At 43.3% G+C, this 71,505-nt stretch overlaps 2 protein-coding genes across 8 annotated transcripts; one reads left to right on the forward strand and one right to left on the reverse strand.

The window, feature by feature from the left end:
* The first annotated feature begins 15,297 nt into the window (after positions 1 to 15,297).
* On the forward strand, positions 15,298 to 41,749 carry MTX3 (metaxin 3). Of its 7 annotated transcripts, XR_005356824.1 has the most exons (11): positions 15,298 to 15,426; positions 15,882 to 15,951; positions 16,319 to 16,395; positions 17,316 to 17,408; positions 17,894 to 18,076; positions 18,220 to 18,296; positions 18,777 to 18,934; positions 20,187 to 20,275; positions 23,571 to 23,769; positions 35,514 to 36,934; positions 41,040 to 41,749. XR_005356824.1 is itself a non-coding variant. In XM_038532463.1 (9 exons), the coding sequence occupies exons 1-9, from the start codon at positions 15,346 to 15,348 to the stop codon at positions 23,679 to 23,681; spliced, it is 939 nt and encodes a 312-aa protein (XP_038388391.1). In that variant the 5' UTR covers positions 15,298 to 15,345; the 3' UTR covers positions 23,682 to 30,104. The 7 variants fall into 7 exon arrangements, 4 of the variants coding, with proteins under 4 accessions (XP_038388391.1, XP_038388392.1, XP_038388393.1 ...); XR_005356823.1 differs by lacking the exon at positions 41,040 to 41,749 and having other exon boundaries at positions 35,514 to 38,638; XR_005356825.1 differs by lacking the exons at positions 35,514 to 36,934; positions 41,040 to 41,749 and adding an exon at positions 24,518 to 30,104.
* Positions 41,750 to 48,071: 6,322 nt separating this feature from the next.
* On the reverse strand, positions 48,072 to 53,101 carry LOC119876121 (basic proline-rich protein-like). Its single transcript, XM_038532131.1, has 2 exons — positions 53,069 to 53,101; positions 48,072 to 49,661 (listed from the first exon to the last, which is right to left on the reverse strand). Exons 1-2 carry the CDS (start codon positions 53,099 to 53,101, stop codon positions 48,072 to 48,074), a joined length of 1,623 nt encoding a protein of 540 aa, XP_038388059.1.
* Between the last annotated feature and the right edge of the window lie 18,404 nt (positions 53,102 to 71,505).

A 71,505-nucleotide genomic window follows, 5' to 3' on the forward strand; every position in this document is an offset into this window, starting at 1 on the left:
TCTGAAACCATCACTTTTCAGGAAAACCAAAATGTATACATAACCCTTTACTTCAAGAACAATGCTACAAACAAAACATATACTTGTGCACAGTGTTCCAGGTCATAAACATCTCTACCATGCACTAGCCCTCTGGAGTCTTACAACGCTCCACCGGCCAGGTAGAGGAGCCATCAGTGCCTCCTCTACACAAATCAGAACCCTAGAACGCAGAGAAGTAAAGTGAACTGCTCAGGCCGACATGTGGCCAGCTCCAACTCGCTAGAATTCACAGCTAGTGTTCATCCGTCTAGGCCAGGTTCTTTCTTTCCTTCTTTTTTTTTTTTTTTTTTTTTTTAAGATTTTACCTGTTTATTCATCAGAGACACACAGAGAGGTGGAGACACAGGCAGAGGGAGAAGCAGGCTCCCTGCAGGACTCAATCCTGGGACTCAGGATCATGCCCTGAGCCGAAGGCAGATGCTCCACCACTAAGCCACCCCGGCGTCCCAAGGCTCTTTCTATATAAAGTTTAAGGTATTTAGTGGTTTAAAAGTACATTAAAATATATTGTGAATGACTTAATTTAACCACAAAATTGTCATGTCTGGTAATTACATTTTAAAGGATAGTTAATTCAGATAACTGCAAATTCACTAATTAAATTAACCTCTAATGTTACTTATTTTTATTACACATGGAATTATATAAGCTGCTAAACTTTGAGAAATCCATAATCCATGATTTTTGCCAATAGTGGGAAAGCTAGAGAATATTACAGTAAAAGTGAAGACATTTATAGTACTTTCTGGATTTTCTAAAATAAATGTACACAAAAGGACCTAAGGAAATGAACAAGGAAAACCGGGATCCTGGGTGGCTCAGTGGTTTAGCACCTGCCTTCGGCTCAGGGCCTGATCCTGGAGACCCGGGATCAGGTCCCATGTCAGGCTCCCTGCATGGAGCCTGCTTCTCCCTCTGCCTGTGTCTCTGCCTCTCTCTCTCTCTCTCTCTCTCTCTCTCTATCTGTGTGTGTGTTTCTCATGAATAAATAAATAAAATCTTCAACAACAACAACAACAAAAATAAGGAAAACCTACCTTACTCCAAAATATATCAAGTGCAACTTACCGAGATGAACTTTGTCTGATTACTGTCATTTCTGTCCTCTAATCATTATTCTAATTTTAAATTGGTTTTTATTTTTTCACTTATCACAGTTGCAAAATGCTAAGAGCTGAAGCTTTGCTTGTGTGGGCAAACGCTTCTCTAAACTTTCATCTATTTGTTTATATCTAGATTTTTCTCAATTTCTAAATCAAATCTACAGGCTACAGAGAAGGGAAGACTCTCATAGATGAGAAGGAAGAAGGGTCCAACCCAATGTCCTGCAAAGATCTAGCCTGCATGATGCACCTGGCAGGATCTCAGATCTGCACCTGGAGAGGGAACACCAAGAGAGTTTCCATTACCAACATTTGAAAGCACCTGCCCAGAAGGCAGAGTCCTGACTCAGGCCAGTCCAGTGCAGTGCTGATCCCATTTACTGAACAAACAATATCATTTACATCTTAGTTATGGCTTTAAAATGGATCATCTAATAAAACCTTTCCATATTCTCCATTTGGGGAAAAAAATAAAACCTTACGGCAACCCTAAATGACCCTTCAGAAAACCTGGATTCCACTTTTAGCTGAGCCACTGTGGCTAGTGTTCCTGGTGAAAGCTCCCTGCCATATGTCAAAAATCAGGGAGCTGAACTGGAAGATTTTCAAAGTCCTTCTAGCTAAAAAATTTAGTCCTCTTTATCTTCACCTATCTACAAGGGTGTCCCCTACTTCCTATTACACATTGCCCTGTGCTCAGCTGCACTTTTAACAATTAAGGGAATAGACTTATAGAGAAATGTTTAAAACCCACAATAGATGAAGAGCTTCTCCAGAATCTCCCCTGAATCTGTTTCTGATGATAAATACCAGATGCTACAGTGGAAGATTAACTATGCAGACAACTTGCACGTAAATTACACAGCAAAGGCAAGAAAAGGGTCTGGAGGGATATGGGATTTCATTTTGAACTTGGCTGAGGCATCTGTATCTGTCCCCAAAGGGGAGTAGTTAAAGTGGCTTTAGGTTCATTTACACACGTGTTCATTGTTTTTTCTTTCCTTCTCGAAGGAGCTACATCTGCTGTCCTTTCCTTTTCTTTTTCCCCCCTTTCTTTTTCATTTCTCTTTTTGCCTTTGGAAGAACTGCTTTTGTGCCTTGGTTGTAGAAATCAGGATGCCATGGGCAGGCACTGGAGCTCCTGTGGTGAGAATTGGCCAAGAGACTTATTCCCTGAGGGCAGTAGTCAATAAGGCAAACCACCAGCAAACAGCATGGAGGCGAAGAGCTCTTGTAGGTTCAAAACCATCCCTTCAAGTCTCTCTTTTTTTTTTTTTTTAAATTTTTATTTATTTATGATAGTCACACAGAGAGAGAGAGGCAGAGACACAGGCAGAGGGAGAAGCAGGCTCCATGCACCGGGAGCCTGACGTGGGATTCGATCCTGGGTCTTCAGGATCGTGCCCTGGGCCAAAGGCAGGCGCCAAACCGCTGCGCCACCCAGGGATCCCTCTTTTTTTTTTTTTTATCTTTCCCTTACTTCTTCTCTTTGTCTCCTCCTCTGCCCCTCTGATCCCTTTCTTGCTCCCTCTCTCCTTTCCCTAAATATTGCCTGAAGCTCTAATCCACTTTTTAAATGTATATAAAATGCTCAGGCACAGACAGAGATATAAAGAATAATACAACAAACATTTGGTCCCACTGCTCAGCTAAGTTGATTATTGCTAATTACTGAAGCCCCTTCCATATCCCTCTCCTGGTAATATCCACCTTGGGTTCTCTATCCCAGGAGTTAAACCCAGTGCTTAACGTGCATTCGTATGGAAGTTTAAAACACAAACATTCTTATTCTTACTGAAAAAAATTACATTCTTTGTTCTTATAATAAAAATTGAGACATTTAATAAAAAATTTTAAAGAGGAAAATGAAATAAACTGTTTGACATGAACTTTCATTGCACTAAATAGTCCCTCCACCCACCCCCTGTGGTAGGGGTATGTACTGGTTCAGCTTTCCAGCACCATCAATGCAATTTTGTTCAGGAGTCTTTCTAAATCTATAAAATCTTAATGTTCTTTCATGCAGTTCTTGAGCTTTCTTTTCTCTCCTGGAGTTTCCTCGACCGTCTGATGTTTTTCTCTCCTGTCTCGTTACAGGACTCACCCGAATGACATTTATTGCTTGGACAATTTATTCTTGAATATAAAATGTGCTCTCTGCTCTGCACCGAGCGATTATAGTTGACTTTCTCTGCACCCTCTCTATTTAAGTGACTTGGCAAAAAAGGATAAAGACCATTCATATTAGGACAGAACATGAGGTCATCTAGAAGTGTTCTCAGCCCTCCTGAGGCAGTACTACTGCTAAATACGACAGAGGGCATGGTTCTTGGGGCTCTGTTCCTCTTTGGGAAATGCTAATGGTTTAGGGGCAACAGGGTCATCCTTAGCAACGGGTTTCCCCTGACCTCCACCGAGGGGATGTCAGTCTGCTATGGCAGGATTGGGAAAGAACTCTGCTCCCACCAGGCCCAGCAGATGTACCTTGGTAGAAATGCCCTTGATGTGAAGGTCTGGTCTCAGAACCATACTATGTCAGGTAGCTACTGAAGCCAGTGGCTGGATGCTCAAAAAGTAGAGTGCCTGCTTTGGAGTACCCACCAGTACCCACCATTACTTACTGATGTAAGCCCAGTATCAAATGTTGGTCAGTTTGCTATTTTAATATTAATGACAGTTAACAAAACCAAACAGAGTGCATGGTATGGTATAAAATAGCAGAGTGTAAGATGTCTAATTAATAGACTCAAAGTTCATAGAATATATATTTTTAAAGATTTTATTTATATGAAAGAGAGCGTGAGCAGGGGTGGGGTGGGGGTAGGCAGAGGGAGAAGCAGACTCCTTGCTCAGCAGAGAGCCCAACGTCAGGCTTGATCCTAGGACCCTGGGATTATGACCTGAGCCAAAGGCAGACACTTAACCATCTGAGCCACCCAGGTGCCCCCCAAAATATTGAAAGTAGGATTATTATTTTTTTTTAAATCTTTATTTATTTATGATAGTCACACAGAGAGAGAGAGAGAGAGAGACAGAGACATAGGCAGAAGGAGAAGCAGGCTCCATGCACCGGGAGCCCGATGTGGGATTCGATCCCGGGTCTCCAGGATCGCGCCCTGGGCCAAAGGCAGGCGCCAAACCGCTGCGCCACCCAGGGATCCCTGAAAGTAGGATTATAACATGCACTTTTCAAATAATGTTATTCAAGTATTTCCCAAATTAATGTTATTTTTTCCTACTTATAATTTATTTTTATCTTTGGTAAACAGTTAACTTTAAGAATGTCTGTGGAGGGGATCCCTGGGTGGCTCAGTGGTTGAGTGCCTGCCTTCTGCCTGGGGCGTGATCCTGGAGACCTGGGATCAAGTCCCACATTGGGCTCCCTGCATGGAGCCTGCTTCTCCCTCTGCCTGTGTCTCTCCCTCTCTCTCTCTGTATCTCTCATGAATAAATAAATAAAATATTTAAAAAAAGAATGTCTGTGGAGTAAATATGTAATATGTAAATAGGTAATAGTGTAAAAAACACAGGCCTTGGAGACAGACGGAACTGAGTAAAAGTACTCATCTAATCACTTTTCAGGACAAGGTATTTAACCCTTGGTGCTTCCAAGTCCAAATTCCTTAGTGTGGCTACATAGGCTTCTGACTATATCTGTAGTCTTTTTTCTCATCATTATTCCACTGCTCAATTTACCCTTCCTGAAAAGTTGAGTTATACATAAGTCTCAGGCCTCAACATAGTATTTCCTTATTCTTTCCCTATTCTTATTTTATTTTATTTTTAAGATTTTAATCCCAGCATAGATAGCATACAGCATTGTATTCATTTCAGATGTACAAGATAGTGATTCAACAATTCCTTATATAACTCAGAGCTCATCATGATAAGTGTACTCCTCATCCCCTTCACCTCTTTCATCCATCCCCTCTTACCTCCTCTCTGGTAACCCTCTGTTTATTCTCTATAGTTAAGAGTCAGTTTAGGGGGTTGTTTCTTTCTTTTTTTTCTTTCTTTCTTTGTCTTGTTTCTTAAATTCTACAAATGAATGAGATCATACGGTATTTGTCTTTCTCTGACTTATTTCCCTTAGCTTTATACTCTCTAGCTCCGAACATGTTGTTGCAATTTGCAAGACTTCATTCTTTTTTATGGCTGAGTAATATTCTATTGTAATTTTGTGTGTGTGTGTGTGTGTGTGTATATATATATATATATATATATATATATATATATATATACAGTTTGCATTCCTACCAACGGTGCTTGAGGGTTCCTATTTCTCCACATCCTTTCCAACATTTACTTCTTGTGTTTTTGATTTTAGCCATTCTGACAGGTGTGAAGTGATATCTCATTGTAGTTTTGATTTGCATTTTCCTGATGTTGAGGGATGTTAAGCAACTTTTCATGTGTCTGTTTGCCATGTCTCTGTCTTCTTTGGAAAAATGTCTGTTCATGTCTTCTGTCTACTTTTAACTGAATTATTTGTTTTTTAGATGTTGAGTTGTATAAGTTCTTTATATTTTTGATACTAACTCTTTATCAGATATTTTATTTGTAAATATCTTCTCTCATTCAGTAGGTTCTGGTCCATGTCTTTACTGGAGCTGTTATCTCTCCTGGGAACTCCTTCCTGGCCAGCTGCCTCCAATGGGTGCTTGCCTGACACTGCTTCATCTGCAAGACCTCTGCAGATGGGTGAATTATCCTTTCCCTATAGTCTCATAAATATCCTGAATTTATGAATTTGTGCTCCCAAAAGCACAAACTGCACAGAATGTATGTCATATGCTTACCTTCTCTGATGTAAGCCATTCAGTAGTAAAAATGACATCTTATTTATCTTGGTATTACCTGTGCCAGCATTTAGTAGACTCTAAATGTTTGCTGGATTGAAAGGGATATAACTATAAAATGAGTATAATACTATGCCTAAAGTTATTGTGAGGAGAAATTCAAGAATGCTAATGCTAATTCTGTTACCCAACTTTCTCTTCAGGTATTTCTAAGATACAGAAACAAATACATAGCAATTGCAAGGAAAATATGTATTGACGGGCACCTCTAAGATGTTGTTTTTGTTCTCATAACATTTTCCATGAAAAAATATGTTCAACAGAATTGCAACTATATTTGCCAATTTGAAAACACCATTTGGTTTATGAAATCCAAATAGAGGGAAGATACTTATGGATCAGATAAACAGTCAACTGGTTTCTTTTAATTTTTGTAAACTGTTGGCCATATCTGCAAGTACAAATTATTTTAAAGTTGAATGTATTTAAAATACACTATTTTAAAAACAAGTCCATATACATAATGAATACATCTACATGTAAAAAGATCAGAGAGAAGAGAATTTTTTTCTTCAAAGTGGAGACCCTCTGAGAATATTTTCTTTGCCTGAGGAAGCTTCTACCACAATTCCTGCCTTGTAACCCTTCTTCCACCCACCACTGCACACACATACATTTCTTGGAAGCACTACCCTGGATATTCATACTGAGTCACTGTTCCACACTGGAAATATGCCCAAGAGAATCCTCTCTAGACTTGCCTTGCTCACCTTCCTCTAACCTGTTAGTCTTCAGTATTTAGTTAGTTTTGCACGAGAGTTCAAAGTCAATTATTTACTCCAAAAAAGAAGGGGAAAGACACATAAACCACATTTATTCACATAACAGTCTTGCTCCCTCATTCTTATGATGGAATCAGAGGGGCAGAATGGAAGGCTGTGATGGCATTAATAGAAGGCATGAAGTACTGGGAAGCTGGCAGTAGGATATGCCTTGTAGAGACTGAGGCCAACAAAAGGAAAAGAGTTCCAGAAGTGGAGAGAAGATGCAGTGGAAAGATAGAAAGTCAGAAGAAACCACTACAAGAAGAGCTGGACATGGGAGCACCTGGGTGGTGCAGTTGGTTAAGCATCTGGCTCTTGGTTTCTGCTCAGGTCGTGATTTCAGGGTTGTGAGATTGAGACCTGTCCTGAGTTCCAAACCGGCCTCCACACTCAGTGTGAAGCCTGCTTAGGACTCTCTCTCTCTCTTCCACTACCTCCTTCCAAAATAAATAAATAAATCTTAAAAAAAAAAAAAAGCAAAGAAGGGGTGGACATTGTGATGAGATGCAATGAATGAGTTTGAGACACTGGAAACTGAAGAAGAAATTTCTGCTCTTTCAAAGGTTGCTTCTTTTAATAGTTGAACATGTTTTGTGTCCCCTTTTGGGGAACTCCATCAACTCTGAGTATCTATGATGTGCTTCTTGGCTGTGGGAGATGTAAGACTTAGCCCCTGGATTTGAGGTAGAAGACCAGTTCAACTTCATGTCTGGGCAACCATATGGTGTGAGTAGATACAATAATACAAAGTTAAAAAGAATTCACAATTATTTACATTAGGACATTTTGTCAAGTAGTCAACATATATTCCGTTCTTCCGTATACTTACTCAATATTACCTTTTAGTTTGGTTGTAATGTTGTTGCCTCAGCCCCCTGATGAATACGGGGAACAAAAATTTCAAGAGCTGTGGACAATACACACATGTAAAATTGTCCTGTGACACCATTTCAAATTCATTGTACTCTGTCCTTTCCTCTTCCTAATTCACTTCCATTACTCAGAATACACAGTAATTCCTTCTAGCCTGCAAATATAACATTTAAAACATTGATGTAAGTAATAGTTATTTCAAGAGGAGACTCCATGAAGTAGGGCATCAGACCAGGTATGTATCATTTTATACAACTGATAGTGTTTATAGATAGAATTTATATACATGGGCTATTTTTAAATGCTAGTGGGTTTGCTGTTTAAAACAACTTATGTCTAAAGAAAAGAATCCTTCAAATGAACCCCTGCTTATCCAGATGGCACCATTTTACAAGGTAGATTTATTTGTCCTTCACTGTGAAGGGTAGCCTATTAATCTGGAAAAGTTAATGCAGCTCCCTAAAGACTTCACAACATCATGAATGACTTAAGTTCTGGAAGTAACTAAGATTATTTTATGCATCATTTTAAGACACTCATGAAGATGGTACTTTATAACTTTTAATTACTACTATAAAAAATGATGCATGTGAATTTAATGTTTGTTTTTTTTACACCTAGTAAATTGGGCTAATTCAATGGAGGAAACAAAAAGGAGTTCATATGCATATAAAAATTATATATATGGTTATATGTAATATAATTACAGGAAATATGTAATTATATTAAATGTAATTTTATTATTATAACAGTTATATTGAATATAATTATATGTAACAATATAATGTATGTATACTTATATGTGCATATATAAATTTATATACATATACAAATTTATATTTCCTCCATTGGATCGACTATGTGCAATTTTATACGTTGCTTTTTTTTAAAAAAAATAGCTCTAAAAATATATCTTTAGCCAAAATAGAGGCTGCTGGATTATTTGTATGTCATATAGAAGTTCCAATGATTACCAAAGTTGACTCAATCCCAGTTGTATAGGGGAGTTCATCCGGTGCTGAGATTGTGTCCTGCAAGGCTCCTTGTCCATCCTTATTCATCATTATTGATCATGGAGAGCCATGTGGTCAGCTGAACATAGCTCAACACCACTTCTGGGAAAACATTTAAAAGGCATCACCCTGCTGATGAAAAGATGTCCTAAATATAAAGGTCCATGAAGGCAGATGGTCCACAGTTTTAGCTGCCATTTGGTTGAGGGTTCTGGATATTTTTTGTTCTAATTTTTTGCATCACACACCATTACATCATAAATCCTTAAAATAACTTTTTATTTTCAGGTAAGTAAAGACTCATACAAAGTTGTGAAACAAATGTACAGGGAGCCTCTGTATACTCTTTACACTATTTTCCCTAAAGCTAACATCTTGCTTAACTACAATACAATATAAAACCCAGGAAATTAACATTGGTACAATCCATGAAGCCTTTCAGATTTCACTAGTTTTATATGCACTCATTTGCACGTACCTGTTTGTATATAGTTCTATGTAATTTTATCACATGCAGATTTGAGGAACCACCACCACAATCAAAATACAAAGTCATTTCATCACTACAAGGCACTTGAGCTCTTTGTGGCCACACCCACCCCATCACCTTCAACCCTAACCTCTGGTAACCACTAATCTGTTTTTCATCTCTTGTTATTTCAAGAATATTATAGAAATAGGATCATACACTATTTGGCCTTTTGAAATTTTTTTTTCCACTCAGCATAATTGCCTCTAGATTCACCCAAGTTATGTATATCAATAGTTCATTTCTTTTTGTTGTGGAGTAAGGATGAGCCAGTTTGTTTACCTATTGAAGGATATTTGTTTTTTTTCTAATTTTTGGCAATCATGAGTAAAGCTGCTATGAACGTTTGTGCAGTTTTTTTTGCCTTAACATTTCTTAGAATTCTACTTAGGTTTATTTAGTGTTTTTGAGTATATCTCTTTGTATACTTTTCTTAGTAGTTGCTCTAGGTATTACAATATGCATATAATATCACAGTCTACTGGTATATGATGCTTTATCACTTTGAGTGAAGTATAAAAGTCTTATTTCCTTTTCGGACTCTTTACTATCTTCACTTTTAAAATGGAATTTTCCTGTTTGATTGCTATGTTGGATGACAGTACTACTATTGTTTCATTTAATTCTTCTTCATACAAAATAGATATCGGGTTCACTATGCTGGAAGAACAAAATGAATCCTTTTTAATATATACCACTGCCTGATACCCTCGATACCAAATGAATAAATTAAGCTGGACTCAATTTAAACTTCCGGGCAACAAAGACCATTGGAGGAAGCCACACAACTGTACTAACTTATTTAAACTTAAAGATGGGTAAGCCCCACTGCAGAAGCTATTGGTTCCATCTTTTTTCAATTTGTAGGATCCTCTTCTTCTTTTCTGTTATCCTTAGGACCAAACTTTAAGTGGTACCAGAACCCAGGTCTCCACATAGGACTTCAAGCAGAAGCAATTGGTAAAATTTAAACTGATCCTGTTATGCTCTCTGGCTAACTTCATTTTAATTAAAAAAAAAAAAAAGTTGAACATTTAAAGAATAATTGAAAGGACACCTAATATTAGCCTGTCTATGGCTCTCACTTGATTTGTCTCCTTCACACTAATTTATTTATTTTTCCTTCATACTAATTTAAATATGACCTTTGCAACTGTCAGCAATGCTTCCATTTTTTTAAAGTTTGTTTGTTTATTTATTTATTTATTTATTTATTTATGAGAGACAGAGTGTGTGTACCCACAAGTGGGGGAGGGGGACAGGGAAGGATGGATAGAGGGGGAGGGCGAGAAGAGGGAAAGAATCCCAAGCAAACTCTGAGCTGAGTACAGAGGCTGATGCTGGGCTCTATCTCAAGACCCTGAGATCATGATCTGAGCCAAAACCAAGAGTTGGTCACTTAACCGACTGAGCCATCCAAGTGCCCCTCCATTCATTTATTATTAACTTCTCAGTACATCCTCTAAATTTTTCTCTTTCTTTTTGAAGCCCCAATCTCTCTCTCAGACTATTTGTTTTCTAATGTACAGAGAAATTTGAAGGTAACTGGTTTAGGCTAACTCAGTGTCCCATGCTCTCCTTGAATCTTCCTTTGGTGTCAGAGAGAAAGCCTCTCTCATTTTCAATGCCAGCTCCACTGCTCATGCTCCTGATTGCAGCCTTTCAACTCCTTAGGATAATTCTGAGAACCCTAGGAATAGGATACTAGACATTTTTCTCTCTGACATCTTCAGACTTTTGCTCAGTAGTGGCCAGTTTTGTCTTCATATGTATGTAGATTCACTTTGTCATCTCCTTCAAAACATTGATCTTAAGTTTTCTGCTCCTGTTCCATTCCTTTCCTTCCTTTATCTGCCATATGCCTGAGGATCTTATAATTGTCCCTTTTTCCAAATACCACGTCCTTCAGCAATGTCTTGCAATTTGATTTCTCACATGCTCAGTACAAGGGTGCCAGGTGATTTTCTTCTAATAATATTCACCAGCATCTCCTCACTTCATTTTCCACAACATTTTGCTTCACTTAATACAACTGATGGGTTCATAAAACCCTTCCTCCTATGGTGGCCACGCACCTTCCATCCATGACTATGTGCATCCGTTAATAATCGTATTCAGACTTTTACTCTTCTTTTTTACTTTCTCAAAACTGTATATCTCCATGCCATCCAATATCACCAATTCTGATTCCCAAGTGAGTCAATCAACACTCTACCTGATAAGTTTCCAGCTTATTATCAAATTCATCATCCATTTATTTAAGATTCTTTGCCATAGTCATTCTCATCTCTATGACTTGACTAATGTAGCATAACCCATGTGGAATCCCTTCCCTGTGCCAATCTAAATCCAATGCAACCATCCTTCCTGCAAAGTCAGCTAAAGTCCCACCTCTTCCATTAGGCCTTTGCCAAGCAGTGCAATACACTAAAGTCCTTGGTCTAAAACCACATTAGGCTTGTGGTCTACTTGACAAAATTGTATTCCTAATTACTTCTCATTACCTCAAGTATGTAGGCCTTGTCAACTATCCCTCTGAAATCATGAACAATGAACATTGTGAACATACGTTTTCATTCTCTGATAGCCTAGCAATGTGTGCTGGGCATACAGAAGTTGCTTAAGGAACTTATTTAATAGCCTGATACTAAAAAAAAAATATTATTGAAACAGGTAATGATAGTGCTATCATGGCATTGATAACTTCACTTTGAGTAAAACTAGGATTTTTACTTATTTATTTTCAATTTTTAAAATTTGACACAGAGAGAGCTAGAGAGAGAGAGCACAAGCAAGGAGTGGCAGAGAGAAGGAGAAGCAAGCTTTCTGCTGGGCAGGGAACCCAATGCAGGGCTCAATCCTGGGACCCTAGGATCATGACCTGAGCTGAAGGCAGACATTTAACCAGCTGAGCCACCCAGGCACCCCAAAACTAGGATTTTTAATGGACTGCTTAGAAGGCTACCAGCAGTATGACATAGTGGTTAAGAGTATGAGCCCAGATGGCCTAGGTTTGAATCCTGCTTTTACCATCTACTGGCTAGGTGAGCTTGGGAAGGTTAATTAACATCTTTGTACCTTAATTTCTCTCTCTGAAAACAGTTGAACATAACAGTACGTACCTAATGGAGCATTATGAAGATAAAATGAATTTTGTCAGATACATAAAATAATTTCTGGCATGTAGAAATTGCTCCATGAATGTTAACTATTATTAAATGCTTATTATATGACATAGCATAACAGTACCTCAGAGGTAAAAGAACTCTCTCTTCATAAGTGAATGAGTTGAGGAATAAATGTAAAATGGTTACCTCATGGTCTTATGGTTAATTAGAGGCAAAATCAGAAACTAACTCTTCTGATTTCTGTAGAGTATTTGCTTTTCCTCTGAAAGGATTTTACATCTGAATGTAGAACTAAATTACTGAAGTTTAGAGTTGAAAGGGACCTTCAAGCATCTTTAATTCAACTTTCTCACAAATAATCATACTAAGTGATCACTAAGGCTTTTATCTTTGTTGACAGCACCATTTCACAGATTCTTAATCATCCAGACAAAAAGATCCTACTAGAACTTGCACCATGGCTTTCAAGTTAGGAAATACATGAGGGATAGAAATTGATGCCAAAATCAGGCCCCCTGACTTCACATGACTGTCACTAGATGAGGCCATTTTTAGTGTCCATCTTTTGAAAAATAATATTTCTTTTTCAGGGAAAACATTGTCTGGAATACTCATTAAAAAGCTGTGATTCAAGTCATCCCACACATGTGTGAATGTTTTGCAGATAATATGCTTCCTGGTAGGAATCTGAAATTATGATTTTGATGAACTCTGAACAACACACTTTAGCAGCCAGAAAAAGGCACAGGGGCCAACTACCCATACCAGGCATAATTCCTGAAGGTTTCAACTTTCTGTGTGGTTCTCTGGAACAACATTCAGCCTGGTTGTGCAATCAGCAGCACTGGGGTTTTAAAATTCAATCTAGCAAATACAGACTCTCGGGAGGAATTGCAAAAATAAAAGATTGGTATTAAATAGACACAAATAAACCTGTGTGTAAGGATTCTCATCAGATGCAATGGCATGCTATTTTCTGTCTCAATTCAGAAGTGTTAAGAGGAGAGATTTAATTTCTCTTTAATGCAAATGAAATTGTTATATGTAACAGCAGCAATAAGGGAGAAGGCTGAACTAACTACATTATGTGTCCACAAAAAATGTTCATCCGTTACCCACCCCTCCCCACCCTGCAAATAAGACTCAGGTAATCCATATTCTCTGTGTATGATTATTTTAAATATTTTATTTATTTGCATATGCACGAGAGAGCACGTGGGGAGGGGGAGGGAGAAGGACAAGCAGACTCTGCACTGAGTGCAGAGCCCAATGTGGGGCTCTCGATATGGGACTTGATCTCATGACCCTGAGATCATGACATGAGCCAAAACCAAGAGTTAGATGCTTTACTGACTGAGCCACACATGTGTCCCAAGCTGTATATGATTATTTTAAATGCCTGATTGCAGGTATACAGACTCCGAGCTTTATGGCTTAGGATTTTAACCCTCAAAACAGGGAGGTCTGATTTTTTTTACCTGAAAGTTGAATTACCTTCTTTACATTGAAGACTGAACAGAGAGCTTCCACTGCTCCTGGACAGGATGCATCATTCCTGGTTTGTGGTTCCATAATATTTTATTTGCACCTCTAACTTTATTCAGGATAATCTGATTTCTAAACTCCGGAGCATAGAGTTCATGTCTTACTTATCTCTGTCCTCTCAGAGCCTTACAGTGTTTTGGATACAGTAGCTGCTCAATGAAGGTCTTAACATTTGGTTTCAATGGCACATATATTAATTTCCCATTTATAAAGTATTATTAACACATTCCTACCATTGATATACTTTATCCTTCCCATTTCTGAGAACTCTTGCCTTTGAAACATGAAAAAAAAAAAAGACTTTAGCGTATCGATGCTATAATTTACCTAGGGAGTGCCTTGCAAGTATTTGTTGAATTGTAATTTTATGAAAATTTGCAGAGGAGGTTTCTTTCGAGTTTACTGTTGTTTAAGGGGTCCAACTACCCCATTAAAGGAAAGGAAAGAACTCAGAGAAATGACTGGGAGGCTGTCCCAGAAAGACTGCTGCACCTTGTAGAGGACGGACCCAGCACCCAAGTCCTAGTTCCAGCCTCCTGTAAGCACAATGGGATCGTGGCATTCTGAAGGCCTGTTTTTCCTCCTCGACAGTTTCTCTGAGAAACTGTCAGTGTGATGTTCAAAAAAAACCCATTTGGTTCTTGCCCACAGATTCAGCTCGGCTATATGATCTGCAGAACCCAGCAGAAAATGAAATGGTGGCTCAGCCTTGAGCATCTGCCTTTGGCTCAGATGGTGATCCCGGGGTCCTGGGATCAAGTTTCACATCAGGTTCCCCTGCAGGGAGCCTGCTTCTCCCTCGGCCTGTGTCTCTGCCTCTCTCTGTGTGTCTCATGAATAAATAAAATTTAGAAAGAAAGAAAATGAAAATGGAAGGCCCCTTGTTTGAAAGTTAAGAATTTCGAGACAGTGGCCCCAGAACATCCAGGCAATTCTGGGTCCTTGTAAGACAACTCATCTCTCCCTTTGTCATGATTTTTTTTTTAATTTTTATTTATTTATGATAGTCACAGAGAGAGAGAGAGAGAGAGAGAGAGAGAGAGGCAGAGACACAGGCAGAGGGAGAAGCAGGCTCCATGCACCGGGAGCCCGATGTGGGATTCGCCCTGGGCCAAAGGCAGGCGCCAAACCGCTGCGCCACCCAGGGATCCCCTTTGTCATGATTTTAAACACGACGATCTGGGGTATTCTGCAAACGGGTTTTGCAAATTTGCAAACGGGATTTTGCAAATCAGGCCCCAGGCAGTGATGCTCGGAGGCTCTGGGGCACGTCGGGCATCCACTAAAACACGTGAGGACTGCCCGGCGGGTCCAGCTCAAGGGCGGGGGCTCGTAAGCACGGGTCCCAGCCGGTCCCAAGCGGGGCCCTAACCTCGGCCCCTCCACTGCGCAAAGGTGCTCGCCCCGCCCTCGCCCCGCCCCGTGGTTCAACGTGCCGGAAATTGAACCGCTAAGTGCTTCCGGTGGTGCAAAGGTCGGCCCCGGCAAGATGGCGGCCCCCTTGGAGCTCAGTTGCTGGGGAGGTGGCTGGGGGCTCCCATCGGTGCACAGCGAGTCCCTGGTGGTGATGGTGAGGCCTCCCGGCGGGCCAGGGCGCAGGAAAGAGGGGCGGGGCCCGAGGCGCGAGGCCGGCCGGGCGGCGGTCCCCTGCGGCGCTGCAGGGCCGAGCCCGGCCGGGGCACCTCTCGCCGCGCTCTGCGGGCTCCTTCCCGTGGAGCCCCAGCCTGGCCTGTGAGCCCGCCGACGCCCGGCGGGAGAGCCCGAGCTTCCCCGCTTGGCCCCGAGTCTCCTCGGCCATGCACAGCTCTCGGGGCGGTGCGCGCGCGCTCTGCACCCCCAGACCTTTGGGGGGCCAGGTGCCCGAAGGCTGCGTGGCGGGCGCGCGTCCTCGGCAGGACCTGTGGAGGGACCCAGCCCGCGGGTCCGGCCTCTCGGCCGTGGGGCCGCCGGGCTGTAAAATAAAGCTGCTCTGCACGTTGGCACCGCGCGCTCAGTCTAAATGTTCTATTGCAAACTTTGTTTCAGGCTTACGCCAAATTTTCTGGCGCACCCTTGAAAGTCAGTGTCGTAGATAACACCTGGAGAGGTTCGAGAGGTACAGTGTGAACGTTTCATACACCTTGGGCTCTGTTAAATGACCCCCGCCCCCGCCCTTGGAGCCAGGAGGCACGTGGCCGTGCAGTGCAGTACCTTGGGCTTTTCATTTCTTCTTACCACGGCCCTGGCTGTGTGTTGCTTATGGTTTGCCCATTCGGGGTAATACTTTACAGGCCCGATCAATGGGAATTATGAGAAATGCCAGTGTTCTCCAGAGCTGCTCTGTGAAATTGCAAAAAAAACTAGGATGAGCTTGCTCATTCTTCCCCCCTCCAAGTGTGCAACTGATACAGTTTTCTAGGGGATCAGAATCTCTTCGGAGGAAATAGAAACATTTCCTTGTATGTAAACTTCTTGATTTATAGGGGATGTACCAATTTTGACGACTGAAGACAACATTGTTTCTCAGCCTGCAAAAATATTAAACTTTTTAAGGAAACAGGTGGGTGGTTCCTTTTTAACATGTTCCTTGCATGTTACTTTAAAAAAAAAAATTCTAAAGTTTGGGGTTTTTTTTTTCTTTAATTCTTTTTTTTTACCAACTCAGTAGATAATTGGAGATACCTCGGGTTTCATATAAAAATAGACTTGAGAATTATTGCTCTGAATCATGAGTTATATTATGATTTGAAAGTCCTATAATGAGGTATACTCAATTTATATTTTCATGTACTTTTTTGGATTTTATTGAAATCGAGACATGCAGATTCAATGAAGCCATCTTCACTATTCACTCATTGATGTGATTGTCAATTTACTCACAAAGCTGCTGTGCACCTTCTGCTACATATGCCATCTGAGTTCCACCAACTAGCAGCTATTTTATTTTTAAAGAACTCTCAAAGGGAGAGTTGCAATCAGATATTTCATTAAGTAATGTATTTAAGTTGCATGAGCATGTAAAGATTTGTATGATGTATCCATAATATTTAAACATGTAAAGACTTTTATAAATACCAAAGTTATGGGTTTTGTTAATACTTTCTTAAAAAAATAAATCCTATGTCAGCAAATTTTAGAATTTTTCTAAATTGGAAGGTTTTTTTTTTCTTTCTTTTTCCATGGGAAGAAATGCAAACAACTAGAACTTCTTGCTTATTGTTAAAAATAATAGCTTGTGTTTATTAATTTTGTACTTTATGCCATGCAATAAACTAAACTAGGTCATAATCACTGAATTATAGCAGTTAACCAAAGCGTAATACTTACTGACCTTTGTGTGTGAAGTTGTGCTAAGAACTGTATTTGCATTAAGCAGCATTTGTCACTGAGTTTGTATTTATTGTTCTGCCTTTTAATGTCATTTTTCCGTTTTTGAGGAAGAATAAGAATCTTGTTTTTTGGTTTTATATTTTTTAATAGAAATATAATGCTGATTATGAACTCTCAGCAAAGCAGGGGGCAGATACACTGGCTTACATTGCTCTCCTCGAAGAGAAGCTTCTTCCTGCAGTGGTGAGTATTGGTATTGTAGTGACCTACTAAAAATACACCTAGTTCTATTTAGAAGCAACGTAATGAAAAAGGTTCAAGAGCGGAAATTGCATTTATGTATTAACCTTGATTCGTTTATGTTACTGTGAAACTGGATTCTATTAGTCATTCAACTAAGACATGAAACAATGAATGCATTTTGGAAATAAAAATTATTTGTGGAAGATGGAGTTGTTTGTTCCCGTGTATAACTATCATTCATTCATTCAGCAAGTAATTATTGAGTGCATATGTGCCAGGCCTTGTATGGGTGCCTGGGATATAGCAATCAACAAATCCATGTGTTTAAAATCTTGTTTTGTTCTTGAGTCATTCTAATTGGGAAGGTTGTATGAAGCCACTTTAGAAAAAACTTTCACACTGGATGACTTCTTGAAATAAAAGAACATGCTTATAGTGGTGGTGGGTTTGTTTCTTGGTTTGTAGTTGTTTTGTTTGCTTTGCAGCTTCACACATTCTGGGTTGAGAGTGACAATTACTTTACTGTGACAAAGCCATGGTTTGCTTCACGAATTCCTTTTCCCTTGAGTTTGATCCTGCCTGGAAGGATGTCTAAGGGAGCACTGAATAGAATTATCCTGACCAGAGGAGAGCCTCCCCTCTACCACCTCCGAGAAGTGGAAGCTCAGGTATGGTTGGGATTACTTTCAAAGCAAGGGGCCTCCGGAGGAGGGACAAGAGAGACAACAGAGATGAACATACCTAGATGCCTGCCTAACAGGAGTTCTAGAGTATCCTTCCTACTTTTGAGTTGTCATTTCATCCTTATTAGATATACAGAGATGCCAAGGAGTGCCTAAATCTTCTATCAAACAGATTGGGAACATCTCAGTTTTTCTTTGGAGATTCGTGAGTGCATGCCCTTAAAAACCATTTTGATGTTTTGTATGCATATAATCCATGAGCAGTTATTTAAAGTAAGTCCTCTTGCCCCCCACCCCCCTTTATGAGTTTTTTACTTAAAAGATTTAATAGATTACTATAGTAAACTTTTTCTGTGCATGCTAATCAGGTAGTGACTCAATATGCTACATATGTGAATTTAAAATATCTTAAGGCTATTCCCACCCTGTTTCCTACCTCTGTGCAACAATTGTGAGTAAAAATGAATCTTTAATTTATAACGTTTCTTCAAATAAAAGAAATGGTTAGGGTATCTTAAAAACTAATCAATAAAGCCCTCATTACATCATTTTCATAAGCTAAAACATGTAGTAAATCTTTTAAAAGGCTGTATTATATAGTCCAGAATTGCCAAATGTATGAGAAAAAATATTTTTAAGTTAATATTTTCTTTGTGTTTTAAGAAAATCCTTAATTTATTTTTAGGCCATCTACCTTGGATGCCTATGTGTTTGGTTTCCTTGCACCTCTTTATAAAGTACGCTTTCCTAAAGTTCAGTTACAAGAACATTTGAAACAGCTGTCCAACCTGTGCCGTTTTTGTGACGACATCCTAAACAGTTATTTTAGGCTTAGTGTTGGAGGTAAGGTGGCTTCTCTTCAGCTAATCTGTGTTTGCATAGAATATCTGCATATTCTCCTCAGGATGTATAAGCATAATTCATGACTTATTGAAGAAGCTTGTATATTGTCTTTAAATGTTGAATTATAGCACTTGAAAAAGTTGCGTTTTTCCATTTTATTCCCGTGTGTTAGTTCCATGTTAAACAGAGAAATAGATACTTACCTTTTGTCTGTTCTTCAAGCTTTTATACATTTCTTGCCTCTTGTTCTTTAAATTTTGCCCCTTTGAAGTGGATCATTTTCTTCTAAAGTTAACCACAGGTATTTATTGAGTACCTGTTGAAAGGTAGCATTTATCCTAATGCAAATGGGCAGTTATTTTAAATGTTGCTTCTAGCATTTTCCTGTGTGAACAGAAATCAGCAGCAGACTGATTTGGGTGAGGTACACTCTCACGATTCCACTACTTGAAAACTGATTGCATCAGACTGGAGGTATTGTAAATAGAGGGTACCTGTCACTTAGGATGTGATTCCTTGGGAGTGTGGGGCCTTGTGCTTAAGTGATTGGGATACAAAATTTGTATTGGGAGAATTGGCAGAAATTGTCCTTTTAAGAAAAACAGTCACAAGGATAACTGGCTTAGGGACAGTTTATTTTTCATTGTGGGTGATGTGTTTTATACAGAGGTAGGGGTTAGCAATTTGAGAGTCATGAAACGAACTTCCAACCTTGTTACTCTGGAGTAGTGATTAGCAAACATAGCTAGAGGACAAATATGGACTCCTGGGTCCTATGCCAGATTTACTGAAATAGAATCTCATAGGGACAGAGCCCAGGAATCTGTATTTTTTGAGTCCCTCCAAATACTGTGGGTGCCTGGTTGATAGTTGTTTGGGAGTCGCTGCCTTAGAAAGCTATCCCAATCAGTTATGACTAAAGGCCTATTTGGTATGGGTGGGGAAAAGATACAACTCAGATTCGAGAAGGAAATGAGAACTGCTGTGCTCTTTTACTAATTACTTTGGCTAGCTGCATAACACTTGGCTTCTACTTCTACTGAATAGACAAATTTAATCCTTTTGTTTAGGGTTTGGTTTTGGAGCATTACTATCCCTCTTAACTTTGCCTTTGAACCCAGAATGGTTTTTCTCTTTGCCTAATTTTATTTGTTTTTGGAGGGCGGCCTACTTGGGAGGGTTCTTTCAGTCTGAATAGCTTTAAAGACTTTCAAAATTTTCTGTCTCTCTGATTTCTGTCCTGGCTTCTTAGGCATCTCTCCTGCTGGACAAGAAATGGTAGACGCAAATCTGCAGAAACTCACACAACTTGTAAATAAGGAATCCAACTTGATTGAAAAGGTCAAGTTTATTTCAATCATTTTTTTCTAGTAGTTTAGTATTTTCCTTTCTAAAATTAATATCATAACTTTAACTTTACCCTCTTAGTTTTTTTTTTACCCTCTTAGTTTAAGAGTTTATTTTTTCATAAATCTGCTCAAATATACATTTACTGCAGTTGTACATAGTATAGTGTTTTGAAGCCAGTAGTGGCCTGATTACTTTCTCTTTTTTAAAAGATTTTATTTATTAATTTTGAGAGAGAGAGAGAGAAGCAGTGGGAAGGGCAGAGGGAGAGGGAGAAGCAGACTCCCCGCTGATCAGGGAGCCTGATGCGTGGCTCCATATAGGGACTCCGGGATCATGACCCGAGCCAAAAGCAGATGCTTAACCAACTGAGGCACCCAGGCTGGGATCAGGCAAGGCCTGATTGCTTTGATAATGGTATTGGGTTTACTTTTACCACATAATTAGTATTTTTCAAATTAAGAGACCCAGGAGCCTGGCCTAAAAAAAAAAAACAAAAAAACACTCTTTGCTTTTCTGTTTCTGTCTCTCTGTCTCTGAAGGTTAATGTTTCTTGAGATCGTAAGCACCTGTGCTTGTCCTTTCTTTCTTTTTTTTTTTTTTTGTCCTTTCTTATTAATGGCACTTGTAATGTCTTTTTCTTTCTTCTACGTAAACTTTTATTTTTTTCCTCCTTTCGTTCCTTCTCTAAATGTTGCCTACAGTTTTTCATCATTGTGGATATTTTGCCACTTTAGGGTTGTTCATTTGGTAAGAGAGAGAGATACTGAAGAAGTGGGTAGGGGAGACGGCCAGTAATGGAAATTTCAAAAGTGAGTCTAATTGGAAAAATACAAGAGAGTTACACATTTTCCCCCCAAGTGTCTGATAAACTTGTTTTTTTTTTTCTTATACCAGTGAATGATACTTCATTTTTTCACTAACCAATGAGTCAAAGTGGCCTAATAACACTAGCTCGCAGTTTCTGAGGTCTGAGTAACCAGCAGTGTGTTGTATGAGCTTTATGATTTGTCTCGTTGAATCCTCACAGCAGGTCTACATACTGCAGCTACTCTATCAGCCCTATTTTACAGATGAGGATACTAAAGCTTCGAGAGTAGTGTATGTCACCTCCCCAAGGTCATTCAGCTGGCTAGCAGCAGAGAGGGAATTTGAACCCTGGAAATTGGATTCCAGCGTGGGCTTTGCAGTTAGCTGCAAATGAATGAAATACATGAGATTCTGTATCCAGTACTAGTAGCACTACTAGCCAGGAAACCTCTGCCACTCTCTGGAATGGCCATTCTCTTTCTTGTTATAGTATTTCATGTGTTGTTAGAACGTGAGAAGTGAGTACGGCTGAGCATAAAACTGTAAAAGACCAGTACTAAAGTTGATGTGGGCTGGCTGAGCACCAAGTGTGTCTTTTTAGCCCAACTTAGTCAGTCCCACGAGAGGAAATATATTGTGTTTTTTTGTTTTTGGTTTTGTTTTTTAGATTTTATTTATTCATCACACACACACACACACACACACACACACACAGAGAGAGAGAGAGAGAGAGAGGCAGAGACACAGACAGAGGGAGCAGAAGGCTCCATGCAGGGAGCCCGAAGTGGGGACTCGATCCCGGGTCTCCAGGATCACGCCCTGGGCCGAAGGCGGGTGCTAAACCTCTGAGCCACCTAGGGATCCCCTATATTGAGTATTAAATGTGTGTAGTAGAAGATAATACATATTGTGTTAGACACCTAACTGCTAGATGAAGGCCATGCAATAGAATTTTCATTTTCTACATGTGGCAAATTCATGACAGACATGTAAAGGGAGCCAGGAAATACCTACTGGTGCAGAAAGGGAACCTAAGAGGCCCTGTCACCACTTTGTACACTTCATTCTCATATCATCATCAACATATGAAAGTTTCCTAACTCTGTCAGGTACTCCTTCTCACCCCTGTTTCATATCTGCTCTTCAGTATGGTTCAGTGTTAGCTATAAGACGTTAGAGCAACAAGTCCTATTGGCTACTATAGTTAACCATTTGGACAAAAGATCTAGAGCTTAAAAAAGGAGTAATGTTGGAGGAACTTAGTTCTTGCAAGAAAAAAACATGACAACACTATTCAAGTAGTTCACTGGGAATACCTTTTTCCATTGGAAAATTAAGTTAATTTTTTATTCCCTTTGCTTTCCTATAAGTTCCATGTACCTCTGCTGAGACACTTCTTCTGTGCTTTATAAGAGCATCTGGAGAAGATACGGGAGAGTTTTGCTCTGCACATGCTCATAACACTAGAAAAGCCTGCTTATCAAGTGGGTAATCAGATGCTGTCTGCTGTCAGGTTTGGGATCCTTGGTGGAAGCTGCTTTCCAGTCTTCTGAAGTTGAGCTGATAATGAGCTCAACACTAGGCCTTGAACTTTCACTCTATTTTGGGGCCCCTGCTTAAAGGTAGCTTTCTAAGGTCTGACTCAGTTCTAAATAATCCCACTCCTAGTGTTTCCAGGGATGCTGATGTCCTGCTAAGGGCAAGTCTGAAACTCTTGGACATTTTCTCAATATGCTCCATAGTACTTTGTTTCTCTAGAGCAGACTTAGAACTGATGCGGTTGTTGTAGTATCTCTGGATTGGGTCTAAACAATTTATCCTTCAGTGTATCTCTTCTCCTGGCTTCCCATGGTCTAAATACTTGCAACCTGAAAGAGCTGGGTTTTTTGAGGGGAGTACAGGTCTTTTTCACTGAGACACTGAGGTATAGTTGAAAAAACAATAGTATTGGAATAAGACGACTTGGGCTCTAATTTCAATTCATGATACTAGCTTTGCAACCTAATGCAAATTTCTTAACCTTTCTGAGCTTCGTTTTGCTAATATGTAAAATAGGGAATGATATCTTCCATTTTTTTCTTCACAGTTGTGTTGGGAAGATCAAGGGAGATATTAGATATGAACATAATTTGTAAACTGGGAAGCTCAGTGTGTCAGAAGTATTGCTTTTTCACTTATTATTGGAAGACCTCTTAAGTTATGACATGGTTGGGTTCAATAGAATATTCATTTTATGGAGTTGTTATAATTTATGATGGCATCAAAGGTGAGCAGTATTGCTTTTATACATATACTGAGTTAGCTGGTATTTGAGGTACCACATCTTGAGTTCCTGAGAGATTGTAAGGAAAAGGTTCTCAAGCAGTCCTGGAACCCTATGGTTCTGTACTCTTCTAGGCTATAGTTTGGATGGGGAGACCACAGTCCACATAAGTGGTGCCACAGCCATCAGTCAGATTACCTTTTGTACTTTCCACAGATGGATGACAATCTTCGCCAAAGCCCTCAGCTTCCTCCTCGGAAACTGCCGACACTTAAATTGACTCCAGCAGAAGAAGAAAGTAATTCCTTACAACGACTATCACCGTGACAGTCATCATGCTTTGTGTCCAAAGTCCTATGATTGTTGCTGTAATGTCTTACACTACATGTGTGAGAGCAAAAAGAAAATACCACTAGTAGGTATACGGAAGGCTCTAAAAAGAAACTTTCTATGACATCTAGTTTCTCTTAATTAGGAAGCTTGTATTTTAGCTTGGCAATGCACTTTAGATAACATCAAAGTGAATACTAAATGAACTTGGGGAAAAAAGAAAACACACTGTACTGTACATTTAAAAAAAACAAAAACCCTGCCTTAATCTTGGCAGATTTTTGCCTTTAGTTCACGCTGCTGACCAAAAGCTACAATTCTGTTCTGAATGTGCACTCCTATTTATTCCAATTAATTTATTTAGTTTTCATAGAACAGTTTGAATGTCTAATATGTGGCTGTTTGAGGCTTTTTTCTTCTGTTTAGAAATTTGATGCCTATTTTAGACGTTAGGAAAAATGTAATATTCTCATATTCTATTTACTTCAGTAGAAAAGCCTGTATTTAAAAAGCAATGGGGAATGTGCTTTTTAATTATGCTCTCGGAAGTGTAATCTTTTGGGTGATTAGTACCATGTATATATATATGTATGGTACTATCCTATGGTGTGTGTGTGTATATATATATCTGAGAGAGATATATATATTTCAAAGGTGGTCACATATAATATTCATCTGACTATATGCACTTCTGTGTAACATTTGTATTTGCACATGTGTTCGTTATAAGGTTAGCAGGGACTCTTTAGTTTATTGGACCAATGGCAGCTTTAGACCTATATATTTATAGTCCATTTTTAACTCTAGTCCTCTCTTTCTTGGATTAATTTCAGGAGAATTGAGTGTGTTGGTCATCATTATTACGCCAGGCTGTGAAGTCTTACTGAAGTTTGCCCAGTTGTCAGTCACTTCTTGGTTAGATAATGGAATTACCTACTGTGTGCTTGGTCTGAGTTCACCATGCTTGGACCAGTGTTCAGACCAGGGTTCTTTCCTGAGGAGCCTGTCATGTAGTCAGAAGCTTTTATGGCAACTTATCTTTTTCCATATAGTTTAACTACAGTTGAAGGATCTAATGGAATACTCAGAAATAGCAGTAGTTTTTAAAGAATATTTTCTCTCTATTCGTTGCTGAACTGTTAAAGGATTTGCTATGCAGGTGATTTTGCTTATAACAGAATTTCACTTATTTTAGTGGCTGGGGTGCTTCTGTTGTCCTGAAACCACTTCTGGGGTTTTTTAAATATAGAATCATGTTTTTGATTAGTGTCTCAAAAGATTACTATGGTGCTCAGCAAATCTTACCACGTCGTGCAGAAACCCCCATGTTAAGAAAACAGCTTTGTAGTCAAGAGACTCACCTAATTTGAGCTAAGTGGAGCTCAGCTGTGTTTGACCTAAATCCTCCCAATTTGTTCTGTATTTAGGTAGCTGTGTATACAGGAGTCTTTAAGTCATTGTAAATATTTCTTCTTGAAAGTCTTTATTAAATGAGAAACAAGGTAGTCTTCAAAATCTTGTTCATCTGTTTGGATGCATTTAGGGAAAGTAGCTAATGAGTTTCACATTACTTCTGCAACAGGTTTGTATGTTTTGTATTAATTTTCTACTAGATTCCAGCAATCCAAAATCCCTGTGAATATTCCATATTGAAAATCATGACCATAGGACTTTATCGTTCTCTAGATTGATACATATTGGAGAAGGGTGGTTAACACATTAATCAGGCATCTGTTTATGCTTTAGTTAGGGTTGGTCATTTTCAATTATGATTTATAGTAAGCCTTCCAGGAAGCACTTGAAGTGGCTTAAAATTGTCACAGTCATAAAACAGGACAATTAAAATTAGTTTGGGAAAAATTAAAAATAGGGAGAAAGAACTATACCAACCCTAACAGATTCTAAAATCAAACAGTAAGTTTAACTCCCAAGTTTCTCCATGGACACAAATACTGGCTCATGTAAAGTTTTCTGTCAATGAAACTACTAATATCCATGCTAAGAAAAATGTGTTTAAAGTTCTATAAGAATGTGAAGATTGTGTTCTTATGACACAGCATTCAGCCAATAAGCATACTGTAATGTTTCACGTGTTGAAAGTTTAATCAAAAGATAGCATTTTAGAATAACAAGTATTTGTCATTTTTTAGTAGAAAAGACAACTGTAACTATGATTTATTTTCTTTTGGTCATTCCTGCTTCGAATTGCCTCTAGCCTTTTTGGGATAAGCCAACGAGATACCAGGAAGCTATAACTGAGCATAAACCACTCCAGGGATCAGCCATACATATAGGTAGTATAGGAAGCTTTTAGAAAGGAACAACTTTCCAGATTGGGCAGAGAGCTTGTGATCAGTCTATGAGGATATGCTTTGGATAAGTGTGAGTTTGCTGAGATAAATGGTCCACAGTGTTAAACAAAAATACTGGGAGCAACTTTCTTTAGGATGTGATGGTTGAATATGACCAAAGGGACTATATTTGTGTTTATATTTGTTGGTAGTATAGGATTAGAAAATCAGTCAGATAATTCCCATAAGGTAAAGATCCTCCATCAACAGACTACCATCACTTATCCATAAGGCTGGCCTCTTTTTTTTAAACACTGAAGACACTAAAGAGCACTGAGGATAGTCATCCCTTCACAGTATTTTTTTTTCCCCCTGCAAAGGTCAGCACTGAGATTTTCAACTTAGGTATGTTTGTATTATTTGGGGGGGGAGGGCACTAGAGAATTCAAGATTTTTATAATCCAAAGCATCTGGATTCCCATTTGTAATTCCTATTCATTTAACATTGCTAGATATATTAACATGAAGGAATAAGGAAGCTTATTTCAATCACAGCTAAGGTACAACTTTCAGAAGTCTACAAAAATGGAAAAAAACTAGACATCAAAAGAGACAGAAATTGGTAACAGTGATAGAATCTCAGAAAAGCAATTTTTTAAGGTGCTTTCATGTGATAAAAGTGATATTTGAAGTCAGCGGTATGTTTTCGTGGGGCCTCTTCCAAGAATATACATTCACCAGACCTATTAGATTTTTTGAGTTTTCTATAAACTATCAAAAATGTTAACCCTTTAAAATCAAATCATAAATACTTAAAGACAAGAAGCTGAGGGATGGATACATAGTCTGTGTACTATTTTTGCAACTTCTTGTGAGTCTATAATTATTTCAAAATAAAACGGTTTTAAACTGTATGTTTAATAATGCAAACATAGTAATTAGTATTCAGTTCCAGACAAAAACATAATATAAATTAAATATAATTTATTTCCCTCTTAAGTTTAAAGAAAGAAACACCTCAGGTTTGTAACGAATGATTATCTAAAGATCTGTGTTGCCTTATCAGAAAAAAAACAACAACCTAAAACCTTTTCTGGTAAAATATTGTATGATTTTGTATTTGTAATAGAATCTTCTTCCTATGGTACCTGGGTTTACTTTTTAGGATAAAATATGTTGAAAAAAATTCTTCTGTGTCTTCATGTGGTGGTAGTTCTTCACTTCACTGTGCTCTAATTACACAATGTGACGAGATGTACACTAGGATTATGTGTTAAAGAAGAAAGTGCAGCATGTGTATGTTTTTTGTTCTAAGCTCATAGGGATTTAGTAATTGACTTTGTCTTGGTTTGGTTATTTATATAATTGAAATCCTGAGCAGAGCCACTAAGTATAATTTGGGTTATTTTTTTTAAGATTTTTTTTTTTAAGATTTTATTTATTCATAGAGACAGAGAAGGAGGGGCAGAGACACAGGCAGAGGGAGAAGCAGGCTCCATATAGGAAGCCCCATGTGGGACTCCATCCTGGGTCTCCAGGATCACACCCTAGGCTGCAGGCGGCGCTAAACCGCTGTGCCACCGGGGCTGCCCTGTAAGTTTGGTTATGGTCTTTTGTATATGTTGTTGGCATTAAGAATTATCTCTTGCCTTTCTTTCTGTTCAGCTTTGTGGAATTTACATTTGCTTTTCAATGTTTTTGTAGTTTTTAAATAGATTATTAAGAAATTTTTGTTAATTACATGAACTAAAGGTTTATAATCCTGTTACCCTCAAAGGTTTAACAGAAGTGTCATTAGATCTTCAGAATGCACATTTTCACAGAGAGTAAAGATGAGGTTTTGGGCTTTTTTAAGGGCTTGCAAAATATTTTAGCCCCTGTTGGGATGTAGTTAGTGTTTGCTAGGAAGAGCCCAAAATCCTGTTGGGAGGTTATATTGGCTAGGAGCCCAGGTTACCAGCCCTCAAGTTAAAACCACTGTGATTGAGGTGGAGAGGTATTCTCAGAATCAAAAAGCATACAGAAATTATTTGTTCCAGATGAGAGGCCAGTGGTTACTGATGAGAGTTAACATTCTTGAATAACGATATAAGGAAGAGTAACTTCGAGCTGGACATTTGTAGAGAGGGGAGTGTTGTGATAGAAGCATATTCTAGCAAAACAAAGTAGATTCCTTAAAAAAAATTACAGGAGAACAAGTCTTTTTGTATCCTGATTATTATTAATTTGAAATTATACTGTCAGATTTTTTTTAAAACCATCTTTTAGTTCCTTGGAGAAGAAGGTGTGTTTTGGCAGCTTATATTTTTATGTGAATAGAGGGTTCTGTGGCCAAATAAGCTTGGGGAATGCTTGGTTAGACAACGTTAAGTTACTCTAGGCTTTTCTGAACCTTTGTGTGGTTTCAGTCTCTGAGAAGGGACTGTATTGTATACACTATTTCCCTGATTTATTGTATATGTTTTTTTTGTTTTGTTTTTGTTGTATTTTTTGTTTATTTTGTTTTTTTAAAGTAGGTATCTTCTGGGATTTGTATTCTGAGACATATACTTAGGGAAATGCTGCCGTGGAATGTTTTTGCTTGTTTGTGCTAATTGCAAAGGTTTCCTGTTGTTAGGTGCCCCTCTAATGAGTGGTGCTAAAAAATGAGAAGACAGGTTAGGGTTCCCTTGGACTGTGCAGTTGAGAGAGAGGTGGCTGTGGGTTAAAACAAATTGGTTATTTAGGCCCCTGTGAGGCCCCTGGCCAGGCAGTCCCATTTCCCTAGAATCCCAGTTGGCTTGGAACAGCTCTACAGGAATATGACCTGGTGGCTCCAGAGAACTAAGCAGTCCTTAGGCATCTACGAGGCAGAGGGAACCAACTTGGAATTCTAGAATAATTTTCCAAATCATTTTTGGCTGTGCTTTAAAAGTGCCAAAAAGGTGATGAAATCAATAGCATTAGAGTCACATACAAGCTGCTTATTTTATACATATATAAATATACATACATATTTGTGTATATATACACAGTGCTGTAGAAAGTTTACAGTTGCTTTAGTGACAAAGCAAAAGAAATTTAATATTTTCAAGTTCTATTCTAGTACTGAAGACATGTTCTAAACAAGGATTTTATGTTCGTGTGTACATTTTCTAGGATGAGGGTGTACAGTTTTCACTAAATTCTAGTGGTTACTATATCCTAGAAAATTTAAACATCACTAGCCCTCCAAATTTCAGAGGATTAAGTATATTTGATTTCATTTCAAAGTATAAAACCGGATCACTATTCAGGCATAAGGGTGCTCTTTGTTTCTTCTCTACATTGTGTACGGTTGTGTATTTGGAACTTTGCACTTTGGATATATATTTGATAGAAAGCTTGCCTTTGGTTTTTGAGTTGTATAATATTTAGCCATAAGAAAAGCAGTTGGATCTTTATTCTGATTCTTTAGTTTTCCTTGTGCAAATTCAGAGAAATGCCTTTTAATCATTTACTCTATGTATCCCAGATTCTTGGAAATCAAGAAAAATGACTAGAGTTTGCATCAGTCCTCGGCAAGTCATGCACCACAGAGACAGTTGTGCTGGTCACTTGTTCTTTGGGCTGTTGGCTACTTCTCTTGCAATCCTGTGTGTGTTTCTTGGAGAAGGAAGGCTATACCCAGGCTTTTATGTTAAATGCATAAAGATGAGCTTTATTCCTCTTCTGACTCGATGTTTTATTTTGTATAATAAGAAATAACATGTTTCCATTTTTCTATTCATCTTGAAATGGAAATTTGAGGTGTTTGTAATGTAACTGTAGCTTTCTAGAAGATTGACAGAAAAGAAGATTCAAAAATCTATGTGTACACGTATTGGTTTTGTTCTACCAAACCTATCTTTGGTAAATATTTTAAATATCTGTACCAGTGTACAAATACTATAGTTTTATTGTAAAGTAAACATCTTTAAGCCATGTTGGTCGTAATTTAAATATTCTAATCATGCCTAGTGTGAATATATTTTACTCAGAGACTATATATAAATACCCAGAAGTGATAATGATGATCAATGTTGTAAAGAATTTATTCTGATAAGTGAGAAACTGGATATAATATCAAAATAGCTATTTTCACAATAAAATCTCAAATTGCCTGAATGTTTATTAATTTCTAATTTGATGTTATTTATTCCTTGAGATAAATATTTTCATTGGGAAGAATTTTTGAGCGGTGAAAATGGTTCTTCAGTGCTGGGCCTGAACTCAATAGGAGGCTGTTCTTTATAAAATGTTTATTCTTTCTATGATGTGTTAAGATCACCTGTGCTCTTTTTACCGCATGCTGAGGCAGGTTAGAGGCCTGCTCCCTCAGCCTCTGGTATGCCAGTGACTCAGACAGCTCACACAGTGTTTCAGGGCTACAGTTAACTCATCATCCCTTTGGCCCAATAAGTTTCTTTTAAATTTTCCCTCTTGCCCACCTAGACAGTCCAGTGATGTTCCATTTAACATTGAATGGAAGACACACACTGAAAAATGCAGTTTTAGTGAGGGGCTGGGATGTGTTTGAGGGGGAAGATATTAATGTTTTTTTTGCTGCTCCCCCCCTTTTAAAAATGGGGTAGGATATATGGGCATAGAGAATCCTTTTAGAACTTTAGTCAAGTAAGGACAGCTTCCTTGAGGGAGTAAGTGTCTTTGTTAGTAGAATCAATTTTTTTTTTAACTGAGTCTAACTTACATCTAGTAAAATGCATTGATCTTCCACATAGAGCTATCAGGTATGTGTTTCTCTCACATGACAAGCTGGCCACATCACTGTTGATACTTCTATCCCCAAAGAACACACATCTTAACTGCATATGAACTTTAGGTTCTAGGTGAAAGGTTCCTGGGTAGATTGTGGTGGTTAGTAACAATCACCTGCTTTCTGTAAGAGAGCAGGAAAGAAGAGTCGCTACTGTGGACTAATGGAATTCTTCTGAGGAAAGACAACTATTTGGAGTTATAAAGCTGAGAATCACACAGCAAAGAACTCCAGAAATTTTGCTTCCTAATTGCTCAGCTCAGAGGTTTGACTTTGGTCTGGGGTGGTTTCAGGTGCTCAAAAACTCCTGGATGACCATTCAGGCATGATGCTCTTCAGTGGATGATAGGCTATGACATAAACCCTGCTCTCTTTTTCCTTTGCCACGAATAGCAGCTACTGGTAGGAATCGTTTATGTTTTGCCATATTGGGATCATGTCCTAAGTGAATCTCCACGGGAGAAACACTGAGATAAAGGGGAACCAGGAAGATCACTGAGTGTGGCAAAATATGATTGAGATGAGCATATATGCCAACAAGAAGGAAAGTGCTGCGGAGGAATAGGAGGATTTGTCTTAAAGCAAAAGCAAATTGTAATTAAGTTCCTAGGTGTAGAGCAGGGAAAAATTAGTCCCTTCTTGGTCCAACAAGAGCTTTGGGAGAAAGAATGAGAAACCAGGCTTCATTTCTCCAGGTACATTAGTCAGCCTCCTGGAATGCATGAGACATCTGTGATGAAGACATGGAGACAGCTGCGCATCATCAAAGACATTTCTAATTTCAAACGCAGCCAACTTGAGCCTCCAAAAGTTGTATTTTTCCAAGTGAGACAGAGGCTATTCTATTTATCTTATTTTTTGAGTAAGCAAGTGAAAACAGTAGGAAGAATTTAACATTTATAAATACAATGAAGGATGGGTTCCTCAGATCCTACTTTGGGAAGGGTGGTTCTTTTAAGAATTCACGTTTTGAAAAAAATGAAATCTTTTGGTATAGAAGCAAGTATGGCATTGTCTAAAAATCACAATTAAGACCAGATTTATGTTAAATGCACGATGCTAACTGACTTATCTGAAGACCCTCTGTTCCCATTATGTGGCCCAGTTTTCTCCAGGAGAAAACTTTTCATTTAGTGACCATGATTGTACAGTGTTTGTATTCCCTGTAACAGCCAATTCACAGGGTGACTACTGCTGAAACAGGTCAATAGGTTTAGTCAATAGGTTTAGAAAAAGGTGTGAAGGGATATAGTAGATGTAGAAATTAGGAGGGAAAAGAACCCAAGAGAAAGGGACTCTACATATGATATCCCAGGGGCTCTGGGGATGAAGCTGAATGGAATGTAGGAAGACAATGGATGTTAGCTTTAGAAAGCCCAGCTTACAAATTCGAACTCCAATAAAAAAATTAAAAATAAATAAATAAAACAAAACAAAAGCCCAGCTTAACACAGTACACCACTTGGTGATGTTGAGCAAGTTTTTCGATTCTGAGTCTGCACTGCAATGCAGGGGAATAACTGGATCTGAGTCTATGTATGAACAGTTTTATGTGTTTGATTTTTTCAAAAACTATTGAAATTTAAAGCTACCCAAAAAAGCCCCCACCTCTTAGGAATAGCCTCTGTTAACATATTGATATCTGTTTTTCCAGTCTTTTGTTTTCTATACACACATATATACAATCCTGAATATCTTGGAATCCCATAGTATGGACTATTCTGTAATATGCTTTCTCATTTAATATTCAGGAAATCTTGTATATTACATATTCCACATGATTTTTAAAGGCTATGTGCAATTTCATTGTATGGATGTAGCACTGTTTGTCTCATTCCATAGCAATGGACATTAAGGTAAATTCCTCTTTGGTAGTCCTTGTTATATATTATCAAATTGTTTCTCAGGAAGACTGCAAGCTTCATCTATGCAGCCCTGTGTAGGGGAGCCTGCATTACTGCATGATTCTCTCAGCTTTCACCACGTGAGAGGTAAAAAAAAAAAATAGCCTGTTTATTTACTTAGTATGTATTCCTTTGTAACTAGTAAGGTTGAGCATTTCCCCATGTGTCCATAGTCCATTTGTACTTCTCCTGGAAGTAGTCTATTCATCCTCTGCATAAAAGGCAAATTATTTAACTTCTCAGAAGCCCTGTTTTCTTAGCTGTAAGATGGGGTTTCCATGTGGTCTAAATGGGATAACACGTTGCACATCCAGAATATGGCAGTTGCTCAACAGTATTATTTCCTTTCATGTTCTTTCCTGGATTAAGAGCTCCTGGAGGATGGAGACTCTTTTCTTTATTGTATCTTAGCACAGTGCTTGGAGCATAGAAGGAGCTCAGAAAGTTTTTGAGGAAGGAAGAATAGAATTTGAAAACATTTTGAGTATATCAGGAAAAGGAGTGAGAGAAGTTGAAGCCAAGATCCAGTGAATCAGCAGTGAGAAAACTGGTGGGTTCCTCAGAAGCTTACTATTAAAATGGAAGAATTTAAATTTTATTCTTAAATCTCTACTAAGAATCAATTCCTTGTAGACTGACATGGCTAAAGGACACTAAATACCTATATCCGAGGCCATAAGTAGCCTTGAAAAGTTGACTGATTTTTTTTTTTCTTGTAAGCAAAAAGAGATTTTAAGTAGGCTAGGAAAGATGACTAAAGGAATTAATAATTTTATATACAGTGAATAGTGAATTTTAAAAAGGATTAATCCTAATTTTCACATACTAGATTCTCCTAGACTAGGAGTAAATGCAGTAATAATGTAATCATATTTTAGACTGGTTATAAGTAAAAGTAACTCAGAGTGGTGGTGCCTCAAATGGAAGGAAGAGATTGGTGTTAGGTCCTGTTTTATTCAACATGTCCTGTGACTGGGGGGAGAAGGAGTCAGTGGTTTGCTAATGAGATTTGCAGATGGCTTTAAATTGAGAGGTATTGTAAACAGCAGGAATGACAGAGAAATGATACAAAAGGAGCTGGAAAGGTTAGGAACATAGACAGGAAATCAAATGATTCAGGCTGTAGTAATGCAAGCCAATCTGACATGTGGGGCCAAATAAGAGGAAATACAGATACGCTGTGAGAGAGACAAACATGGAAAATAGTCATCTCAAAGGAGGTTGGGAGGTGGTACTGGAGGAGAACAAGAGAGGTAGGCAGCAGGAACCAATGGCTATTGAATGCCTATTATGTGCCCTAAACTATGATTTGGTATTTTCTGTGTTGACTCCTTCCTTACACCCACCCACCTTCCCTCCCTTCCTATTCTGTTACCCCATGCTCAGATACTCGGTGTGCATCACCGTAAGTGTACTCTTCATCCCCTTTATCTGTGTCACCCATCCCCCACCCACCACCCCTCTGGCAATCACCCGCTGTTCTCTGAATTTATGAGTCTGTTTTTTGGTTTGTCTCTCTTTTTCTTTGTTTATTCATTTGTTTTGTTTCCTAAATTCCACATGAGTGAAATCACATGGTATTTGTCTTTCTCTGTCTGACTTAGTTCACTTAGCATTATACCCTCTAGGTCTATCCATGTTGCAAAAGGCAAGATCTCATTTTTTTTCAATGGCTGAGTAATATTTTGTATATATATATATATATATATATATATATATATATTCTTTATTCATTTTTGGAATGGGCACTTGGGTTGTTTCCATAATTTGACTATTGTAAATACTGCTGCAATAAACATAGGGGAGCATGTATCTTCAAATTAGTGCCTTTGTTTCTTTTTTTTTTTTTTTTTTTTTTTATTTTATTTATTTATAATAGTCACACACAGAGAGAGAGAGAGAGAGAGGCAGAGAAACAGGCAGAGGGAGAAGCAGGCTCCATGCACCGGGAGCCCGACGTGGGATTCGATCCCGGTTCTCCAGGATCGTGCCCTGGGCCAAAGGCAGGCGCTAAACCGCTGCGCCACCACCCAGGGTTCCCAGTGCCTTTGTTTCCTTTGGAAATGCTAATTGGTATAGCCACTAGCATTTCTCAAAAAATTATGGAAAAAAATATGGAAGTTCCTCAAAAAATTTTAAAAAATAGAATTACCATGTGATCCAGTAATTCCACTACTGGGTACCCCAAGAAAATGAAAACATGAATGTGTTGATTTCTTTTTGACCAAGATTAAGCAATTCAGTGCTTGCCTGAGAAAAAGAGTTTTTGAGGATTAATTATGCACAAAAGCTCAGTACTTAAACAAAAACTCAGCCTAATTGGTTGATCCCAATGATTGTTAGTGTTACCAGTATTGGAGAGCACTGTGGAAGTGGCCTGGAATCTCCAAAAAAGCTTTGGTAGGAAAGGTCAGTATCGAGATTCCTACCCCAGGCATTTCTTATTCAGTGGGTATTTCTGAGAATTCTTGGCAGTTTTCTCCAGGCTATCCTAGTTGCCAGCAGCATGATGGAGGTACCACAAAACCTTTGGTGAGTTAGCACAGGAGTCTAGCTTGGGCAAAAATAAGATGTGTGTCTCACAGTGGCTACCCCATGAGGTAGTCTGTTCCTATCGGCCATGCCCCTCTGCATCTCTCTCCCAGTACTCTATTAACATATAGCTCTCAGCTCAGCCCTTTGCTTGGATCTCCTGTTATTCCTTATCCTTCTCTCTTTTTGTAAAAATCTAGGAACTATTTATATTTCTTCTAGGTGTCAATAAACCAAAACAGATTTATTGGTGGTATTGGCTTAATTTAGGAATCTCCCCCCACCCTTTTTTTTTTTTTAATGGAGCTGCTACTTCTCATTTTTTCAGTTACAAGGACTTGAGGAATTGGGTCACAGTGAGGATCCCATGGAGATGAGGAGAAAGAACCAAAATATTCCAGGGAAGACAAACCTTAATAAACCTTCAATGTATTCATCTACATCCTGAGGACAAGACCGGAACACAGCGCAAAGTATATGTTGAAGGTGTGAGCTGGAAAGGAAAGATGTCCAGGACATATTCATTTTTTTAGTCAACAAGTATTTACTGAGTGCCTCCTTTGTTCCAGACACTCTTCTTGGTACTGATGATATACCAGTGAATGCAACACTGCCCTTGTGTTACCTACATTCTAGCAGAGGAGACAATTAACAAGGAGCTCAATGAATAAGCAGATTGCATAATATAATAGAGAGTGACACGTGCTATGGAAAATGAAAAAAAGTAAAGCAAGAAAAAGAGGCTAGGAGTGTTGGGCTTGGGGGCACATGATGGTATTAAATATGTCAGGGTAGGCTTCATTGTGAAGATGACATCTGAATAAAGACTTGAAAGAAGTGTTGGGTTCGCCTTCCAGATATCTGACAGAAAGCATTTTAGATGTAAGGTACAGGTAGAGCAACAGTCCTAAGGTAGGGCTTATCTAGCGTGTCTGAGAAACAGCAAAGAGGCCAGGGTCTCTGGAGCAGAGTAAACAACGGGAAAATAAAAAGAGCTGAGGTCAGGGAACTATGGGGTGGGAGCAGACCATGTAAGAGCTTGTAGGCATTTGCAAGCTTTTGGCTTTTACTCTGAGCCATTTCAAGATTTTGAGTAAAGAAGTGATGTCACTGATTATTTTTCAAAAGGATTATTTGAGCTATGGTCCTGAGGATGGACAAGTGTGTAAGCCGGAAGACAAGTTGGGAGTATGTTATAGTAACCTAGCCAAGAGGTTGTAGTGGCTCAGACGGATTAGGATGGTAACAATGGAAATAGTAAGAAGAGATTGGAGTCTGGATTTAATCTGTGGGTCCTACCAACAAAGTTCCTTGGCTGATTAGACGTGGGTTGTAAGAGGAAGAGAGAAGTCAAGGGCAACTTTAAGATATTTGGCATGAACGCTGGATGGATTGAGTTGCCATCAACTGAGTGGGGAAGGCTATGAGTAGAACAGCTTTTGAGGGGAGTTTAGGAGTTCTGTTTTTGATATGTCGAGTTTGTGATGTCTATTAAACACCCAATGGAGACTTTGAGTAAGCACAAGTCTAGGAGTTCAGAAGCTACAAATTGAAGCATCATAAAGACGATAGAGATGTTATTTAAAACCTTATAACTGAATGAAATCATCATAGGTTTAAGTTAGAGAAAAGGACTAAGAACAGAACCCAGGAACATTCTGAACACTATGAGATCATGGAGAGAAACAGCAAGGAAGCAACAAGAAGAAAATCCAAAGAATGTGGCATCCTTGAAGCCAAATGAAAAATGTGTGTGTGTAAAGGAAGAGGGAGTCATTGCAGTGAATATGGCTGATGGGTCATAGAAAATGGGGACTGAGAAGACCTGACCATTGAATTTAGCAAAATGGGGGCATGGGTGATCTTGAGCAGTTTGGGTGAAGTGGTGAATGGGAGTAGGATCAAGAGAGACTAGGAGGAAAGGTACTGGGAAGAGTGAGAAGAAGCAAATGATGAATAGGATCATTGTAAAAAGTGTGACAAGGCTGGGAAAGATCTCTAGAGGTAAAAACGCTTTCCCCTGGGTCCGTGCATTCCATCAAGGAGGCAGCCACCTATTTATTTATGTATATTTATGTATAGCTGCAAATCAAGTCAGCATGTAGCCGGCAGTGTTGAGCTAGGTCATTAAGAAATCTTCCCCATTAACAGAGATCCAAATGGGGTTTACAGAGTTTGTCAAAGGACTTGTGATTACAAAAATATTGCTATTTGAAACATGGGCTCTTTCTCACAATGATGAGTTACATTATTTTCTTTTGTAAATAAAGTCTAGCGTCTTAATACATAAAGTATTAGTTAAGCCAGATAATATGGATAACCAAGTCAGTCACTGGAGTATTTTCTTTGGAGGCTTTCAGCTTCTGTGGTTTAGGTAATAGAATTTGTTTCTTCTACCTAGGCCTGGAGCCCAGAGAACTGAGCCCAATGAAGTAAATCTGCATCTTTATTTTCCATGTGAGCTACTTAATGACTGTGTGTATTCATCAGGGGACAGGAGGAAAATATAGTCGAAAATTAAGGGTTATTGCTATAGAAAGCACCGAGAATGCTTTGTGAAGTATAAGTACATATTAGGAAAAATGTAATGTTTTAAAGGCACAGATGTGTTTGAAAACATCCCAGAAGCCTGGGTGTCATTTTCTCTCTTGCCTGCTCTTGGTAGCCAAGCACCTACTCCTCTCTATTCCTCCCTGTGATCATCACTCCAGTCTGAGTGGTTCTGCCCCCCATGGCCGTCTCTGTTCTGGGTCACTGCTGCAGATACACCATGAGTCTCTGGGCTTCTGGGTTTGCTCCCTACCAAACTATTCTCCATATTGTTCAAGAGTGATCTTTCTAAAATGCAAAATAATCACACATCATTTTTGCCTAACACCTTTTATTGGCTCCTCGTCATTATCCCGCCTAAGCTTCTTAACTTCTAAGACATTGAATCATCTGGTTCAAGTTCAGCTGTGCCCCGCTCTCTGTCCTCACCACTGAAGATCCAGCAACCAAAACCAGAGAAATCTTCCAAATTTATCCCATCCCCATACTTTCTTTTCAGTCTTTGGATGAGAAAGCTCCAATGAGGAATAGAAGAAGGCACAAAATCAATTGAACAAGACTAAGCAGAGAATTAGATCTTCAGGCTCCATTAAAATAGAAATGGAAGGGAAGTCCTTTGTTTCAGTATTCATTACATTCAGATTACACTAGATGTTTCTATTTCCGCTAGTCTAAAGCGCATGTGTAACAGCACTGAACATAAATCATTTATTGGTTTCTTTTCTACTCGGCTTTGAGAACTCTTGTGGCTCAGTCCTTGGCCCTGTTTTTACACTTTACTCACTTACTTTACACACCCACTTTACACACTTTTCCTTGTTTGTCTTTTCCATTCCCCAGTCTATAAATACCGCCTATATTTTGAAGTTTCACAGATTGATATCTCTGGTCCAGGACTTTCTTCTGAGATCAGATTTCTTTCTTCTTCTTCTTCTCTTTTTTTTTTTTTAAGATTTATTTATTTATGATAGACATGGGGGGGTGGGGTGCAGGGCAGGGACACAGGAGGAGGGAGAAGCAGGCTCCATGCTGGGAGCCCGACGTGGGACTTGATCCCGGGACTCCAGGATCGCGCCCTGGGCCAAAGATAGGTACTAAACCGCTGAGCCACCCAGGGATCCCCTAAGATCAGATTTCTATCCAACAGATGCCCAAAGGGTCTGCACCAATCTCAAGATTTTATCTAAAGCTGAACTCTGATCTTCACCCTGCCAAGATCTCTTCCTCTGCTAGTTTTCCCTAACTCATTGTCACCTAAATTACTCCACCACTGAGGTCAGAGACCTGGAAATTTACCTCTTTTTTGTTAGTAAGAAAACCTACTAATATGCCAGACATTGTCTGGAATGTTTATATATAGTAACCTGTTTAATCCTTTTAACAAAACTGTCAGGTAGCTAGTGTTCTTGTCATCCACTTTATAGACAAGGAAACCAAGGCACAGAAAGGTGAAGTAATCTGCCCAAGGTTACACGGTGGTGTAATGGTGGAATCGGGATTTAAACTCAGACGATCTGCCTTCACAGTCCATGTGCTTAACCTCTGCACCAACTGTTATACTTGGCGCCTCCCTCTGATTCACCCCTACACCCAGTTTATCAGAAGTACAATAAGTTTCACCTCCAAAAATATCCTGAATCCATCTACTTCTTTCCGTGACAGGTGCCTCCACCCTAGACTTTGGCAGAGACTGTCATAATAATTCCTTGGAGATCTCCAATTCTACTCCCTCCCTCTGCCTCACTTGGCCACCCTGTCATTCTTCCCCATGAAGCCAGGTCTTAAATTACATGTTGTTTTTTTCTGAGAAGCCTTCCTTGACCTCCATACTAGAATCACATCCCACCAATAATTCTTTCTCAAATCACCCTTTTCTATTATAGTACATTTCACAATTGATAATTATACATTTGTGTCTATATTTTTTTTAAAAAGTAAGCACTGTGAAAATAAGCACTTATTTTTCACCGTCTACCTGGTACCAACACAGAGCTTAGCCCTCAGTAGGCGGTTAGTAATATTTGTGAACGGGTGGATAAGTGAGTGACTGGCTAATATTGAATAAGAAGTGATTATATTATTCTTATTTTATGTGTTATAATGAAAGTACAGTTTTACTTCTTTATAATGGGCTAGTGGGAGGAGGCCTTATGAATTAGTGAAGAATGATTTTTAAAATAAAATGTACTTTTATTGTTTCAATGAAGGACACTGTATCATTCTAGTAAGCATGCTATCCATTCCCTTTACTCCTACACTCCTTTCAAAGAGATTCCATCCCTACCCTCATACCCTTTACTCAGCTCATTGGACCAGGGGTAAAAACTAGCCCAAGCTACCCCCCTGTTCAGAATTTAGAATCAGGAAACTGAGAAACAGAGCTTTAAGGCAGGACTACATTCATTCATTCTTGAAATATTTATTGAGTGTCTGGAATGAACTGATCCTTGGGGATATAATGAACAAGACACATCTCTCCCTGAAAGCATTGATAGTTCATTGGAAAAAACTGATGAGTAAACCTGCCACCATAATTTAGCATGTTAAGTGCTGTGACATGGAAATTACCAGAGAATACACAGCAGCACATAGGAGAGGTACCTTATGCACTCTTGGCAAGGTAGAGAACGCTTCTTAGCAGAAATGATGTCTTGGCCAAAGGAGAGTTTAACAGATGGAGGAGAGTATAGGGATGAGGGGAAAGAATATTTTAAGCACAGGGAACAGAAAATGCAAACGTAGTACATTTCATCTTTGTGAATGGGGAGGGGAGATTATGCTGAGAGGTGAATGAATGTGGTCTCCACCATGAAAGCCCTTGTCAGCCTATAGAGTTGGGTTAAAGGATTTTAACCGAGGGATGACATGTTCAAATTTGTACTTTAGAAAGGTCCCAGTGGCCTCAGTAGGGAGAATATACTGGAAGCAGAAGTCCCAGTTAATAGATTGTTCTAGAATCGATTTTTAGAATGGATTGCCGACATCAGGGATAAGTTGGCAACTGTGGGAAGAAACAGAGTGGATGTTGAAGGTGATATTTAGGATTGTGATGGGTGAGGGAGAGAAGAATGAAGGGTGTGTGTGGGTTTAAGGTATAGGCTAGCATTAGATTTGTGAGGTCATTTGCTGAGACAGGAGGCCCATGAGGGAGCTCAAGGAAGAAGTCAGGGCTGAAGACACACATATGAGCATTACCTCCCTAGAATTAAGAAACATTTTGGGGATTATTACCCACTCAGTTTATGGAGAGTGAGAAAAAAGAGGTCCATGGGTAGAATCCTAAGTAACTCCACCATTTAAATAGATGGGTGAGGAAGAGCCAACAGAAAGGATTTAAGAAGATGTGTCCTGACAGCTGGTTGGAAATCCAAGGAAGGATGATGTCCGGGACACCAGTGGACGAGACCTTTTTCAGAAGGGTCTAATGATTGTCAGTGCTCTAAAAAAGAGACCCAAACAAGGAGAACTTCAGAAAAATTCATTGCTTGGGATATTCAAGATACCGCGAAAATGTCTCTTAATTGTAAACATTATTCTTAATTATCTTATTTGTTGTATTCATCTGTCCTTACGAATGCGGAAGTAAGCTTCCTTGTCATCTCCTAGCCTAAAACCTTAGAAATGCTCTAAGAGTGGAGTCTGGATTCATGAGGGTTTTCTGAATTTGGTTTTCAAATGCTATTACACATCAGCTCGTGAAGTGCACTTGAATGTCAGAGTTGAGAATGTGGAAAAAAGGAGACATAAGGAAAATTTATTTTAAAAATGTTTTTCAACTTTAAGAAAAGCATCTAACAACTCACTAAGTTTAGCATTTCATGTGTGTTTATGACCTGTCAAAAACTGCCAGAAATTTACTTGTGAGCAAGAAGAAAAAGATGTTGCCTGTTTGTCATCTCTCAGAGCATTCAACTTCTGAAGGCCACTTTGCAACCAAAAAAGAACTTTCCTTCATCAGTGGATGTATGTTGAAGAAGAGAAACATTAGTAATAGGATCCGGGCCATGTAATGTTCATTAAACAATTAGATGCTGGTGCCAGCGGGTAATCGCTTTTTTCCATTTTATTTTCAACAGCTTGAGTGTTCCTAAGAGACTTGCATGGGGCTAGATCTGGTATTTTAATCAGAATTTTAGTGTATTTTCAGTATTGGTAACATCTCCCTCCCTCCTACTTTTACTAAGCAATACACTCTCCAGAGTCTGATTTGTGCTCCTTCTTCTGAATGTTTAGTCAATTTAATATACGCACTGGACATATTCGGGGGGGAAAAATGCTAGGCTCCTCAGTAGAGTCATTTTAAAGATTAGGTGTTGTTTAAAAACAAAGGCATACCATTCGTCACAATTACGAGGCAGGAAATATAGTACTCTGCTCTGTAGAATTAGAACTTTTCTTGAAGGACTCTTGTTATTCGACCTTGCAAGCACCCAGCTTCTCTGCAGATGATTTTGTGACATCCCTCAGAAGTTCCAGGTCCTGGAAAAACTCAGCACAGTTTACTGAATGCTTTCCATTTAAAACTGTTTCACGGCATGATTATGGGAATGGAAAAGAAAGCACCGTATGAAGTCAGTTGTGGTCGAGGCTACCAGTTCTGGGGGGCAGGACAGAAGGTCTGAGTCTCGTCAGATGCCCCTGCCAGAGCACCAGCCCAGCCTTCTCCCACCTGGGGGACCACAAAGGGGCAGCGATGGGCGACGTGGCATGGGTCCCAGGCTGCCAGCTCAAGGTTTAGGAATAACTGCCTTCTCTTTGTGTAATAAGTTATTTTCCAATGCCAGGGTCTCATTTCTCCTGCTAACAGAAAACATGACAAAGAACACACAGCCCAGGCCTTCCCGGGATGCCCTCCCTATGGCTGCATATGCCAGTGTTTCTGGAGCTTATGCAGGGCCAAGGCCTCTGCAGTGGGACCCACCTGGTCCTCCCTCCCTGTCTACACAGGAGGTCCTGGACAGCCTCGCCCTGGCCTGGCCTGGCCCGCATGGCCCCTTCAGGCCCAAGCCCTCTCCCTCCCCACCGCCCCACCCCCACTCCCAAGCATTGCTGCCAGGGCACCTCTGTACCACGCTGACGTCACTCCAGAGAACGCAGGGCTTGCAAATCCTCTCACCTCCACGTTCACCTTCTAGCTGAACAGAATATCTTCCCGGTTTGGAAAAAATCACTTCTTTCCTCCCCAGTTTCTCCAGGACAATCTGTTTCTCTCTGTCTTTCTGTCTCTGCCTCTCTCTCTCTAATTGAATCCTGATCTGCTAAGGGCTTAGGCTTTGGTTTCCAAACCCTGGATGCCAAGTCTTTGCCTTGTGCTCAGTCGCAGTGAGGCAGGAGCACAGAGTCAGCTATTATCTGCTTGAATGCAGATAAGAAAGAAGGGACAGGGGGGAAATGAATAAAAATCCTAATAGATAGAGAGCTCAAAATCTTATCCAGCCTGAACACACACCTCTCCTGACTTGCTCTCCTGAGATTTGCACCCCCAGTGTTTGTTAGGAAATACTCCCTCACTCCCTCCAGCCACATTTACTGATTTTCGGGTACCTACAAGCCTATGTCTTCACCTACAGACATGCATACGAGGTACAGGGCAGGACCAGGGCCCTGGGAGAGAAACTGTCCTTTAACTGAGGAAGGAGCCCTGACCCACTCAGCTGAGCACAACACCCATAGGTGAACCATTCTGATGCAGCCAGGGTTCTTACAGGCCCTGGATGGGACGACCGTATGGAGAAACAGAACTGTAACCCCAGCGTGGGCCCAGGGGAGGCTGCTAGTGGCCTGCCTCTTCCCACCCCTTCCATAAACATGCAAAATGAAGTGCGCAAAAGAGCGGGACACAGAAGGTAGAGTCTTTCCCGCTCTGCTAGAGAGAGGCCCCAGGATCACGGAGACACAGGGCCCCAGAACCACCTGAGGAAGGTGGGTAGATGGCCCAAAGTCTTCAGAGGTCACGGAAGCTTTGGCAGGTCATAGGAAATTATGGTCTGCATCACATGGCTGATTAAGAGGCCAGCAGGGAGGAATGAGACAGGAGCAAGCAGCGGCTGGGTTCTGTGGGCTGTAGCCTCCTGCGTGCCCCTTGTGTATTCCCAGTGACAAGAGCAAAGGCTTTGTCATTATGCAGGCAGGAACGGGCTGGGGAGGTGGCTGCTGTTTTAGCAGAGTTAAGGACAAGCTGTTAAAGAACCTTAACCAGGATCTGTAAGCTAGAAGGAACCCAGGCAGTTACAGATACCCACACTCAGGCCTCTGGGTCACCATTTTAATGCACGCGCCACCGTAGAAGGCAAACCTTCCTCCTAAGTGGACCTGGGTTTAAATTCCAGGTTATGTCTTAGCTATCACGTTCTTTGCAAACTACGTCTCTTTCCTCTCATCTGTAACTGGACATTACAGTTTTTGAAAGTACCTGGCATATCACTTGCCATGCAACAAGGAGCAAATCAATGGGAGTTGCTGTTTGATTACTAGCACTATTATCACCCAATCCCTTCGTTTCACTAGTGAAAAACCAGGGCTGAAACCTAGAAGGTTCTCGACTCTCTTTGAGTTTTTGCATGTCCGAGCCTGCAGTGGGCCGGTGAAGAGAAGAGAGAACATGATCAAATGTCCAATGGGGGAATTCTGTGAGAGCCTGGACATGTGGTCACTCTTTGTTCACTCATCAAAGCCATACACTTGGGTTGTCATAACTTCTCTGGAGGTATTGGGACTGAGTCAGCAAAAAATGATGCTATTTGCTGAACCCAAGCCGTGAACAGCTGTGCTGGGTTAGAAATAGCTTTTCAAACAATGACTTTCTTTGCCAAGTCAAAGGCACAGCTCGCAGTGGGCTTGGAACCACAGAAACATCTAAGAGAAAAGCTGTCTTTTTCAGGGGGGCACTGAGCAATCTTTTACCTTCAAAATAGGGAAATGACCAAGGTCTAGAGCACATTCTTTGGCCTGTTTTGGAACAAAGACACAAAGAAAGATTCAAGGGAAAGAGGAGTCTCGGCAACGTATTAAGATGAAGCAGGTTCATCAAATCAAAATCCCAGCAGGAACTGTCAGTTATAGAACTTCAAAACTTCTGGCTCCCATATCCTCGGTTGCCTGTTGTCAAGAGCACTTGTGGACATAATAGCCAAGTCTATGTCCCCAAAACCCAGGCCAATGAAAGAAAGCAATGCATTCGGTGGAAAAGTCATAAAAATAAAGACATCCTAATAAAGCGGTTGGACTATTCTCACAGTATTCTGACCAGAGAAAGGAGCTATGGAAAGATTCTTTCACCATCTATGATCCACTTGCCATAAAAGCATAAATCATAGGATGTTGGCAATGGAAGGACCGCAAAGGTACGCAGCACAGTCCCTCAGCCTTGCCCAAAGGCTTCAAGCTGACGTGAGACATCTTCAGTACTAGGACCCAGGCTTTTGCTCCCAGCTGGAGTCCTTTCCACCATCCCGGCAGATGTCCCAGAGGTGCCAACAGCACGCATTTCCAGAAAGCACTCTAAGCACATTAATCCAGAGGTGCCATCTAAGTACCAATCAGGACTAGCATCTGAGGACCAGGGATAAAAATAGCACTGCATGTTGAATCCGAAAGGACCAGGAGACCAACAAAAATAGAGGCTGCCTCCAGCTTTGATCAGACGTGCTTCAAGTTCACTTCCAAGTCCTTAGTTTGGAAACCATATATGCTTCCAGGTAGAAAAAATAGAACAACTGGTTAAATTCCCAGGTCCATCTAGACAAGCTTATGTAATACACAACTTTACCTGAAGTCCTGGACAATTCCTGATATTCCAACTGTTACGAGACACCATTTATAAGTCTGTTTCATTCATAGAAAAAAAAATTCCAGACTCCAGCTCAGGAGGCAGCAACACACCTTCCTCTTCTTCTCATGGTAGTGGTTTCCTTTCGGGTTGCCTGGGACCCCAGGTCTTGGGGTCGGGGGAAGAGGCAGGAACTCTCCCCCAAACTCTAGGAAGTTGCTAACTGCTGGCTTTCACACCTGGCCCTTGGAAGGTGCTGGTCATTGGCAAAGGTCTCACTGGTTTAAGGTGAAATACAGCAAGTAGACCCAGTACAGAAAGTCTCCAATGAAGCAAAGTATATTCAATTTAAAGAAGCACTCTTTACTCTTGAGATGACTTTTCTGGCCTTTTGGTGCTAAATTGTCTTTTTGGAAATGACTGTAGTCCATGGTACATGTTTTCTTAATCTTTTTTGAAAAAGTAACATACTGGCAGTCTTATGTTGTCAGTCCCCAGAACTGCATTCTTTGGTTTTGGGAACTCCAATTCTGAGAGCCCCTGCTCAACACCTCCCCATTTCTCTGGTGAGTAGGGAAGGTTTTTTGCTATAGTGTTCATTCTTCAAGGCTTCACAGGGGATGAATCAAAGGTGAAATATAAGACCAAGTGGGGACTGCGGGCCCCTAGTTTTTTTTTTTTTTTTTTCACCATTGGTGCCTAGGAGCCTGTGGCTCACTTATGAATTAAATATTACAAAGGAGTATTTACTTAATGGTTTATAAGAAAAATTCTGGGTGAGCCAAGGGTACCTCAAATTGTATTAATTAGCACTAATTAGAAATGCATGATATTCCAGGTAGAGACTAATCATTCAGTTTGAAGCTACTGCCTCATGAGGTGTGGGGTGGAGGGAGCTGGAAGGGGAGGTGACTAAGCAAACCAAACACAATTCCAGAATTCCAGAGGAACATTTGATCTACCTAGGAATACGATCTTTCAAATGATATTAAAATATTAATTTTCATTAAAAACACAAATATTTTGGAGATAGATTTGGCTAGACCTTGTTTGGCATTCTGTTGTTTGTGTTATTCTGTTCTTGAAAGCAAAACAAGACAAAAACCAAAACCATATTCATATCCTGTCGGTTACCAGCTCCTTCCTGTGCTCTTAGAAATCTCTCTCAAACGGTCTTCTATTCCTCGTCTCCCATGGATGCTGCCTTAGGCAGGCCCTCACTGCCTCCTGCCTGAAGCATGGTTTTCAGGCTTTAAAAAAAATCAGAAAAATATCTTCAAGCAAAATCTATATGGAAATCCCATTTATAAACAAAGCAGAGCAGAAGTAGGGGTAGGGGCTGAATCCCTGCTACCTCACCCTGGGCCTCCATCATTCATTCATTCAATGCTCTTTGAAAACCACTGGCTTACTGTGTCAACGTAATTTCTTGACTGGGCCTCCTGGTTCCAGTCACCTGTCTCCACCATCTACTGTCCATCCTGGAAGCAGAACTAATTTTCTAAGACTCAGATCTGATCTTCTCACTGCGCTCTTCAGAAATTTTCAGTTGTCTCCTCATTGTCTGCTGATTGACATTCAACCTCCTTAGGCCCTTCAAAGTTGGCTTCACCATACTTTTCCCTCCTTCTCTTCTGTGTGCTGCGATCCATCTCCTGTGTCATTCCCCAACACACTGTGGACATTCATGCCCACTTGTCTTTGATGGTGCTGCTCTGTCTGCTTGGACCTCCCTACTCCATCCTTCTTGCTCTGATGTCTTACTGTTTTTTATGGGAATATCACCTCCTCGGTTCAGCCTGCCCTAATTACCACAGCCCTCTTCCCTCAAAATCTGTATTGATAGTTAGATGCCACGTGTCTGGCTACCCAGCTGTTGCTCAAAGGCAAGCATCTTATCTTTATTTATGTTGATATCTGCAGTATCACTGTTGCCAAGGTGCAGCTGATTAGAAATAGCAAATTGGTTTTATTCCACAGGCCAATTCCTATTGATTGGTGATGATTTCCTGGAATGCAATTTTGAGAAAGATACTGCTTCATCTACAGGCTGTGGCAAAGTACTTAGTTGACTAGCAATGTCTGCCATGGGCTAGGGTGCAGGGTGTCAAGGCATGCTTGCTATATGCCTGGCCCCTCGGCAGTAAGTGCACAGTCAATGTTTGCTGGTAAATAGATGCATTAAAAGATTTCTTTAGGATCATGACATTTAGGCTTTTTTAATAGTTCAAAGTTTCCCTTTAGTCCACTAAGCTTTTTTTAAAAAAGATTTATGTATTTTATTTTAGAAAGAGAGAGTGGTGGGGGGGAGCAGAGGAGAGGGAGAAGGGGAGAGAGAATTCTAAGCAGACAGGCCTCTGAGGGTGGAGCCCAGCACAGGGCTCAATCCCAGGACCCTGAGATCGTGACCTGAGCCACAACCAAGAGTCAAACGCTCTTTGGCCACCCAGGCGCCCCAGGGAGCTTTTGCTGTCTCATTCCCTTGAGTGAGGAGGGCCTTCAGCCTTGAACTCAAGCTGATGTTCTGGTCTAGCTGGGTCCGGCTTTCGCACGGAGCCCTGCGTGGTGTCATTTCACCTGAGGCGGTTTGCGGGAAGGGCCTCTGCTGTTGGCCCCAGGGCGGGTTGGAGAGCCTTGGAGGATGAGGGGAGGGAGGGGATGGGAAGGTGGTGGGGTGCTCGACCCCACGACCCCGCGGCGTCTGCAGCTGCTGAGCTTTCGCGGAGACCAAGGCTCGAGCCAGGAGCTGGAGGAGCGGCCTTTACTAGGGGCCCGGCAGGACGCGGGGGCCAGTGCGGGGGCTCCAGGCAGGACGCGGGGGCCAGTGCAGGGGCCAGTGCAGGGGCCGGCGGGACGCGGGGGGCAGATTCGGAGAAGGGGCCGCCCTCGGTGCTGGGCAAGCCCAGGCGGACGCATCCGGGCCCCGGGGCATCCGCCGCAGGTCCCGCGGGGGCACTTGCCCTGGGGTTGCCGGCGGGGTCTAAGAGCGTGGGTCCCCCGGGTGCCGTCGTGGCACGAGGTGGGTCCCGGGGTGGGCCCGGCGGGGCGGCGAGCGTGGGTCCCGGGTTGCGGCGGGCGCGAGCGTGGGGTCCCCGGGGTGCCGGCGTGGCGCGAGCGTGGGTCCCGGGTGCCGCGCGGGCGCGAGCGTGGGTCCCGGGGTCCGGCTGGGCTCGAGCGGGGTCCCTTTTTGGCGTGGGCGCGCGTGGGTCCCGGGGTGCCGGGCTTTTCCTCTTCTTGTCCCGGGGTTCCGGGCGCGAGCGTGGGGTCCCGGGGTGCCGGCGGGGCGCGAGCGTGGGTCCCGGTTGTGCCGGCCGGGCGCGAGCGTGGGTCCCGGGGTGCCGGCTGGCGCGAGCGTGGGGTCCCGGGGTGCCGGCGGGGCGCGAGCGTGGGGTCCCCGGGTGCCCGGCTGGGGGCGAGCGTGGGGTCCCCGGGGTGCCGGCGGGGGGGGCGCGAGCGTGGGGTCCCCGGGGTGCCGGCGGGGCGCGAGCGTGGGTCCCGGGGTGCCGGCGGGGGCGCGAGCGTGGGGTCCCGGGGGTGCCGGCCGGGCGCGAGCGTGGGTCCCGGGGTTGCCGGCGGGGCGCGAGCGTGGGGTCCCGGGGTGCCGGCGGGCGCGAGCGTGGTCCCGGGGTGCCGGCTGGGCGCGAGCGTGGGGTCCCCGGGGTGCCGGCGGGGCGCGAGCGTGGGGTCCCCGGGGTGCCGGCGGGGCGCGAGCGTGGGGTCCCCGGGGGTGCCGGCGGGGCGCGAGCGTGGGTCCCGGGGTGCCGGCGGGGCGCGAGCGGTGGGGTCCCGGGGTGCCGGCCGGGCGCGAGCGTGGGGTCCCTGGGGTGCCGGCGGGGCGCGAGCGTGGGGTCCCCGGGTGCCGGCGGGGCGCGAGCGTGGTGTCCCCGGGGTGCCGGCGGGGCGCGAGCGTGGGGCCCCGGGGTGCCGGCGGGGCGCGAGCGTGGGGTCCCGGGGTGCCGGCGGGGCGCGAGCGTGGGGTCCCGGGGTGCCGGCGGGGCGCGAGTGTGGGGGCCGGTCCGGGGGGGTGGGGGCGCCGGCGGCCCGGGGGAGGGGAGCAGCGGGCCCCCCGGAGCAATGCCGGCGCCAGTCGTGGGGCGCCGCGGGGAGCAGGGCAGGGTGGGCGGGAGCCGGTGCCTTGGAGCCCCGTACCCCTACACTCTGAGGGGGTCGGAGGCACACCACGGGTCACAGAGGCTTCCAGAAGCCGTTTCCGGGGATCCAGCTCTGGGTTTCAGGGCTGAAATCCCCCGTGGCTGTCCCCGCCTCAGACCTGCGCCGCGGGCCGCGGACCATCCCTGCGCTCGGGACATTCCCGCGGGGCCGCCCGAGCCCCGCCAGCCCCCGCCGCAGCCTCGGCGCCTGGGCTTTGCAGGCCCGTTGCTCCCCACGTGGTTTGCAGGGGGGAGGTGGTGCGGACGAGAGGACGGTTCTTCGTGGGAGACGCCGGGAGCGGGATATGCTGTGGGGATCCCTGGGGACAGAGGGGCGGCCCGCGTCCCTATCTAGGCACCTGTGTCGCCTGTGGCCACGGCACCTGCCACATCAGCCAAGAGCCGTCTGACATAAGGAAGGTTCACGGCATCCTGATGGGTTAGAGCAGCGCTACCGTCGCTTCACCTGTGAGATGGGCCTGTGTCTCACAGCCCTGTTCCCTGGGATCCCTCCCTGACTTTAGGGCCATCATATTAGGGTCCCCGCAGCCGTGCTGGGCCGGGGGTGGGGGGCGGAGAACAGTTTCCTCCATTAATGTGTCAGGGGCAGGAATTCTGCTCCTCACAGGTCTGCTCCTTAAACCTTGATCTTGAACCATCTGTTCCCAGGGTTTTCCCACCTTGCAAAGGAATCCAGGGAACATGGAGAGTTTTGCACACTCTGCACCTATTAGTCTCCCTGCTGATCACACTTCAGGGCGCTGGGACGTTTTTCTAATGGCAAACTCCCGTTAAGCTTGAGTCGCTTAAATTGTATGGTATCAGCAATGTTCAGGGGAAACATTACAGCTGACCAAGCAGAAAGGCCTCTGGAAACCTCTTCGCCTCTGCTGTTATCCCATTGTCCAATTCTCGTTTCACAAAGAAAAGAATTTACCCTTTAGGAAGGATGCTCTGGAAATTTCCTCTCTCTCATCAGTGATTTCGCCAGATGCAGTTCTTGCCTCCCCCCCACTTGCTGGGCAGCAGGAGGTACATATTTTACATGCATCTGAGGTTGCCAAGGAGGGTCCTGGATACCGTGACTCCATGTAAAGGACAGGGCCTACCCCTCATTCCGGTGGGCGGGGAGGGGGGAGCTGTCTTAGGATGCTCTCATCACTGGCTTCATTTGCAGGCGGCAGCAGGCCACCTCCTGCTGTCCTAGAAGTGCCTGAAGGCTTTCTGGGGCTGTGTCAGGGATAGAATTTGATCACAAACTTTCTGGTGACTTGAGATGGAGCTGTTTGTGTATCTGTTGGCCATTTGCACATTATTTTCTGTATATTGCCTATTCAGACCTTGCCTATCTTTCTACTGCTTGTGTCTGTCAGAGAGTGTCTTTGGAACAAGGGGCAGAGAGCTACAGCCTACTGGCTGGCTGCCTAATTTTGTAAATAATGTTTAATTGGAACATGCACATTAGCTTATGGGTGAATGTCTGGCTGCTTTCTATGCCACGAGGGCAGGGTTAAGCACGCAATAAAGGATGAATTGTCTAAAATATTTACTAGCTGGCCTTTTACATAGAAAGTTTATAGATGCCTGACTCAGTAGTTGAACTCCATCTAGCAACAAGACAATACAAATTGTAACAAGGAGATAGCACTTCATACTCCCATCCGACTGTCCTCATAAAGTACAAAGTGAGAAAAAAAAAACACACATAGAAACAAAGACACACATATAAGTACGTTCACTGCAGCAATGTTTGTCAAAATTTTAAATTTGGGTACTTTTTCACAAGGAAAAAGAAGATACACATTTTGCCAAATGCATACTTTTTTGAGATTTAATATGGTTATAAACCTCCAAAACCTAAGGCTGAGCAAAAAAGAAAGGCAATTTGCAGAATGATACAAATAAAATAGCACATTATTTCTATAGTATTTGAAAATATGTAAACTTAATCTCCAATTGTGGATGAAAGATAAGGAACTAGACCAATTTCCAAAGGCTCATGGGGGCTGGCGGGTGGAAAGCGAGGCTGGGATGACCCCCATGGTGGTTTACTCTCAAGGTTGTGTGAAGGTGAGAGGGGAGCCCTCTCCACAGCCCTGAGAGTGAGGAAACCTCTGGATACTCTGCCTTTCATACCCTTTTAATCTGGGGGTCAGCATATCATCATATGGAGATTTCTTGCTCCCGCCCCCACCCTCCCCTTACAGATGCCCACATTATATTTATCTGCTGACGCATCAGGTCTCTTCAAGGTTCCAGTCCAATGATCTGACCACGTACAGGATAAATGCATGTAAAGCACATAAATACCAACTTCAGGAAGGTGGTCATGTTTGGTAGGGGTGGGGGGAGACAGAAGAGAAGGGTGTCCAGAAGACATCCTATGCTAACTAAACTTACTGTGGTCATCATTTCACAACACACGCAAGCCAAACCAGCATGCTGTACACCTTCAAACTAGGCAGTGATGTATGCCAATTGTTTCTCAATAAAACTGGGGGGGGAGGTAGAAGACATCCTAGGACATGTAATGTCTGTAATGTCTTTCTTTCTGGCATAGAAAACAAGTGTGACAAAATGTTATCATTCGATTCAGCTGGGAGAGGGCAATGTGTAAATCCATAGGGTGGAAGGAAGTTGGGGGATAGAGGAGAACCAGAGCTTCTTGGTAGAAAATGAGAAAAATCTATTTTGAGGCAGAAGAGGCTGGTCAGAACTGGCATCCAATCAAGGCTGATATGCCTCCAGTTCTATATTCAGTGAATATTTTTTGAATGAACAAATCCAACACACTCTTATTGAGCAGTATGTGCTAGGCGCTGGGGTGAGATACTTAGTTCCTGCCTTGGAGGCACTTAGAATCCAGGGAGCGAGTTGATGCTGATGACTGATGTTCCTGTGAAGAAGACTGGGACCTGCACAACATACACAGTAGCAAATTGCTGCAGGGAGCCGTAGGGGAGAGACACCTGTCTGGGGAGAAGAGGATGGGGGCAGGGAGTTCTTTAAGCAAGAAGTGTGAACATTAAGGAATTTCTAAAGGACCAGTTGAGGGGAGGCTGAGAAGCACAGCTCAGGGAAGAGTGAGTGAGTGAGTGAGTATCTGGCCTCATCAAGTGGAAACTCATGTCAGATATAAGGGGTTGGGGAGGCTCTGGCTGCTATTCTAACCTTTCTGTACTTCCATAGGTGTGGGAAACTACTAACGGTTGGTAAGGGCAGTGTAACCTGATATATCCTTACAGTTATCTCCCAAAATGGATAGAGGGGGACAGGGAGGCCTGGTAGAAGGCTGTTGACACGTGTCCAGGTGAGAAACGACATGAGCATGACTCAGAGAGTGGCTTTGGGGTCAGAGAGGCAGGGACAAGTGAGGATCCTGTAGAGGTGAGGGGGAAAGGATGTCACAATCACCCTGAAAGTTTCACTTCCCGAGGTACCAGCCATCATGGCAGCCGGACTCCCACAAGAGCATACTCCTGGACACAGGTTGAGGCCCAAGAGTTGGTCCTATGCCTCTGGGTATCGGGATAGCATTTTCCTCTGCACTGTAACCTTCTCATTGCCCCCAGACTCTGGTGTAGAGCTATTTTCTTAGTAGATACTCAGCCACTCAGGCCCAAAGAACAAAAAGAAGACAATGGATTATATCAGAGACACTAAAGATTCTTCTTGGCTTTTAGCACCTGAGGTGCAGAGAAGATAAATTTCCAGAGCTGTGGGGCCAGCATCACCCAGTAACAGAGGGGCAGAGCTCCTGTGTCCCGCATGCTGCCTAAGTTCCCAAAGACACACAGTCAGCCTGTGGAGTCCGGAGAGCCCAGAGAGGAACCAAGGGGACCTGAGCTCTCTGTCTAGCTCTGTTCCCTTCTGCTGTGGGACTTCAGGTAAGATTTGCTCTGGTCCTCGCTTTCTTCATGAAATAAAGGGGTGGAATCACATAAATCCTTTGTTAAGATGCTTTGGTTGCAAACAACAAAAACGGACTTTAGCAAACAAAAGAAAAGAAAGAGAAGAAAGAAGAGAAAAGGAAGGAAGGGAAAGAAAGAAAAGAAAAAAGAGAGGGATCCCTGGGTGGCGCAGCGGTTTAGCGCCTGCCTTTGGCCCAGGGCGCGATCCTGGAGACCTGGGATCGAATCCCACGTCGGGCTCCCTGCATGGGGCCTGCTTCTCCCTCTGCCTGTGTCTCTGCCTCTCTCTCTCTCTCTCTCTCTTTCTGTGTGACTATCATAAATAAATAAAAAATTAAAAAAAAAAAAAGAAAAAAGAGAGAAAGAAAGAGAAAGAAAGAAAGAAAGAAAAGAAAGAAAAGAAAAGAAAAAAGAAAAGAAAAGAAAAGAAAAGAAAAGAAAAGATATTATGGGGATATCTAATAGCTTATAGAGTTGAAGGAAAACTAGAGACTCAGGTTTGAAAAGTGAGAGGAACCAGGACAGCTCTGGGGGCTAACTCAGTGGCCTTGTCAGGCAGAGGTGGTGGGGAGCATCTCCCCCATCCTTATTTCACTTGTCAATATTCACAGTATAAGTGGTTTCACTGAGTTCACTGCCCACCCCTAGGGGAAGGCAGAGGAGGGCATACTGACATTTTTTCCACACCACACACTGTGGGAGAAACATAGTTTCATAAAGAAAATTGATTCTTACCAAGAAGGTAAGAAGGATGCCAACTGGCCAGAAGTGACTTTCAAGTTTAGTATTTCCAAGGAGATGCAAAATTCAATAACCTATAGCATGCAGTGCGGCATGGCTCATGAATAGAACCTCAGCAACAAGGGGCCATAGACCTTTCCCCTCTCCAATGAGGTAGAGGGGTGGTGAATGGTGAGGGTGGGTAGGAGTGTGGAGAGGGGCTACAAGAGGAATGGCCATAGTGTGGGAGGCTCTAGGGGCCTTCTCTGCCTCTCCCGAAGGCACCTTTCTTTAATCAAGGCCATAGCCTCCCTGGCAGCACTGTGAAATTGCTTGCTGGATCCCTCTTCTTCTGAGATCTGAGGATTAGAGGTAATTCCAAAAAGTTTCCAGGAAGTCCATGCATCTGACAGCCTAAACTAGGGCTTTATGGGGGAAAGGGGGCCAAGGAGCTAATGTTTTCAGAGGACTCTGGTAGAGATTCCCCCAGAAAAGAATTTCAAAATCTGGAAAAAAGTATTTAAAAAAATAATGAAAATTGGAGCCTATGACACATCAAGAAATGGAAGCTGAGTTCTTGTGAGGACAACCATGGAATCAGGAACTATTCATTGTGAAAAGGAAGAGCCTTTGTAAAAGGTTTCCAAAGGAGCTCCAAGTCCAGGACTGAAATGCAGGTTGTGGTGCCAGGCGCAGCTGGGGACATGGAGAGGGTCATTTTAATCACCACAGGTCACTCGATCCAGGGCTACTGCTCCAAGGCTATGAGGCAGGGCAATACCATAACCTGAGTCCCATCCAACTCTGTTTCTGAGGGGGTTCTGAAGGATGTAGACAGTCCAGGGCTACTCAAAACTAAAAGCAGACTCAAGCAAAGGCATGAATTGGGAAATATGGGAGAAGAGGCATCTAGGAGGTGGTGACCAAGGTAGCTAGGAAGGAGGGCGGGCAGGATGGGACTGAGGCGTTTTAGTGCATCTAAAACGTTGACCACCCCTACTCAGCAGGAGCAACAGGGGGAGCTGCCATGTGAGGTTAGCATGGGGAAAAGTTCTTTTCACCAGGCAAGAGGGAGATCTTCTCTACTGTCAACTGATAATCCTTACCCATCCCTTTATCTGACTTGGTCTATAGGCACTTTAATTTGACCTACCACCCAGGGATGGCCCTAGGATGAAGAGAAAGCGTACAACAGGAGGGGCTTGAAACCTGATCCAGAGGAGGGAAGTGGAAGGAAGCCAGAGGTTAGGTTAATGTTGTGGAACGGCGAATACACCCTGGATGTGTAATAGCTTGGCGGGCCGAGAGCAGGAGCCCCATACTGCCAGTGGTACTCCTAGGTTAACCCTACCAAGGATGTTGATGTGAAAGCATGTTACAAAGTGGCAGGCTCACTATAAGCCTCTCTTCTTTCTTTTTTTCTACTGGTATTTAGTTATAATTTACTTGAGTCATTCCCCCCGTATTAGTGTCTGGGCCACTAGATTAATAAGGTCCTTGAGGCCAAGGACGGTGTCTCCTTCATTTTGGCATCCTAGAATTGGCACGGTCCTTCATGTATCATCAGACCTCAGTTGTCATGGTTGTGTTTAATGGAAAGCAGTATAGACGTGGGGGCTACTTCCAGAAGACATTGTGTTGTCCACCTGTGCTGACTGAGATCTAAGAAAGCCACAATAACCACTGAGGTCAACTATCAGCAATTCCTTACCCGATCCCCCGAGACACAGGTCATCAGAAATGTGGCTGTGTCTGAACACACTGGCTGGTTTCCATGACCATCCGGTGGCTGTCTATCCTCCTGCAGAGGGAGGAGAGCCACTCGGCCCAACCACAGGCTAAACAGGCAATTCCAGTGTCGGCCTCAGTTCTGCCGCAATAATTGCCCATCCTCCCATCCGCAATAATTGCCCATCCTCCCATCCTCCTTCGATGCTAACAAACACATTTATCTCTTGATGACAAGCATCTGGCAAAAATAAAAAATAAAATAAAAATAAAAAGGCTTAGGAGTTATCAATGGGAATAAAGAAAAGCACCTTCCCATCCAAGTGTTTCAAATTCACTTGCCCTTGTTCTGTTGGCCAAGGACCTTGGAGAGAACTTTGTGAATAAAGCTGGAGGTCCAGGCTGGGCTCTTGTCCCGGTTAGTGATGCTGCCAGGAGACTCTTCAGGTGCCCTTTTGCTGATTGGAAATACAAACTTTAACAGGTCTTACCAAAGACCTCTTCTGTTATCTTGGTTTGATAAGGATAAGGCACCAGAAGGAAACTGAATAAGTGCTCCCTCTCCAGGATGAGATGGCAGGTGGAGAGGGACCCCATCGTGCCATAAGTGCAAAATTGTGTTTCTCTAAAGCCCGTATGACTCAGAGCATGAGTTTGGGATGGATTTGTGGTTATCAGGATACAGATATCTGTGTGGAAACCTCCAGCTAGTCATTTGAACTGTGTCTTTAAACATGTCTCAATACTATTTTGAGCTCTCACATCTGAAGATAAAGCCATTTATGTTTTCAGCATGAATTCATTGAGCCTTGGAATACCAATGGGGTCATCAACACAGCCAGACATCTTGTCATGGCTCAGCTACCTACCAGATGAGGGACTACATTTATTTTTACCTTTGCCTCTATTTGGATTTCCTACCACTTACTTCTCTTGTTTCCAAAGGCTTTCAAAATGTTCCTAGAAAAGAGATAAAAAGGTTTAAAAAAAAGAGATAAACTTTCTTTTAGCATCAGTGTTCTAGCAGGATCTAGATAGACACTGTTAATATCTAACAATAGATATTTTGGGGTATGGCCATGTGCAGGGATACTTAACAGTGGTTATAGATACTAGATCTATATATACTAGTGTAAGCAAGGTTAATTAAAAAGAAAAACCACTCAAAAGAACATGTATTGTAGGAGTCCATTTTGTAGGAAAAAGCAACCCCCCTGAGTTAGTGTGTGTGTGTGGCATATACACATGCACGAGCAAATATGAATAAAAACTACCTCTGAGGATAAATACCAAACTGTAGCAATGTTGTTATTGGGATTTTCAGGGTGGAGAGAGGAGTGGATCATGGGGGATATTTTACTTCTTGTTGGATACATTTCTGTTTTATCTGGATTTTTAATAATAAGAATGTGCTTTTCCATAATGAGGAAAAATAAAGATTATTTAAAAATATTTTCTGCCGCTTTGGACTGTCACTATTTTTGGCACTCCCTAGGATCCAGAAATAGTAACTCACTCCTTGGCATACTCCTGCCTCATCTCGGACCTGTCTATTCTTGTACTTTCCATAGTTTCAAAGGATAGGAGTAAAAGAACTTATTATGAGACGTTAAATTAATATTATGTCATGTTTTTTTAGCCCATGAAGAGGTTTTTTGTTGTTGTTTGTTTTTTTAAGGAGCACACGGAAATAGGCAATTTTCACGACTTCATGTTACAGATAGGGCTGCAGGCCGCCCGAGGCTTATCCTTGGCCACGTGGGATCTCGGTCCTGCTAACAGTGCCCCAGCCTTCTGGGAAGCTCACTGGGGCCACAGCAGCGTAGTTTGCCCCATGCTCCTGCCTTCTGGAGCAGGAGTGATCGCCCAGCCCAGGCTAAGCCAACCAGGTGTCATTGCCCAGGAAACTGAATTTGGGACTGATAGTCACAGGCCACCCGTGGCTGGACATACAATGTGTAAACCCAGGAGCCGTGAGGCAGCCACCTCCTGCCTGCCTCCTGGGCACGAGCTGGTGAAGCAGGCCCGGAAAGAGGCAGGGAGGAAGAGCAAAGAGTGAACCTGTTCTTTCTTGTCAGCTTCTGATGAGTTTCCTTCCCGAGGCTCAGCTGCTGTCCCATCTTGGATCCCATGAGACACCCTGTACTTAATCTTGCTTGAGCTTGGCTTCACCTACTTGAAATCAGGGAGTTCCTAGACCCTGAGCCAGGAAGCGTCGGAACCAGAGATCAAACTCGAATCCCCCATTGCCTGGAGAGTCACTCACTCTCCATTCGGCCTTGTCCCCTCTGTGTTGTTCCCTCCACCACTGGAGTGACACGTCCATTTACAAACGCTGTCACCAAGCCTCAAGGCACTCAGCTTCTCCTGAGGGTGGCTTGGAAGCACAAGAGGACTGCATTGCTACGTTGGCACAGCTGCGTAATGCTCTGACCACAGATGTGCCGCTTGAATTGGATTAATCTGTCTGTAAACCTGTGTCTTCACAGGTTTTGGAGTGGGAAGCACACCTTCATTCGTACAAACAGCAACACTAGGCTGCATCACCTCTCTATATCCGGAGGGATTCCCGAGAGGTACCGTTGCTATTTATTAATAATTATCCACAAACACGCCCATCACCTTATGCAAGGTTCATGGGTCCGCCTGTTGAGGAACACAGTGTGTGGGAATGAAAGAAAGAAAAATGATGTTGTTTTGTTTTTAAGGTTTATTTATTTGAGAGAGAGAGAGTGAGGATGAGAGGGAGGGGTAGAGGGAGAGAGATTGCACTGAGCATGTGCCCGACATGGGCTCCACTTGGGGTTGATCTCATGACCCTCAGATCACGACCTGGGCTGAAGCCAAGAGGCAGAGGCTTAACCAACTGTGCCACCCAGGCACCCGAAGAAAAGTGGTGTTTTGAAGACATATCCACCATCCCTTCTCTCTTTTCTCCAACTTCAGATTCGCTATAAATAGAAACAGACAACTGTAGGGCGGTAGACTCACTGCTTTCAGAGTCCCAATTTGCCCCCTGTCCTGTATCCACACCCTTTGGTAGGTGACTTTGCAGCTCCCCTCCCTCAGATTCCAGGCCAGGTTATGTGGCTTGCATTAGCTAATGGAATGATGATAAATGTGAGGTCAGATGATAAATGTTCAAGTGTTTGTGCCTTTCCACTTACCCCTTGCTCCTCTGCAATTGCTATGAAAACATGCCAAAACTAGCCTAGGGTGACGTAGGGGCAGTGGAGCTGAGTGACCCCAGTCAAAGCCATCCTAGATCAGCCAACAGCCAGCTGAGCCCCAGACAAGTGAGTAAGCTCAGCCGAGACCAGAACTGCTCATCTCAGGGCAGTCTAGAGCAGCGACCTGCAGACTCTGAGCTAAATCAATACTTACTGTTGTGTGCGCACTTGCGCACTGAGCTTTCATGATTGGTTGTTAGGCAGCATTACTGAGGCAAGAGATAACAGATTCCTATGACAGAAGCTGTATCTGCAAAGGCCAGTGTGGTAATCATCTGGTTGACCTGTACAACACTAGGTAAAAAAGCAAGTCCCTGATACACCTCATACCCTTATTCACCATCATTGCTCAAGAAAGGGAAATTGGCTGAGTCTTCACTATTCTCTGGTGTCATGTGCAGCAGGAATGGTCATCTGTGGCTTTGTGGCTGAGGGCTGTCCATTTCCCTAGAGCTCAGCTACCCTTTGCATAAACCCCCATTGTGAAGAATGCCAAATGGCTGCCCTCCTCCGAAACAAAGGCAGAGATTTCATAGCCTTCTGATGAGCGAGTTTACAATTGTGCACTGAACACTGAATATACATTTTAGGTCAGTAAAGGGCTCTCTTGAGGCATGATCATTAAGAGAGTCCTTCTTGTTCAGCTTCTGGGTGGTCACTGGTCACTCATTCACTGGACCAACAGTGACCCTGTGGAGGGCCAATCCCGCCAGGCCTGGCTCTGTGCAGAGTGCACAATGTAGCTTCCTCAGGGTGGGGGGGGGGGCAGCTCTCTATGGAGAGCAAGGAGGAGGTGGGGACAACAGGGGAGGGGGCTGGAAGAGCAGCTCTCCCAATATGCATCCTCTGCCAGGTCCCCAGGGTTAGGGATTTCTAACCTAGACTAGACATTGTGTCAGTCCTCAAGAGAGAGACCTGGGGGGTGGACATTTCCCATGCCCAGAAGGGATCTCCTTGACTTTTTTAATACTGTCTCTAGCTTGGAAGGAGACCCTGACAGAGTTGGAGAGGACCCCAAAGAAGAGGTTCACATGGAGCTGGCAAAGAGAGTAAGGGGCACTAGACAAGATCCCATACCCACTGAGTCTTGGCTTTGAACTCAATGGGCTGAGTTCAAAGGCAGTGGGAGGCATGCCCTCCAAGCAAGCTGAGAGGGCATCTGGGTGCTCGCACCCATGGCAGGGTGCAACGCTGGGCTTGGAGCTCAGGGCCAGCGGTTTCTCAGAATTGTAGTTTCCCAAATTGGTAAAGCCTTTAAAAAGAAGTAGGAGAGTAGGAGGCCTACATAGGCTGGTCAACTTTTCGGTTTGCCAAATGACAGATTAACCAAAACTAAACACAAAAGCCCTAGCATCTTCTTGACATACCTTTCTCATACTAGGACTTTTTGACTGCAGATGAGTGATAAAGGCATAATCTCAGTATAATGAATAGTCTTTCCCCAAAAATGAGTTCGTAATCTTATAGCATCACATATATATGATTATAATTATATATATGTATATAATTATCCTTGTTTTTCTCATATCACTTCAGACTTGTGAAAACTTGATCACGAATGAGTCACTACTCCCGCCTTCCCTCTTTCCTAGGTGCCTCCCCCTGTAGGACTGGTGTTGAAAGGTCTATGACTTCATGAGCTCCCGGCAAGTCAGAAGACAGAGCACCCCCACCCCAAGGGAAGTCTGAAACCTCCCTAGAGTGGTGGGTGTGGTGGTGAGGGGTGTGGGCAAGAGGGAAGAGCTGTCAACTCCGCTCTCTGTGATGAAAAACCAGGGTGGTTTGAAAGGCACCCCATCCCAGGCACTTGCCTGAAACAGTCTGGAACAGCCCACGCGTTCCTCTTTCTCTCCCACCTACTCCCCAGTTTCCTCTTATCCATCCCTCCTTTCTTCCTGCTCCTACCAGCACAATGATTCACGGAGCAGCACTTACACGAAATACGTTAAGTCATTAAAAAATTCTCCACCATCTTGGTCCTGGCTTTTAAAATTCAGATATTAGAGAATGTATAACCTGTTTGGAGACAAGGATAAGCCCAAATTCTTTTCTGTGGTTGTAAAGCCCGCAGCTTCTATTCATCATCTTGATGCGTCTGTTGTGTCAATGGAGTGTAGCCCTAATCCCGGAATGCTTACTGCATACACAAAATAACTTGCTATCTGAAGGGATTACCTCAACCCTCAGCTCTGTTCTTATTAGCAGATGGGGGAAGCTGAAAATGCTAATGACGAGATAATTGGGATAGATTGGGACTCTCTGAGGTATTTGTAGGTGTTGAAACGTTCTTTAAATGGAAGGAACCCACTAAATAACATCTCTCCCCAGTTTCTGAGCTCCTGTGGATCAAGCTGAGGAAAGTTGTTGGAAGGTTGAATGGGTAAGTCTCTGGCTGTGGTGGCTACAGGAGGCAATGGAGAGCACCTGGGCCTGGTAGCCAGGCCATGGCTTGGAGTCCAGTGCAGATCAGGAGAAGGCCTCCCACTTGAGCAGCTCTGAGGGCTTGATTAAACACAACTCCCGGTTGAAATCAGAGTTGGAAAGCATCTCGTTTCTTTCTCTCTCTCCCCTCCAACCACCTCCTCCCCTTTTTAGGTCAGAATTAACATCAAAGTTTCACTTTGTTTAAAAGTGGAAATAGTTCAAGCCTTAAATGCGAGCAACCTTGAATTAAGAGACGGTAATTGGCGGTCTTCCCACTCCCACTCAAACCTAGTTTGTCTTATTTTAAAACCTTAATTCGCTTCTTTGGAGACCAGGAGGCATGCAATGCAGTGACTTGGTGCTGTTCCTTGTCTATCCCAAGGTGCCCCGTTAGAGGCAGATGACTGCAGGCTCGCTCAGAGCCCGGAGTGGGAGAGACAGAGGAGCCACCAGTGGGGCCGCTGATGGTTGGAGGGGGGCACAGTGCAGATGAGGGGCTGTTTGAGGTGACATTTGGGTTAGGGGCTTGGCAACAGTTCGTAGAAAATGCCAAACATTTCTGGAAATGGAACAGGACAGAAAAAATTATATTTACCAGAACTCTTTCCGGGAAGAGAATCGGAAGGAATCACTTCATGAGCTGCTTAAGGATAAGTGTGGGAGACTATGGGGCCTGTTCAAGTAAGTCGTGCAGGGCTTCTGTTTACCTGAGCAGAGCATGCAAGTTGGGGCCGGAGCTGAATTGCTTAGACCAATAGCGAAGAGGCAGGCTGCTGCTACCAGGAAGCTTCTGTATTAACCCTTCTGCCACATAAAGCTGCTAACTAACAAACTAACTAACTAACTAAATAAATAAATAAATAAATAAATAAATAAATAAATAAATAAAGCTCCTAACTCTGCCTCTTCTCTAAATAGCTGTTGAGTATACCTTTCACCGGTTAGAGGCGATTTCACACTGCTTGGGACACCACAAGCCTAGGTGGCTGGCCTAGGCTCTGGGTTGTGGGGTGACAGCAGAGCCTGCTGAATCCCTGGAATGGCTGCTAATCCATGGCAGGATCTGTGGGGAAGGGATTTGACTGCATCCGGTCAAGATGAGCCACAGAAGATGCTGTTCCAGGGGACAGACTAGTAGAATCAAAGTCACATGCCAGTGGCCAGGCCACGTGGGCATGAAAACTGCCCTCTTTCTATATTCCAAGCTCTTTAACCTGTGAACGGGCACTCCAGCAGCTTCTCTAAGGTTGTGCTGTTTGCGTTTGCTCACACAGACTGTGATTGTATTAGTTATTAGTCAGGGTTCTCCAGAGAAATAGGACCAACAGCAGATTAGAGATATAGATGAGATTTATCAGAGGAATTGGCTCATGCAATTATGGAGTCGGAGAAGCCCCATAATCTGCCATCTTTTCACTGGAGAACCAGGAAAGCTATAGGTATAATTCAGTCTGAGTCCAGAGGCCTGAGAATCAGGGGCACCAGTGTCCAAGGGCAGGAGAAGAAGGATGCCTCAGCTCCAGCAGAGAGAGCAACTTTGCCCTTACCTGCTTGTTGTTCTAGTAAGGGCCTCAGTGGGTTGGATGATGCTTGCTCGCCCTGGTGCAGGTTACCTTCCTTACTCTGTCTACTGATTTAAATGCTATTCTTCTCCAGAAACACCCTTACAGATGCACCAGCTGTCTGGGCCTCCCTTCTCCCAAACTGCCACATAAAATTAACCATCACCATGATGACATTGAGCTGGAAACTCTGTTATTCCTCCAATGTGCTGGTCTGGATTCTCAGGGGTCGCTGCCAGGTAAGGGGAGTCCACATCCCATGAAGCGCTTTCCACAGACCATGAGACCTAAGGAGTAAGGGCTGTGACCCAGTCTGCTTGTTCAGCACAAACTCTGCGCGCCAGGGCCTGGCCAGGCACTAGGAAGGCAACGGTGGAGAGGACAGACTTGGTCACTGACCGAATTCACTGCTGGGCGACAAGGCAGACAGACTTCAGGACGATAGAGCCCGGTAGGCATGGCGGGACGGGGGAGAGAACACTGGGCCTACAGTCAGGGCCCCACCCCCCTCTCCTTCACCCTCACCAGGGATCAGGGGCAGGGTTTCAGAACCTTTTCAACAATTTGATAGAATAAATAGTCAAAGGACTTCATTTGTATTTACAAGTGGTTGCTATGGAGGGTGTGGCCCGGCTCCATTGGCAGGAACACGTGGTGGGGAGTGGAGAGGGAAAGTTTTTGGAGAAAGAGGAGAGGGCCAGAGTGGCGGGTCTTAAGTGCCTGGCCAGAAGAGCTAGTCTTTAACCTGCACAGGAACCGTTGCCGGCCAACCGTTGAGGGCAAAAAAGCTGTGTCCATTCTGTATCCCTTTTTACCCAGCCTGACATGGACAAGGCTGTCCATCGTCCTCCGACACCCACTCTCTCCCACTCTGCAGGTGTCAGACGCCTGTGGAGACGACCTCTCCTGGCCTCCGTGACAGCTGCGTGTGGCTGTGTGACTAAGCCCCGGCTGCCTGTAAGATAAAATGGCATGTCTCACTTCCAGAGCACATCCTGAAGGGGAAGCTCTCCTTCCTCTCTGTGGCCAGCACACACGGCGGACTCCGTCCATTTGCTTTCTGTGCCCCCCAAGGACAGTAGAGCACCAAGGAAAGGGGAACCTGGGTCCCTGAGCGGCCCGAGGGGCAGTTACCCACCAGGCCTCGCCCACCGCCTGCTGCAGCCAGGTACGTGGGAGAGAAAGGAATCTCTGTCATACTTAGGTCCTGACAGTACCACAGTGTTTTGGGGGCTGTGACAGCAGGTTACTTGGTACCCGCGCTGTTACACGAGGGCCCAGCATGGTTGTCCAAAAGTCCTAGCACGTTATTTTTTGGAAATTCATAAATGGCTGCAGAAATAACCCAAGATCAAGCAGATGGAAGCAGCAAAGGCTGTTTTCCCCGAGCTTGCTAGGCCGGGGAGTGAGCCACTGTCCCTCGCATTTTGGCCGAGGCCCAAGGGCAGGCGGAGGGGTGGGAACGTGTCAGCGTTTTAAGGCGATCCCACTGGCTCGGAAAAGTGCGAGGGGAGAGGAGGTTCCCATGTGCTGGCGGCTAGAGCCTGCAGGGGAGGCGCACGCCAGGACCAGGAGCTCTGTGACCCCGGCTGACCCGGGACAGGAGTGCTGTGGCTCCCGCAGCCAGAGGGCCTCAGGGCTTGGGCGACACCGACACTTGCTTGAAAATACCTGCTGGGTGGGCTCACTGCTCTCCCAGCCCCCCCCGCCCCCCCCACCCCAGACCCCAGAAGCCCAGTGAGCCTCGGAGCACGCTTTGTGGATTAGACCGGCTGGTGGTCACAGAAGAAATGTGCTTTTCTTAGCCCAAAGCCCGGCTCGAGCAGGCCGGGCCTCCCGAGGAGGCCTGTGATTGCCTGCAGATGTCTGAACGGCGCCCAGCTGGCAGGCCCGCGCTCGCCTTCAGACCTGGTTTCCATTCCTGTGGGTGTGGGACGAGGGGACCCTTCTCCGGGATTCGTGGGCCGCGGGCCGAGAGTTCAGTGTGAGCGGCTTGCCCGACTGGGGAACACCTCTCCTCCTGTCACCGGCTGCAGACATTCGGGCTCCTGCGCCTCGGCGTCCGAGGAACACGGAGGGTCGGTCGCTGCCGGAGACAGGCGCTGGTTTATGCTTTGTTCCCTCTGCGGTTACCCAGCCCCAGCACGGTGGGCCTCTTCTTCCCCAGGTTCCCTTGGGGGACCCCAAGAGTTTCAGACAATCCCAGCAGAGTCTGGGCAAGGACTGCTGCTGGCTGTCCCCAGGTAGGCTCTTGGGGTTTCCAAAAGGGAACTGCACAATTCCTCAAGGGAACTCGGGTCTCCTAAAACCCTGCTCACCTCCCTTGGTCTCCCTCATTCCTGTAACCATCCACTCAGTGGGTCAAGTTCCAGGCCTCAGAGCCACCCTTGGTTCTTCCCTTTCCCTCACCTGCACATCATTCAGTCCTACCATGGCTCTCTTCAAAGTCTATTGGGAAGACATTTGCTTTTCTCCATCTCCACAGTCACCATGTCTTACGACGACCCCTACCGGCCCCTCCTACCCACACACTTGCTCTCCTGTAATCCATTCGTTCCACCGGTGCCAAGAACGATTCTCTCCAAGTGTGTACTGTTCTGCGACAAACATCTAAGGTTCTGCTTGGACTGCCCTGTGCCCCCTGATTCAGCCTCTGCACCCTCCCCACTGGTTCTCTCTCCTCCCTCAACATAGCCACTTCTTCCCCCCTTTCAGTATCTTTCTTGGCCTTAAATATTCCTGCCTTTCTCACACCTAGCTTCTACTTATTTTTTTCCAGGTCATCTTAAATCTCCTCTTCTCAGAAAAGTCTCCAGTCATTCCATCTAACCAAGGCCCCACTGCCCTTCTCTCTCTCCCTTTATTTACTCACAGCTGACATTATGGTTGTTTCTTGTCCATTGCCTATCTCCCTGCTTGACTAGAAGATCTTGTCTGATACTCTGCCTCTAGTGCCTGGCATGGATTGGTGTTCTCTAAATGTTGACTGGATGGATGGATGGATGGATGGATGCATGGACTGGTAGATGGATGGTCTTTGGGGGCTTCATAAAGGTCACCTGGGTCTAAATCCCAGAGCTCAGCCAAACTGAGCCTTGCCTTAGTCTGTAAACTCAGGCACATGTCAATTCAATTCAGTTCAATTCAACTCAATAAATATTTATGAAATGCCTACAGTGTGTTAGTCCCTGGAGACATGAACAAGACAGACATAGAACTTACGGGGAAGAGGGATAGGAAAAAATTAAATATGCCATTGTAATATAGAACAGTGCAATCTATAATTATAGGAGAAGTGGAGGCTGCTGTCAGAGCACATAAAGGAAGCATCTGAACGTAGTCTGGGGAGTTCAGGGAAAGGACGGACAGGCCGCCTGAGTGCTGTGATGCTACCTTTTCTAGTCTTGAGTGTTTGCGAAGGTGGAATCGTGCAAATCTGATTCTGATGGGACTTACACTTTGAGTGCCTACTATTCACCAAGCGTCACTCTAGGCACCTTAATGTCTCTTCTCCCTACTATAGTCTTGCCACATAGGTATAATTATTGCCATGTTACAAATGTGGAAACTGTAAAAGCAAGCACTATGCCCACAGTTGCTGTTTTAGGACAGATTCCCTGGGAAACTGAGCAAGAGATTTGCACATAGGGCATGAAACACTACTTGAAAGGGCATGAAGACAACGGGGTTAGGCAGAGGGAGCAGAGCAGCAGAGCAGGTGCAACAATGACCTTGACTGACCCCACCAGCACTCCCCCCAGAGTTCTTTTCAATTGAGATAAGGGGTTGGGCTTTTAACCTCTAAACTGGCCAGTCACCCGCCCCAGGTTTAACCTTGGGTGGAGTAGCCTCCTCCATCTAATGGTGATGCCGGGTGGGGCGGGGTGGGTGGGTTGGCGTGCATGGAGATAAGCTGTTAACTGCCAGCAGCTGTGGGAATCAGTGCCTTTGTCCGACCCTGGAGCTCCTGCAGCCACCTAGCTCCTCCACAGTAGCTTGTACTTTATTTATTTTTTTAAAGATTTATTTACTTATCTATTTGAGAGAGAGCATACGTGAGCAGGGGGAGAGGCAGAGCAAGACAATCTCAAGCAGACTCCCTACTAAGCACAAAGTCTGGCACAGGGTTCCACCTCAGGACCCTGAGATCTTGACCAGAGCCGAAATTGAGACTCGGACACTCGACTGACTGAGGCACCCAGGGGCCCCAAGCTTGCACTTTTAATGTCAGTGTGTCCCAGGGCTCAGTCCCAGAATGTCTTCTCTTTCCTGTCTACCATCACTCTTTGGTGATATCACTGATTCCCACAATTTTAAATACCACTTCTATGATCCCAAACTTATATCCTTAGTTGAGGTCTGTCTCATGTGCTTCAGACTCCTCTGCCACTGTTTATTCATCATCTTCACCCGACATTTCCAAAGTGAACTCCTGATTCTGCCCCTTGCTGAAATCAGCTCCTCCCACACCCTCCCCATCTCAGTTAATGGTGCCTCCACTCTTCCAGTTGCTCAAAAACCTTGACTCACTTTTGACTATTTTTTTTTCGCGGAGACTTCATTCAATCCATCAGGAAAGCCTTCAAAATATACCCCCAGCTCCTCCCCACTTCGCCAGGTAAGTGCTCACAATGGCCTCATCACCCCTGATGCCTCAGCAACTTATTTCCTCTGCTCCCATCCTACCCCATTCCCTCCAGACAGGCTGGCCTCCCTGCTGTTCCTCAAATATTCCAGGCATGCTCTGACCTCAGGGCCTCCCCATGGGACCCCACTCCCTGCACACCTTTACAGCCCTCTCCTTCACCCCCTTCAAGTCTTTGCTCAGATGTCCCTGCTCAGCGGAGCTTCCCTAAACACACTAGATTGCACTCCCCTCCCCCATCTTACTTAACCTTCTCCTCAGCACCCGTCACCTTCTACATACTGTGTCACTTAATTATTTATTGCCAGTCTCCCCCCCCCCCCCACCCCGATCCCACTGCAATGTAGACTCTTCAAAAGCAAGGACTTTTCTGTTTTGTTCACCATTGTCTCCTTAGGGCCTAGAATAGTGCCTGCCACAGAGTAGGCACTCAGAACGTGTTTGTTGGCTGAAAAATGCAGCACTGGAGAGGGCATTCAGAAGCGGCTCTATCTTGTTCCAAAAGCGGCTCTATCTTGTTCCAAAAGCATGTTCTTGCTGCCACACCACACTGCACCTTTCTTGCATAATCCAACTCATTTAAGACAGAAGTAATGCCATGGGGAGACCAAAAGCAAAGCTCGGCCCTGCACAAGGTCACACAGAGTAGTCAGCCAGGGTCTGTATGTCAGAAGTAGTTGCAGCCAGTGTTTGGTGACTGGGCCAAATTTCTCAGGATGCTTTGGAGGCAAAAATCTGGCCACCTCGTGATAGGGAAATGACAGTGTCAGGGTTTCTGGAGCCCCTCTCTGGGGGAGGCAGGTGAGAAAGTCTGACTTGCTTGGTGATTTACAGGCTTTCTGTGATTGTTTAGTTCACTGCTGAGGTGGAGAAACCAGGGCTGCCCAGTTGTCAGCGATCTTCACACCTTCTCCTACAATAGGCTTAGGCCTGCTTGTCTGCTCAGGCTTTGACCAACTTATCAATTGATGTATTGATACATTTAGATGCTATTTAGAATTTGGTGGTTCGTTTTTTTTTTTTTGTTTTTTTTGTTTTTTAAGATTTTATTTATTTATTCGTGAGAGACACAGAAAGAGAGAGAGAAGGAAAGACACAGGCAGAGGGAAAAGCAGGCTCCATGGAGGGAGCCCAATGTGGGACTCAATACTGGGTCTCCAGGATCATGTCATGGGCCAAAGGCAGACGCTCAACTGCTGAGCCACTCAGGGATCCCTAGAATTTGTCGTTAAAGGAAATCTGGGGACAAAAAAATTGGCCACATTTAATTTAGTGAGAACAACATTTAAGTGGGTCCTTCTCCATTTTTAAAGGGTATTTTAAGAGCCAGAGCCAGCACAGGGCAGGGGAAGAACCTGTAGTTTTGGAATTAGAAATCTGAGGCCAGGAGTACCTGGCTGGCTCAGTCAGTAGAACATGTGTCTATTTGTCTCAGGGTCCTGAGCTCAAGCCCTACGTTGGGCATGGAACCTATGGGAAAAAAAAAAAATCTGAAGCCCAGTGAGTGTTGAGTAAGTAGTTACATGGCCTTGAGCAAATTCTCATTCTGTCTAAATTTCATTTCCCACTACAAAATGAGAAGTACTAATTAGCTCTGGTAAGCTGGTATGCTTTGGGTTGAATTCAGTCTATTCATGGTTTGTTTTGGACCTCAGTAGTTTTTATTTATTTTATTTTCTAGGTTTTGGACCTCAATGGTTGTTTATCTTTTTGATTTAAATTCAATTTGCCAACATATATTATAAAACCCAGGGTTCATCCCATCACGTGGCCCTCAGTAGTCTTTAAAATGGAATCTGAATACATCTAGATGGAGCTTGAGGTCTTCCTTTTACTCCAGCCTGCATCCCCTGCTGGTGGCTTATACCTGGCCAGAGTCAAGTATCTATGTGAACTTCCTGGCCTTGAAGGCAGCAGAGTTCCCCTTCTAGTGACAAAAATCGAATGATTCTAAGTAGAATTCTTCTTGTAAATAAAGGTACCCAAAGGGCGATGGTGGAAGAGGGGATCAATGGCTTTTGAATTTGAGAATGAAAAAACCGGGTTTATATGATCTGTATGATCCATATAAACTCATTCTGCTATACTTTAAGCGATATTAATTTTATTGTGTTCAGTCCTTAAAAAATCAGACATGACTCTTACAGGGTCTCTGAACTTAATACTTTCCTGTGATACAGAGGAGATCCAGGGAACTTCCTGCAATAAGGACCTGAGCTGATGTAGATAGGACCCCTCCCATAACACGTTCAAGTGCCATTTCCTTCTAGGGTGCCAGAAATAGGAAAAAAAAAAAAACAAAACAAAACAGTGCCATGCACATGGGCTAATGTGGAGGCAGCCCAAGGGAGTTTTGGACACAGACATAGATTGAGATGTAGGACACAAGGCTGGGGGTCTGTGCAAGGAAGGGTGCTAGATGGAACCTTCTGTTCCATCTTAAAGGACCTCAAAGAGGAGCCCTTCTGTTTAAAAGCTTAAGGTAATGCAAGGAGAAATAGAAGCCATTAAAAAAAAAAGAACAGTATGTTTGAAACAGGCATGTTTGAAAAAGAACAGAGCTTTGCTTGCCTTAAACAACCTCCTCTACTACACGAATACTCACACTTCCCTGAGCCAGTACAAGAAGAGTCTATTTTTATAGCCAATAGAGCACATTTTGATCATTCCAATCTTGAGATTTCAGGTCTCCACATTTATTGACCACCTACTTCGTGGTACGCACTAATAGTCCCTGTCCTCCGGCTCTTGCAAGACCACCTGGCCTTGGGAAGTAACGTGGCCAGGCTGGCCCCTCCGTGTAGTCCCTAATACTAGCCAGATGCCCAAAATGGTGCAACCGGGACTGGGCCATGAGGATCTCCCTCATTGTGACAAAGACGGACAACCCTTTCCACTTCCAGCCTAGCATGCCTGTGGCAAAGTTCATATGGAAACATTATTGTCTTATTTAGTGGAAGAATTTTTTTTAAAAGAGATTCTCTTTTTGTTTTTAAAGATTTTATATATTTATTCATGAGAGACAGAGAGAAAGAGAGGCAGAGACACAGGCAGAGGGAGAAGCAGGCTCCATGCAGGGAGCCCGACACGCAACTCCAACCTAGGACCCTGAGATCACGACCTGAGTCAAAGGCAGACGCTCAACCACGGAGCCACCCAGGTGCCCTTTTAAAGAGATTTGTAGTATCAAAAACTACTTTACTGGTGCCAGAAGAAGGGATTTTGGGAAGGCATTCTTAGCGTAATGGTTCTCAATGAATTTAAATTAAATTGTAACTCAGTGTTTGCGCTACCCTATCTCTGCTGTGTTATACCAAGATATTCTGACATTTGGGGTAAGAAGAGGTTTGGCAGGAACCAAGGTATTTATGATGGGAAAAACAGAACATTTTCTGTTCATGAAGGATAACATGTTCTGTTCATGTGACTTCATCACATATTCTCCAAATCAGATTTTCTGACATGTGCCCTTTAACTGGATTCTAGTTCTTTTTTAAACCACAGCAAGGTTAAGGATGAGGGTGGATATACCTTTTCGTTCTAAGCAAAGATGATGGTCCCCTTGGAATTGACAACCTTTGTGCTTCAAACACGTATAAGACTATTGTCCCTCACAAGAATAGCACGTTTA

This window comes from Canis lupus, chromosome 3 (assembly GCF_011100685.1).
Source record: "Canis lupus familiaris isolate Mischka breed German Shepherd chromosome 3, alternate assembly UU_Cfam_GSD_1.0, whole genome shotgun sequence".
Taxonomy (NCBI): domain Eukaryota; kingdom Metazoa; phylum Chordata; class Mammalia; order Carnivora; family Canidae; genus Canis; species Canis lupus.

Coding starts and splice junctions, on each gene's coding strand:
- MTX3 (XM_038532463.1), top strand. CDS start 15,346: ATGGCGGCCCCCTTGGAGCTCAGTTGCTGGGGAGGTGGCTGGGGGCTC. Junction 15,952..16,318: donor CACCTGGAGAGGTTCGAGAG/GTACAGTGTGAA, acceptor CTTGATTTATAG/GGGATGTACCAATTTTGACG. Junction 17,409..17,893: donor AGAAGCTTCTTCCTGCAGTG/GTGAGTATTGGT, acceptor TTTGCTTTGCAG/CTTCACACATTCTGGGTTGA.
- LOC119876121 (XM_038532131.1), bottom strand. CDS start 53,101: ATGGCTGGTACCTCGGGAAGTGAAACTTTCAGG. Junction 49,662..53,068: donor CGGGAAGTGAAACTTTCAGG/GTGATTGTGACA, acceptor CGACCCCCTCAG/AGTGTAGGGGTACGGGGCTC.